The sequence below is a fragment of the Coturnix japonica genome, chromosome 1 (genome assembly GCF_001577835.2).
Source record: "Coturnix japonica isolate 7356 chromosome 1, Coturnix japonica 2.1, whole genome shotgun sequence".
In the NCBI taxonomy this organism is placed as follows: domain Eukaryota; kingdom Metazoa; phylum Chordata; class Aves; order Galliformes; family Phasianidae; genus Coturnix; species Coturnix japonica.
Window position 1 is genome coordinate 163,294,145 of NC_029516.1, and position 70,842 is coordinate 163,364,986.

The window sequence follows — 70,842 nt, forward strand, 5'->3', positions numbered from 1 at the left end:
TGTCCTTCTTGGACACCTGGGCACACTGACAGCTCATGTTCAGCTAAGCATTGACCAACGCCCCCAGGTCCCTTTTCTCTTCACAGTCATCCAGCCACTCTACCCTAAGCCTATAGCTCTGCATGGGGTTATTGTGCCCAAAGTGCAGGATCCAGCACTTGGTCTCGTTGAACATCATCCCATTCACCTCAGCCCAGTGATCCAGCCTATCCAGATCCCTCCCTACCCTCAGGCAGATCAACACCACCTCCCAGCTTGGTGCCATCTGCAAACTTACTGAGGGTACACTCAATCCCCTCATCTAGGTCATCAATTAAGATATTAAACAAGATGGGCCCCAGTACTGGCCCCTTGGAGACACCACTTGTAACAACTGGTGGTCACATTCCCCGCTGCATCAAGTAAAAGCTGGACATTTTCCTTGGTTCTCCTCTTACCACTGATTTATTTGTAAAAGGATTTTTTATTTTCTTCTACTGCAGTGGCCAATCTGAGTTCAGATTGGTCTTTTGCCTTCCTAACTTCCTCCCTGCATACCTTAGCATCTTCCTTGTAATCACCCCAAGTAGCCTGTCCTTTCTTCCAGAGGTCATAGACTCTTATTCTTCTGGAGTCTCAACAGTAGTTCCCGGTTCATCCACACTGGTCTTCTTCCCCTGCAGCTTGCCTTGCGGCATTTAGGGACAGCCTGAATGACAGTTTCCGTTTTGAAGAGCATCCAGTCTTCCTGGACCCCTTTACCCCTAAGGAGAGACTCCCAAGGGATCCCTGATAGAAGCATCCTGAGCAGGACAAAATAGGCCATCTGGAAGTTCAAGAGAGCAGTTCTGGTGGCCACCCTTCTGACATCTCCAAGAATAGAGAATTCTGCTATTTCATGGTTGTTTTGCCCAGGACAGTCCCCCACCTTCACATCTCCCACCAGTCCTGCACTGTTACTGAAGAGCAGGTCTAGAATGTTATTGGCATTATACTCAGTTGCCACAAATGTATGGGGACAGCCAGCTACAAGAAGAGAATTCACAAATGAAAGTGTCTCTAGGATGTCATGCCCCTGCTCCTGTGCCAGCAAGATTTACATCCATATCACAATGAAATGCAGCTGATTGACCCCCTGCCTCCTTCCCTTCTCTCTGTCCTGTACATGGAGGAAGGAAAAAATGCATGAACCCAAGGGTTATATCATATGACTTCAATTTAAACTGAATAAAGCAAATTATTATGAGGAAAATTTTGAGAGATCTGTATGTTTCTCTTACCTAGAGACTCCTGACCCATGGTAATGAACAAAGAAGCAAACAAATTCAACAAGGCAGGATGTCAAACCTAACACAGGAAGGTTACTTCCCCAGTGTTTTACTGCCCAAGATGTTTACTGTAAAAACTTCTCTCCACATTTATGTCTTTTTCCCACATGATGTCCCAGACAAACTGTCCTAAATAGAAAGCCATTGAATGCAGTTCAACTCTGAACAACCATAAGATGGTAAATCCACAAGCTGAGATTGCCTAATTATTAGTAACCTAAGTCTGTTAGCTCTTGTCACGTTGTTTGTGCTGAACCCAAACATATAATCCCTTCCTCAGGCCTTTCTTCCCCTAAAGCCACGGGGCATGAGGTACATCCTGCTGAGAAATAGCTTAATGCAGTTTGATCTAGATGAACAGAGAGAAGAACTGGATTTTCTCCATCTGGGGATGAGCAGTGCTGAAAAGCGATGGCAGGACCTCAGTGGCTAGGCACCATTAACTGGAGCTTTCTATTCTCATGCAGCGGAGGCCTGGATTCCCTGTGCCAAGGGACTGTTGAAGAAATCCCATCAGAGTTAGTACCTATGGAAGTGAAGTGCAGACACCTTGGAAATGGGGCACCCTCTACAGTCTAGACTCAGCCAAGAAAAACACCCATCAATAACCATGACTACAGATTTGTGTTACTAGAGGGAGTTCTGAATCCAAAAGGACTGTGCCATGCAAAGTTGAGATGAGGATACCAGAGGTTTATTTTGTGGAAAAATACCAGCAAGGTCACAAATGCAAGTCTGAAATATTTTTTTAGTCATATTAAATAACGAGATAACAAAACAAAAGGTATCAAGTGTTCTAGAGACCATAATAATCCAGGTCTATCCGGTTTGGTAAGAGCTTATGTGCAATATTGCATAATTCACAGGTGACCCAAACAAAACATTCCCTACTCCTTTTGCCTGTTCTTCACTGCAATGTGTTGTCCGTGGCCACAAACTATTCTCTACAAAACTGGTGGCTCATCCCCCATCTGTAGTGGAATGCACAAAATAGTAGAAAGAGCAAAATAAGAGAAAATCAGGGAAAAATGGGAAAAAAAGAGAAAAAGTGATGTCAAGCACTTCATTACCCCCTCAAGCAGATTGAAATGAAACCAGTCTCCAAGAAATTGCCACCTCAAAATTTTGCCTCCCTTCCCACCTTCTTCTTCTGCTAGTCCAATTTGGTTTCTGAACATGATATTATATCATACAGGATAACTCTGCAGCAAATTCACATCAGCTGTCCTAGCTGCGTCTTTTCCCAGCTTTTTGTCCACCACCATCCTATTCAATAGGGGAAGGAAAGAAAGCTTTGCCCTTTTACAAGCACTGCTGGCCAATATACAAAGCACTGATCAACACTTAATCACAAATGCAAAAATCATTTAGTCTGCTACAAATAAAGCAGTCAGATTCCATACATTCACAAAGACAACTTAGCAGCTCTTGGTATACATCAACTCCATTGCTGGCCACATTCAGGTTAGCCAGAATCCAGCTGAACCTCCTGTCCAAGTCAAATGACCAGGAAACAAAAATCATTCACCACTGATTCATTCAGTTTTACTTCCTTTTTTCATCCCACTGCAGAGCACAAAATTGCCCATGTATGTCCAAAGGAGATCCAGGTCCTGATAATTGTATTTATCTTTTTTCCCTAGGCCAGAAAGACTCTGATGCTCATCAAGGCGACCTTCAAAGGACATAGTTTCATGAAGTATCCTTCTTCACAGCAGTTACTCACCTCAAAAAACGTCAGGGTATAAACATCTCAGCAGCAATATTCCAAACCTCCTCAAATGGTTTTTACATCATGGTGTACTTCCATTTTCATTGTGTGTCTACAGTTACTGTAGCCAGTATTTCTTCCAACCTCCCTGAACTTCCTTCCTCCACACACTGTCACTGGCATAGGTTCTCTGCTGAATATAGCTGATGTGACTATGATGACAGGGCAGTTAATGGTTTTTACCAACCCACAACATTTTTTGTCATTTAAAACCAAGGTAAAAGGACAATATAATAATATGCATCAGAAGCATCATAAAATTAACATCAATTTCCTTTTGATGTTGATCTTATTAGAATCAGATTTATTACCGAAGATTTTGGGGCCCCCCCGCAAAATGGAGCATCAAATCTGCCCTTTCTCAGCAAGCTTTCATTCTTAAACTCTTGTTTTCATCTGTGTCTGTGGCACAGTTAGAGATTTAAAAGATACAAGGGAGTTGCTCAATAGTCTGTCCATTGGAATGGGGCTTCAAATTCTTCTGAAGTATGAGAGGAATTAATCAGAACCACACCCAAGACTCACAGAGCTCAAAGAGGCTTCAACACATCTCACCTGAGATGGAGGCCCTTTGCTCTCAAAAGCCATCACTTTCAGTAGGGTTTGGTGAAGTGCAGCTGAGACAGGGGTGTCTCAGGGGAGCAGGCAAGTTGTGGCTGCCCTCCTCAGCAATGATTTCCTCCACCACAGACATCCAGGAGATTGCACTGGTAGGGACAGAGGTAGAAGATAGCTACATACTTGTTAGGGTAAACTTTTTTTCTTGAAGGCTTTCTCATATTGTTCTCAGGTGAGACAGCACATCCATCCATCTCATCTCTGCCTCTGCATCAACACAGGCAAACTATCAAACCAAAGTGTTGCAAAATCATCTTTTGTGTATAAGGAACTTTTAGGGAAATGCAGTAAGAAGTGATTATACAGTGACTATTGATAAAGTTACAGAAAGTGAACTCTGCAACCTTGTGGTTTCACTTCTAGAATAATATGAATAGAGAGAGCCAAGGCTGGCTGCTGGCTGTGACATGACATCAACAGGGAAGTCAAAGGGAGTATTTGTTTAACATGTTTTCATTTACTTCTTAGAATAGCGATGCCATTACATTAATACCACCGAAAACTGAGTCACATCCATGATTGCCGCATGGAGCTCACAGGATCTATATAAGCATCCTTGCTCCAGTCTTGGGAGACAGAAAGACTAACATTTCCTGCAGCTGTGAGGCTCCTTGGCAATGCTGGTCACCGTGCAATACCTCCTACTCTATGCTGCCATTCTCCTACCTCAGAGCCTTCCTCTTCCAGTGCCTTTTAAACCAGCATTATGGAGCAATGCAGATTTAGACATCGCACAGGTACGTTACCAGGAAGGCAATGTAGCTGCATTATGAATAGCCGGATTTTTTACTTAACTTCTACATTCCTTTCCTGTCTGTTTATTTTACCTCCTCTTAATTTTTGCAGAGGTGACATAGAACTACTTAAACTTGCTGGTTGGCTTAGACTGCCTAAGTCTGACTTGCAAAAGAGATCAAGTTCCAGCTACTAAATAGTAGAGGCTCCTCATTTTGAAAACATCATAAATATATTTTTATACTATTTTGGAGCTCCGTGGATTTGAATACTCCGTACACTGCATTTACTTGAAAGGACTGCTTGCTAACAGTGTTCTGCTGTTCAGCTCTTCTCATGTATTTTAATCTGTACTACAGAGAAAATGCCACATGTTAAACAGAATTGGGTTAAAAAAAAAAGAAACACATGTAAACAAACCGTGACTACAGGACAATGGAGCAGTTCAATCAAATGTAAAATGCAATTGCTGGAAGATAGCAGGTATAAATACTAATTTTTGTTTTCCTTTCCTTTTTCCAGACATATCTTAACAAATTCTTTCCACTTCTTGGAAAACACCCTGTCATCAGCATAGAAGAAAGGATTAAAGAAATGCAGAAGTTTTTCCACCTGACTATAACAGGAAAATTAAATGCAGAAACAAAAACCGTAATGGAACAGCCCAGATGTGGACTCCCTGATGTAGCAGATTACCAAACATTTTCTGGAAGTCCACGGTGGAATAAGAAATACTTGACTTACAAGTTAGTGGTGGTTTAGATTTTATAGAGAAAGGATTTGTTTTGAGCTTAACTTTGCAGGTTTCCTTCACAGCCTAAATGTCATTTATCTGCTTCCTTTTCCTGTTAGAATTGTTAATTACACACCGGACCTACCCCGAGAATATGTGGATGATGCAATTAGAAGGGCTTTGATGGTATGGAGCGATGTAACTCCACTGAACTTCAGAAAAGTTACCTGGGGACCCGCAGACATCGTGATTAAATTTGCACGTCGGGGTGAGACTATGTAATTTGTTAAAATTCAGTGCTCCATGCCTGATTTACAGAATGCATTCTTATAGCCAAAGGCTTAGGAATAAATAACAAGTTTGGAACCAGCAAGTTTACTTGGAGGTTATCTTACCTTTATCATGCCACCAGTGTTATATAACATGAATCTGTTTAACTCCTATGCAACCATTAGAAAATCCCTTCAGATTTATAGTTGTGAAAGGGAGGGAGAATTCTACTCCGAACTGAGATGTTCAATTTTAGATATTTAGTGACCGTCTGCCTTGACATCCAGTGCAAACCAAACAAATGAGAAGATGAGTGTAGTGGAAAATAGCTTGTGCTGAAGACCCAGCCTCTACAAAGCTGGATTTAGGCAGGTTCAGGCAGCTTTACTTTGGTCTAGCTCCAGTTTGTTCATCTGGACTGAACACCTCCTTTTGCAAGCTGGGGTGCATCGGGGTTCACAGACGCACAGAACTGTAGGGGTTGGAAGGGACCTCTAGAGATCAGTGAGTCCAAACCCCCTGCAAAGCAGGCTCCCTACAGCAAGCTGCACCTGTCCAGACAGGTCTTGAATATCTCCAGAGAAGGAAACTCCACAGCCTCCCTGGGCAGCTTGTTCCAGCCTCTTTGCATTGGTCCCAGAGAGGATCTTCTTCTAGAAATTTTTTCTAGATTTTTCTTCTAGAAAGAATCTCACTGGTGGACTCCAAGACTGCAAGGTGCAAGCCAGAGCATGCTAAATGAGGATGACCACTAGGGTTACTTCTGATGCTCGACTGTGATTCAGGCTAATGTGTGAATGTGGGCATATCTTTTACTTTATCTGGAACTAAAATTGACTCAGCATAGACAAACTGGATGCCTTCTTTAAGGCCAGATGACTTGTTTTCTAGACCCATTGATGATATTTACTAGATCTCCAGAAGAGGAAGTGAAGAACAGACTCCTGGTTTACATATATAAGCACCAAAACATACCTACTCCCTGCTTTGCTCATGGGAAGCATGTTGCTAGGAAGAGTCTTTTAATGTGCCAGTCAAAGCAAAAAAGGGTTTTGCAAGCTGGAATGGGTTTTAACCCCTTGTCATGCAGTAGGACTAGGTCTCTTCTACCTGTGCTAGCTCTGCCTCATGGTCCATCCCAGAGGAAAAGGTCACATAATGGCATTCGGTACTGCAGAAATTCTCAGTCAAGTCAGAGATCTCTCAGTGGGAGTGGAACATTTCCAGATTTGGTACAAATATCCTGTCCTGTAGGCTCTCTGTGTAGGAACTGGTAGCATCCCACAAACACTGATAGCAGTAACTAATAGACCGTGTTAAGACTGGGAAAAGAAGAACTCAGCTATTCAGATACAGTTTTCTGTACCCCAAACAATTGGCTTCCACTACAGTCAGTACAAGTGAGTGTCTAAAACTTACATTGCACAGCAATGACCTACCATAATAACATTAAGGAGCTTTCAACATATAGCATTAAGGATTTATTCTGAAATAAACACTGAATGCTGCTTCAGAAACAGGTTTCTAGCAAAGACTCAGCTGTCTCTGAAGCGTGCATAAGTTCCAATAAGTTCCAAGTCTACGTTTTGTATTTAAGTAATGAATTTGGAGATGTTTCCTAAAACCTTGCTCCCCATTCTCACAAATTTGCTGTTATAGGATTTTTTCTTAAGAACAGCAGCAAAAAAAAGGTATCACAAACAAGCAACATGCTTCAGTTTGCTGAATGTAAGCGTTAGAACTCATGCTGTCTGATGACATTTCTTTGTTTTCAAATGCAGAGCATGGTGACGGATATCCTTTCGATGGAAGAGGTGGCACATTAGCTCATGCTTTTGAGCCTGGAGAAGGGATAGGTGGAGATGCTCATTTTGATGATGATGAAAAGTGGTCAAAATACAATCAAGGTAAAATTCACTTGTGTTTATGAAGAGGGAAGAGCAAATATTGCATATTTGTGTCACAAGCACACAGCCATAGGAAACGTTTTCCATAACACTTCATGCTTCAGTACCACTTCAGTATCAACCTCTCCTTCTTTTCAACAGCCTAAGTCCTTGTTTTTCCTTATCATTAGCAGTTACATAATGCTTGTTCTGTGTGGATTCCAAAGCAGTTTTCACAGGCTAAGCAAGGATCACAATCCTCTGTTTTCTACTTAAAGTATGAAGGGATATAATATCTTGCTTGCTGGAGTAAGTTTGATTTAAATTAGAGGGGGAAAGAGACTCAGAGTCTCTATGTGTATATGCAAAGGATAGGCAATACTTTTATTAAAATATTACAGTTAAATGAGAAAGTTCAATAATAAGCAATCAAAACTCCAATGCTTTAATTCAACTTAACGAAAGACAAAAGTCTCCTACTGCTTAGATTCTTTATTTGTTAAAAAGAAATGCCCAACCTTTAACATACTTCTCCATGCTTTTATGCTGCAGGAGTTAATTTGTTCCTTGTTGCTGCTCATGAATTTGGCCACTCTTTGGGACTCGCCCACTCAAATGTCCGTGGAGCCCTGATGTATCCTCTCTACTCATATGTGAACCCAGAAACCTTCACACTTCATCAGGATGATAGGCGAGGAATCCAGAGTTTATACGGTAAATTCACTTGATTTTCAAGTTAAAACCTACCAGCGTATAGGTTTCACTGCTCTCCCTGATGGCAGAGGCTTCATTGTATTACCAGAAGGAAAGAAAGGAGTCAATATCAGGGGGAAACAAACAAACAAACAAACAAAAACCATATTTCTGTATACTCCATCCACTATATCTGTTACGTAACATGTCCCCATTGCAACCAAGAGCTGATGAGGAGGTAGTGCAGCAGCCTGGCACACTGTCTTCCTGCACACCCATGCATTGCCCAACACGTCCTATGGACCTTAATGTGTAAATGAGCTATTTCAGGAAGTGTTCAACAGTACTGATCCCTGGGAAAATGATACCATCCCACTAAACAAGTCAACAGGACAGATTAGTGAAAGGAGAAACTACTCAGAAGTAACAGCGGAGCATAGCTGGAACAGATCTCATGGGATAAACTTTGCCATGGTTTATTTTCATCAGGGCATTTTGAGGAACACTGGAAATAAAACACAACTGTTTGTGTTGACTATTTCCAGTATAGACTTTGTTCTCTCTTTCTTTCCCACAGGGAGAAGGTCAGCAAACTCCTAAAGAAGGTGTTTAAAAAAAAAACTAAGAATTCAGATCTGGTAGTTTTGGTGTTCCAAAACCATTTAAATGCTCTGGCTAATTACACGTCAAAGCATCACCTTCTGTCTTGAACTTTTCATGATTTGTTTACACATTATCCAATTTCATGTGACAATAAAAGAAATCAAACATCTTGTATACTTCGTTGTCTAATGCTTGTTGTTTGTTTGTTTTATTTCTGGCATTTTGGTGGTGTATTGAATAACTCCTACAGGTACATAAGACAGAAAAATATGCTGAAGAAAGGTGTGGGTGCCAAAAGAGCCTGTGTGCAACTACTGCTGCAGTTACAAGCCCTCTTCATGGCTCACTTCTAGTCCCCAGCCATGTCCTGTCCCTTCTCAGTCACTGCTACTGACTCCTCAGAATCACAGTGTGCTTACTGTACGGCTCACATAAATCCAAGCACAGACTTTGTTTCCAGAACCCTGGAGCCACCTTCTTGCTGCTGAAGCCATTTCAGTGCTGCAGGGTGAGCCTGTTTTCCTACCATAAATGCAGAGCTCAAATGACACAGGGAGATGCATCAATATCTCTCAAATCCCAGGACAAAATGGCCATGGCTCACTGGCTCCTTGAGCACCACCTGAGAAATCTCAAAGTCTCCACTGGGCTCAGTCATAGGATGAGATGGGAAGGGTTCTACAAGTACAGCTTTGCTTGCAGGCGCTGATGTACAAACAGTAGAGCCTTTTTTCCCCATTCATCAGGATAAAATGTTACAAGATGAATACTCTTTCTACTAGGAGCTCTTGTGTTCCCTCTTGTGGGGAGAAAGTTTCTTCTACTTCAGCACCTTTGCAAAATGACAGCATTTCCCAGCATTTATCCAAAAGCAATGGCTGAAGTAGGTCACTGAGACATCTAGATGATACAAGCATAGAGTATGAAACATTTTCCTTGAGGCAATTTTCCCCCAGAGAAGCTTCTCAGCTCTGATAAGTCAGAAGTTTGAAAGCACTCCTGTCATTTACCAGACATTTCTTACACCTGAAGCTCAAATATGAAGTATCCAGGACTATCTGGACATCCTCCTGAAGGCACAGGTTTCAGTGTAAGAGAAAAACAGGAAGTCCCAGACTAAGGTCAGATCCCAGACTGCATTAAAGACTGCAGAAAGGAACTAGTGAACTCCACAGCCTCTATGGATGCTTGACCAACTTAGTTAAGCTGTATCTCAGGAAAACCAGCTGTATCTCAGTGGATCCAATGCTGTTTTACTGACACCAAAGGGAAAATGGGAACTGTGCTGGATGCTCTAAAAGTAATTACTCCTATTTATTTCCAGGGAACCTACTACAGATATGGAGAGCACACTAACATTATTTGATAGAGAAAATTCTCAGCTCCAGAAGACTATTTTTCAACACAGTCACCACAGTTAGCTATACATTTTCACCAGTGATGAACAAGAGCCTGCATGTCATGCTTGAGAAAATCTGTGTGGCCAACAGAATGCAGCTTGTCTTTCATGTCACTGTCACCAGCGCTGAAACACATCACCCCCTGCATCACTGGGTGATGGCAACTTGGCAAGATTGAATGGCTGAAAAGATAGTTTAAAAAAAAATAAAATCTTTTCAGCTGTATAAAAGGGGAATACCTGAAGAAAAGAAATGGCCATCACAATGGATAGAGACCTGAGGGATCCTGAACAGGTTTAATGATGACAGAAAGCCTATTCTCTTGACCAAGGTTGCCAAGGAGACACAGCACAACACAGAGACAAATCATGCTCTTAGTTGACCTCAGCCTACTTCCAGATGCTTCAAACAGAATGGAATGGAATGGAATGGAATGGAATGGAATGGAATGGAATGGAATGGTTCAGTTAGAAAGAGCCTTCAAATATCAGTGAGTCCAACTTCCTGATGACTTCCAAACAAACCAAAAGTTAAAGCACATTAATGAGGACATTGTCCAAATGTCTCTTGAACACTGACAGGCATAGGGCATCAACTACCTCTCTAGGAAGCCTGTTCCAGTGTTTAACTATCCTCACAGTAAAGAAATGCTTCCTAATGCCCAGTCTGACCCTCCCCTGGCACAGCTCTGTATCATTCCTATCCTGCTGAGCAGAGCTCAGCACCTCCTCCTGTTTCCACTCCTCATGGAGCTGTAGGGAGCAGTGAGATCATTTCTTGGCCTCCTCCAGGACAATCCAAGTGTCCTCAGCCTCTCTTCAGAGGATGTGTCCTCCAGACCTGTCACCAGCTTTGTTGCCCTCTTCTAGATGCTTTCAAGTATATTAACATGTTTTTTATACTGTGGGGCCTGGAACTGTATGCAATAGTTGAGGCTGCACAAATGCTAAATACAGTGGGAGAATCACCTCTTTTGAGCAGAAAAAGAGAAAACAGTCATAGGAGACAGACTTAATCAGAGGAAATTGTGCAAGACACTAGAAAGAATTGCTCCTAAGGATTCATGGGACAATCCACGTGCCATTCTGGAGGAGCCATTGTGCTGACAAAGGAGGAAGGCATGAGATCAAAGACTTGACTAAAAGTAGATGTTTTTTACTGTGCAGTTACTTTCCACATGAACTAAGATGAAAAACTCCAGACATATATTCCTAGGAAGACCATTCTGATCACAGGACACCTCTGAAGATCTCTTCCATCATGCACACAAGCTGTCTGCCCTGCAGCAGGGCCAGCACAAGGTGGGAGGGAACACCCATTTATCTTCGAGGAGGGATCTCTGCAAGAGGCAGGAATTCACATCCAGCACATCTACAGCATCTTAAATCCACTAAGAACCAGGATCTTCTGCCTCAAAGATGGCAAAGGCATCACTTACTGAGCAGTCAGCAGCATCTCATTGCCTTCAAAGCTCTTGTTATGGTTCAGTTCGTGTAACAGGACATCTGCTTTGGGAAACACAGCTGTCACTGGCTCACCTCACATTCTGTTTGCTTCTCATCCTGTCTACTACATCGGAACAGTGCAATATCATCTGCCTCCACCTAGTGGTACAGCTCGGCAAACTCTGTACTTTACACCCTGTTGAAAAGTGTGTCCAGCCTGCACACAAGCCCACAGAAGTTACAGTACAATTCCTTATTGAAAGTAAAATCAGAGAGAAGAACAATTTAGCAAGGGGATTCTGCCTCTTCCTTCTTCACTTTGTTCTACTGTACAACTTTTCACATGATTTCTTCACTATACTCCTGAGGGCATGGAAGATCATTATGTTATTTAAATACCATCTGATCTCTCCTTTGCCATACAGAAGAAATAGGTAATTACATAAGATTTTGTGTCAGTGGGGATTTGAAGTTTCATTTGCCTGCAATACTGTTCTGTTAAATACATAAAAAGATATCTAAATGTAGCTTTGCACTACAATGAGCACTAAATTAACTCTGCATTGGGAAAGAAAAGTATTTACAGTTATAATGAGTCCCTTGACTATCCACATATGAAGGATAAGCCTTACTGCTGTGAAAATGTTCCTACCCTAGAGAAGCTATTTCTGGGGCTTTACACAGAATCACACAGAATTACAGAACTGCAGGGGTTGGAAGGGATTCTAAAGGCCATGAAGTCTAAACTCCCTGCTAAAGCAGGTTCCCTACAGCAGGTTGCACAGGTAGGCATCAAGGTGGCTTTCAAATATCTCCAGAGATAGAAACTCCGCAATATTTCTGGGCAGCCTGTTTCAGTGCTCTGTCATTCTAACAGGAAAGAGGTTCTTCCTTGTGTTTGTATAGAACTTCTTGTGTTTCAGCTTCTGCCATTGCCCCTTATTCTATTGCTACCTGTCACCAAAAAGAGTCTGCTCCCATCGATTTGACTCACATACTTTATACATTTATGATCAGAAATCAGGTCACCTCTCAGTCTCTCCAGGCTGAACAGTCCCAGCTCTCTCAGCCTTTCCTCATACAGAAGATGCTCCAGGCGCCCTTTCATCTTTGTGGCCCTCTGCTGGACTCTCTGAGAGTTTCCCATCTGTTTTGAACTAAGGAGTCCAGCACTGGACACAGTTCTCCAGATGTAGCCTCACCAGAGCAGAGTATGGAGGGAGGATCACCTCCCCTGACCTGCTGGCCACTCTCTTTTTAACACACCCCTATACCACTGGCCTTCTTGGTCACAAGGGCACACTGATGGCTCATGGCCAACCTGTTGTCCATCGGGACACCCAGGTCCTTCTCCACAGAGATCTTTCCCAGCAGGTAATACCCAAGGCTGTACTGATGCATATGGTTATTCCTCCCCAGGTGTAGGACTCTGAATTTGTTCTTTTTGAACTTCATCCACCCAACTCACCTGCCTGTCCAAGTCTTGCTGAATGGCAGCAAAGCCTTCTGATGTGTCTGCCATCCCTCCCAGCTTCATATAATCATTGTTACCCGCTGCTTCAGGTAACCTGAGCCTAATTCATCAAACACAGAGTGATGTTCTGAGAGAGCAATGTTGATATGCTTGTGATAGAAATGATATGCATAGAAAATGTAGGAAAAAATAACTTAGATTCACACTGCACTAGAGATTACATGTTATTTCAAATAGAATACATTCTCTGTTAAAAAAGTAACAACAAAATGCATTTTTTTATTATTTTAATTGTATCATTCACTGTTCCTTTTTCTTTTTCAAAAATAGCTTGAAATATAATTGCTTTACATAAATTAATCTGTACGTACAGACAGATTGACCTTAGTACTTGCAGTTCTTTGAATCAGACAAGACTTCATCTTAAACTATGGATTAAAGAAATCAATTTGTTCTTACTCCTTCATTTGTCCCCCCAAATTAAACAGTACTTACAGTCTTTTGCTAATTCGGAGGAGCCATGGGGAAGGGGGTGGAGGGGGTGGGAGGGAGTGGAGTTAGGAGATGGAAGAAAATGATAAAAGATTCAGGAATTCTCTTTATTTTATAATCTGAGTACTTAAAGTTCACAAGGATCAAATACTGCCCGAAGAAATTCCTAAAGGGGAAGGAAAAAGAACACAACTAACAAAGAAATACTAAATAAGTCAGTGCAACCCAGTCATTCACAAATTATCATAGTCTCATAGTCTCACAGTCTCGTGCGGGTTGGAAGGGACCTTAGAGATCATCGAGTCCAACCCCCCGGGATTCGAGCCTCCTGTGTAGCAGAGCAGCATTTCTACCACTTGGGCCACAGGGGGGATTCGAAACCAGGGCCTCCAGTGTTGCAATGAGGCATTCCTACCACTTGCGCCACCGGGGCACACAAATTATGAAGACATAAGCCATTTTTCTGTGGTGGTAAAATTATTAATCCTTAAGATTTGAGAGGTCTTGCTAAGAAGTTTATCCTGACTAAAAGCACATTCCTTTTGCCTAAAAGCTCATGGTCAGAGTTTCCAACCCAGTCACTTCTCAGCCAAGATAATACTGCATGTGCCACTCCTACAGGCTCCACCAGTAACCACATCTCCATAAGATGCTCATCTGGCTTTGTTAGCTTTGGAATGATTTCCCCTCACCTCTTCCTTTTATTTGATTTATCTTCCTTTTATTTTATTATCATGTAAGTAGAGTATCTGCAATCACTTGGCAGACAACAGGGAGCAGAGTGGGAGCTGCTACCCAAATGGTCTCTCACTACTGTTGCAGTTAATAAAGCCTCTGCCTGACCTGCCTTATACTGCACTTGTGTTACTATGTGCTCAGAGTTGCTATATTCTCTGACATGAGGAATTACTACTGTATGTTTGTCCCGTTATTATATGCTTACCCAGATGGACCAAACTCTAAACTACACAAATCTCTTCTGTGCTGTACTAAGTCCAGCCATTCATTTGTTTGGCTCTTTTTTATTTCTTTTCCCCTTTACAGGAAATATCCTTAAATCTAATCTGCTTTTTCCAAGCTTCTTTGCAATCTGCTCAAATGCTCTTACACTTCTTTCATATGCCTATTTTGCCAGCCCAGTTCTCCATCTTCATCTATTTAACAACAGTCCACTGCATTGCTTCCTGAATAGTTCTCTGTTTTATTCTTCACACTTTCAAGACCCCTCTTCCTCCTCAGATGTATAATGAAGGTATTTACTTGCCTTCCTGAGTGTCGACTCCAGAACTCTGTCACCTGTGATGCACTCAGATGCAGGGAAAAGTGAGCTGTCCGACAGCTGAGCTCCCAGTCCAGCTCTGCATGGAGCTTGGCTTTGCACAACGGTTCCTGTTGTTTCAACTTTTAATTCTGTAATGGGACTTAATTGCTACAGACTCTAGACAAGGGCCATCATTATTAGCAGAGGAATGAGATCACTGAGGTATAAATTTAATGACAACAATGACAATAACTCCAGCCTTAGCAATGTACATCAAAGCTGCTGCAGGTTAAAGGCTCACAGATATGTGATGGGAAAGACCTGCTTAGCCACAGAATTAAGAACTATGGACTTTCACACTAACATTCTCTTGGTTTTTCCTTGACAGTATTAACTGCAAAATTCTTTCAACCCGAGGACACTTCTTTTTTCTGTTTTTATAAAATTACATCTTTTACAAAACCTGCCTCAAACAGGATGTTCTTAATGTTATCATATTTATGTTTTCAGTTTCAGCTATGTCAATCTGAAGTAGAGCCACTGACGTCAATGGAATTAGTTTGGATTTATCTGTAAGAGTAAATGTTAGCAAAGGACTGGAGAAAATATTATCTGTTTTGATTGTAGTTACAGCAGGAACCATCACAAGCCAGAGAGCTACAGATAATCACTGCTTGTTGGAAGTGACAGAGGAAAATTATTTGGGAGTGGAAATTTGTACAATTTTCTGGCAGCTGTAAAAATAAAGTTCACAGATAATAAAACAAAAAGCATAGAGAAAAGCAGAAGGGTAGTCAAAGATACAGGAAAATGCAAATGTCCATCTGTAACAAAAAATAACACCTGAAAAGACTGAAGATCTTCAGTTTGCTCACATGAAGGGAGTGGATGGAGCTGATGTACTGAGCATAGTGCAGATGTTCATTGTTTCTGGTAGTGCAAAATGTAAAGTACTCCCAGTTGAATGCTCTGTTATTAAGAGATCTTAAATTAAGAAGAAAGTCCTGTTTTTTACTCAGCAAGTAGCTCCGTTGTGGAATTCCCTAATGCAAGATATTTACTGATTGTGGAGGATAAAATTATAAATGGGTTCTGGAAGGTTCAGTTATAGTTATGTAGGGTAAGAGCTTTTGGACCTGAAGGTCTGGAGGGAAATGATTACTCGTTATCTTACTGATTACCAAAGGAAGAATCAGTTAAAATTCACCCAGTTTTGTCAGCACTGCAAATCTTGCTATAGAAAGGAAACATCTTGCCTGCAAAGCCAACTTAGCAGCTTAGTCAAAGAATTACTATTATTCCAGATTAAATTATTATAGAGAAAAAAAGAAAAAAAAAGAAAAAAAAGAAAAAGAAAAAAAAAGAAAAAAAAGAAAAAAAAGAAAAAAATAAGAAAAGAAACGAAAAGGAAAAACGTAAAAGAAAGAAGGGAATACTAACAGGGAAGAAACCTCAATTAGCACTCATTTCATGCTTTATCCATTTATCTGATTTTGTGCTCACCCTCCCCTGTCCAATCTGGATGCTACAGTTCTTGCTGTCAGTCCAAGAGGAGAGTTACAGTGAGGTGCCATGCTTTGTTCTCCCTTCACTCTACATCTGCCTTTTGTTGAGCACAACACAAATTCTATTTTCATTACACATTCTAGTTATCTACCAAGACTTACAAGTCACAGAATTAAAGAGTCAAAGCATGTCTTAGGTTGGAATACCTAATACTCTGGGTCCACCTGGTCCAACATCTGCTCAAGCAGGGACATTCAGAGTAGGGTGCCCAGAATCAAGTAAAATCCTTTTCAGAATCAGTGTCCCACCACACAATGCCAACGCCATCCTGCTCTAAATGTCATTCCAGGTGAAAATGATCCCTGGTATTACTCTGGGCTTTCTCTAGATGGAGCTTTGCACTCAAAGCAGAGATACATAAGAGCAAAAGTGAGGTAGTGCACAAAGAACTGTTTGCATTCAACACATCAGAGCAAAATAATCTACTCAAATCAGGCATTCATTGAAAAATATAATGCAAAAGTATTTGCCCATTCCACTAACTACTGTTTGTGTAAATATTTTGAAGACAAATTAGGTGTCTCGTGTTAAATATTTTTGTTTCTCAGCTACAGGAAACTGTCATGGTGGCATTCATGATCAGTTCTGCTCCTCACAAATAATTCACTAAGAACTGAACTGTAACTCTGAAATTAACAGTTACCTGGTAAATCAACAATTTGTTCTTTCAAAAAATTTTCTGGCTCGGATGCTGCTTTATGAAACATTGGGCAAACATAGTCCAATGAACAGAGCAGTTTTTTTAGCCACAGTTTCAACAGGGAGACAATTCACATTATTCCAAGCTTTGACTTTGAGATCTGGAGATATGTCCATACAGTATGACGTAAAAAAGAAAGGCAGTAAACCAGCAAATTAATGTCCTCAAATCAGTTAAATCAGAGCTGAAAATGTAAGGTTAAACCACTGCACAAATATCTATAAAATGTCTGTTTTGACTTAGAGGAGTTGTAGAAAGGAGAATCAAAATCATATCTGTGTTATGGTTACTACAGATAAATGAATTATCAGCTGCTTGCCCTCCTTTGAGGAAGAATTTGAAAGATCTGGAACACGAAGCCAGGGAGAAAATTCCCTTAATTTACAAACCCATTGTACAATCCCAAGAAACATTCATCTGTGCAAACTCATGCAAATGAAATGAGGATTCATACTATTTAAGACTAGTAATGTCTTTCTTCCTCATGATAGTTATGACTACAAGATGAAGATGAAAAGGAAAATTATTGCAAAATACATTAAAAGACTGTCTCCTGTTACTTTAAAGCTTCCAGTACTGTTGCATTCATGTAATACTTGGGGAAACATGCTGTGTGAACTGACATTACTTAATGAACAGTTGATGGCAATGAGAACAATGGTTTGTCATCTATCACAGAATCATAGGACCACAGAATTGCTCAGGTTGGAAAAGACCTTAAAGATCATCAAGTCCAAATGCAACCTAACCATATTACCCTAACTCTAACAACCCTAAATTATGTCCCTGAGCATGACATCCAGATGGTTATCTATTGGGATTATTGAAACATCTACGCCACAAGCTTCCTTCTGAAATATGTAGATAGATCCCTCAGGGACACAGTGGGCATGATTGTGGTGTGTTGATTGTTGGACTGGATGATATTAGAGGACTTTTCTAACCTCAGTGATTCTACGATTCTTTGAATATGTATGGAATGAGTGATAGAAGAGTTGAGGAAGAATCATAATGCAGTGAAGAAAAAGTGTAGTTCTCTGTTTCTAACCATATTCTTGCTTCCATTCCTACTTTTGAAGCCAGAAATAGGAATCCCAAGTTAAGGTTATACTTCCTGAAAATGAGAGGATAATTAATGACCTGGGAAGAAGTCATGCAAGCTAAATGCTGGGAAAACACTAATAATAGCACAGTTTGCTTAAATGTGCCTTGGGTTTGCAAATAAAACCTGATCATCTTTAATTCCCCTTAAAATAATTTTACAAACAATTAGATAAGTATCCAATCTTGATGTAAAAAGATCCAATTTTTATTTAGCGACAAGTAGAACATTGTATGATAATAAAGAAGATATTTGTTTTTGTAAGAGTCCAGAATAATCAAGGCAGAAATTGCTTCCTTCTCTTAGTTGTGCTTGCTATGGCTACAAAGCAGACAGCTGACACCATACTGTCAAGCTAGTTCTAACAGTCCAAAGTTAACACAGATTGTAACTCACGGTCTCAAAGATGGATAAACATTGGTCATTGCTCTCACTGAGCTATTTGCTCCCACAGTACAGCACATAAAAGCACTTTAGATGTTGGACACTTTACATAAGTACACATATATCAGCTGAGGAATATGATCACCATTTTCCCACGTTCCCTCATACAATCTTGAACTTTTGGACAATCCCAAAACAAATTCCACCACCTATTATACTATTATATTGTCCATCTTCACTCTTTGGTTTAATCACTTCTACTGAGGTTTTTCCTAAACTCTCCACAGTGTTTGAGGTTCCTGAACACCTGTTTCTTAATGCAACAGTCCTAACTTTTGTTTCCTATTTTTCTGAGAGTTTTATTGCACTGTTACCACTTAGCTTTGTGTTGTAAAACATTTCAGCTGTTCACAGTGTTTTCATCCTGTTTATACAGTATCTCAGACAACTGGCCCCAGGTCAAGTGAGTCTGGCCTCCTCATAATTACAGAAGAGGTAGTGGTGTAAAATAATATCCTCTCCCCTGATCATCCACGTGCTAGAATCGATAAGTAGAATCACTTGCATAAAATGTAATGATACTTCTGCTTATTACTCAGACATAAATGCTACAGACCCTATGTCAAAGTTCTCATGGATAAACATCACTAGCCATCTAAATGACAGCTAAGCTGTCGTAGATAGCAACTTATCACTATTTTGCTTAACAACCTATATGAAGAAGAGAGAAAAAATACCTGGCAAGTAGTTTTGTGTGAATACCCTGGAAGTGCCAGATCAGATCAAACATACAGCTTCAAAGAGGACGCTGTGTCTGGAGTCTTTTTCTGACATTCCTTTAAGCAGCTTTAGCTTCTGCACATCACTTATAAAATGTTTCCACTGTTGTGGGGTTTTTTTGTACATAATATATACTGCAGTGCAGTCTACTTATTGATTCTCAGAATACCACCCTTCAACCCTGCTTCTCTTAATGTGCACTTTTGAGATGAGAAAGATGAAGTAACATCCAGAAGAGCTTCCATGAAAAACAAAGAGAAAAATAGAGCATGTAAAGCTTCAGAAGTTCTACTCTTACCAAGTAAGCAATGCAAAGAACCTAAGCAAAATATGCAGCACTTTTATAAATAAAACTAAGTGCCAAAATGCATTCCCATTTAAAGGGCTGAAGCAGAAACAACATCTTTGCAGACAACAAAACTCAAACTTGCAAATTTTCCATTATAGACCTTCATATCAAAATGCTTTTGTTCAATGTGAGAAAAACATTTCTCCTTATGGTAATTTCTGCTATCAGATAGGTACAGTAAATGTAATGTTAGGTACTGCGTATACCATATTTATAGTCTATGTCTATAAAACTGGAAATATTTTTGTGATCATTTCAAACTCCAGATATCATACCATGCAAATCCCAGGCTGACTGTGAATTCACAAATGGGTGTGCACCTTAAATCATTTATATGAAGACTGTGAATGAGACCCACTGAACTGCAAAACAGCCCATGGATACAAACTGCAGATACCATGTCCCACAGAAGTGACAACTCAGAACAAACAGATAAGTGAGATGCTCACTGATTATGTAGTTAGGGAACCAAGTCTCAAGGTGCTGTCTTACTGTTGGCTTCCATCTTAGAAGTCAATGACACTGGTTTCAGTTGTTTTCTTGTTACTGGGACAATAATCGTTTTCACCAAAGTGAGTGAAACTTCTTTTTGATATATGAACCACCTGAACTGAAATCTCTACCTATTTATTTATTTGTACCAGATAATTCCCTGGAATTTTTGACAGCAAATGACTTAAATGAAGGAATTTGGGAATGGGCTGGTGGTTGGACGTGGTGATCTTAGAGATCTTTTCCAGCCCTACTGATTCTGTGATGTCATGAAGTCAGATAAAGACAACAAAAGTTCATGTGTACCCATAGTAAGAAGTCCAGATATTTGGTATATCTTTTTCAAAATGCCATGAATTACTGATTGAAAATATTTTCTGTGACATCTGTTTTTGCCTTCTGAGCTCTTCAACACTTGTTTAAGTTCAGGATCAAAACCTGACATAACTTTTTTGCCCTCACTGGCTTATGAGGTGTTTGCTTTCCAGTTGCTTTGCAGTATTGTTATAATACTGGCCCAAGTGTGCCAATGTCGTGGTGCTCACAATGAGCAGTGCATCAAAACTGAATGTGAGTTCACAGCTCGCAAACTAAATTCTCCAAAAGGTGACCCAGTCTTCCAAAGAAAATGACTGTCTGACTAAACTAACTCTAGTATAAACATTCCATATTAGCATTAATCCCAATTTTGGAAGAAACAGAAGCAGAAAACTCTGGAATCAAGAACACTTACACGATGAAGAGTTAGCTTCCAGCATATTGCAGCACTGACCTACTTTACGTGCATTTTCATAGCAACAGCAGACATATCATTAGTGATTGCTTAAAAGATATAATTAGGATCTGGAAACAGTATCTGCTAAAGTGGGTGAAAGCATTTAAAGACCATTAGTAGTGAAAGTGTTGGCCTATATGACAGACACTATTTGCAGATTTTTCTGTTGCTAAATCACAAATAGTATTTCTGGCTCTTAGAAAGGGTTTGGTTTGTATTTTCTGCAACAGCGCCTTGACTGTTTTCCATTAACACAGATAAGAATAAACATGAAATACATGTGCTGTAATAGAAAAGCCAGCAGATTTCAAGATTCTCAATTACATTTAAACAAAAACAACAACAACAAAAAGGAATAAAACTTGGCAGCCATCACTAAGTGAAGTAAACTGCTGAACACTGTCTTTATTAAACTCTGCTGTCACAGAGGCTGGTCTCTGCATTAACAAAGTCAGAAGATAAGAATTCTTTGTAACTGATATAGAAAACGTGGCTCTTTAAAAATTGAAACTGTATTTTACCAAACTGTAAATATTTTTGCATGAAGCCAAAGGAATGCAAAGCGTGTTTATCACAAAGGGATGTGTATAATTTATTGGACGTACAAAACAACTGATTTGAGGATTTGTTAATATCATCTCCTAAAAATATGAGATGAGAAACTGTAACACCTCTATGTGTCTAAATGTATCACATAGAAAATCAAATGTACTTACTAACAAATAATCAGTCTGATGGATGTTACGATCCTTTCTCTGTATACCTTGTAACTTCTTTCTCAACCTGAGTGATACTTTAGGAGATAATACATGACTGTTTTGAAAATGAATGATACAACTGTATCATGTCTTTAAAATAAGCGTTTACAACTATTTTTATCACTTCAGTTTCTCCTTAAATTTTATACAGTAAACATTACATTTAAATCAAATAAGGCATCTGTGTCTCTATGAAAGTAAGGGTTGAATTTCCATCCCTTCAAGTCTGTACAAATGTTACACATGCCCTGTATCTATGTCACTTAGAAATACCCAGTTGAGCCTCCTCCCAAATAATGTGGGGATCATTTTATATGATAGTTCACTGTGTTTCTTATACGGTGTTTGCAGTGCATATTTCTTCCCCATTACTGTCCTGATACAAAGTTAATTTAAATCATGTGCACGGCCCAAAAATTAGTCCTGGAGATATTTCAGCTTAGGTCAGTTTGCTCAACTGAAGCTACGCACCCAACTACTGCATTAATGTAAACATGCAGTAGAGTAGCCCATGATTTGTTACATAGTGCTGCAAAATGGGCTGAAACATTTGGAAATGCTGCAAAACAGAAATTGCTAATAGTGCAAAGCACTAATTGCTTCTGTGACAATCTGCTGTCTTTACGATTAAAAAGGCTAATTATGTGAATATTACAACAGAAAAAATATATTTATTTGAAAAGAAATTTATTTTCACAACTATTGGAATAGCTGCATAGTAATGATTTAAAAACCACTTGGTAAGCATGTAGTCACTAGAAAGAAAGGAGGAATAGCATTTGGTTTCAGACACCTTTTATCTTTTCTCAAGAGGTTGTTCTTCACCTACAGGACTCTTATCACTGCCACATCACATGTGGCAATCATCAAATCTCCTTTTTCATTTTTACCCATTTTATTTATTTCACTTGTGGATTCCTTGGCTTTTTTAGGAAGTCTCCTCAAGCTTATCTGAATCACTGAACTCGCATTTCTATGGCCAGAGGGAACTGAGAGGCAATGGCATCTTTAGATATTCCCAGTGCAACAACAGTGAATCTGCCTCTTTGCACCAGATGGGATTCATTAAACTGATCTGGTGAACAGCACAACCCCCACAAATGCAACAGGTATGGCTAGGTTATGCGACATGGGACTGGGGATAAGTGGCCAGACATTCATCAGAACTGATTGCCTGAGTTTCTCACAGTGTAGGATGAAAGCCAGTGTTGCATTCCTCCTTACTAATACATCTTATGTAGTTCATATTGCAGATTTGTTACATCAAAAAAAGAAATAAAAGGTGAATGTTAGTTCCACACAGTTAAAGAGCTGTTGGTCCATTAAGCGTAGCACATATCCATGGGGAAAAGGCACAAATTCCCAACAAAAAAGAGAACTCTGTTCTCAGTTCTCCCAGAAAACCTCATTACTATTGTGGAGATGTTCTCTTTGGAGAATTTATGCCATTTCCTTTATTTCTGACCCAACTATTTTTGTATTTTCCCAGTGGGATGCAATCAACAAAATGGAAGCAAACGGGCTTGTACGTGTGCTGAAATCATTACAGTATCACAAGCACTAACCATTTTAGAACTGTATAGCAGAAGAGTTCATAAGCTAAAAAGACAAAAAGGCCTGTAACTACAATACATACTCTTAAAACAGCATTACTGTGGTGCATTATGTGCTGCAGTGGGGTGACCTCAGCCAGCTGCAAGTTGCCTACCAGTCCACAGCCACTCAGTCACTGTCCCTCCTCAGCAGGACAGGGGTTAATTGGATGAAAATGCTCATGGGTTGGGATGCTGACAGGGAGATCAGTTACAAGTTACTGTTGTGGGCAAAACAAACTTGAGTTAGGAATAAATACTTTTTTTCCAGATAAAACAGGCTTGAATAGTAAGAAACAAGAATTAATGAAACACCTCCTTCCTACCACACCCTCCTTTTTGAGGCTCAGCTTCACTGCCTCACACCACAGAGCTGTCACACCTGACACAGGAACTATCAGAGGTCCCTGTAGTGGCTTCCTGGGGCCAGGAGTACATGAAGTGCACTGGATATCTAACATGAAGTCCATGCAGCCCCAAACCTCCCACTGTGGGCAGAGTTGCATCCCACCAGACCAGGCTGCTCAGGGCCCCATCCAACCTAACCTTGAGAACCTCCAGGGGTGGAGCATCCGCAGCTTCTCTGGGCACTTGTGTTAGGGGCCTCACTGTCCTGTGAGTAAAGAATTTCTGCCTAACATCCAACCAAAATCTCCTCTCTTTTAGTTTAAGGCCATTCCCCTTTGTCTTACCACTATCAGACTGTGTAAAATGTTCAGTATATAAGCAATGGAAGGCTGCAGAGAAGTCTCCCCAAAGCCTTCTCCAAACTAAATAAGCTCAGCTCAATAAGCCTTTCTTCACAGGAGAAGTAGAAGTGGTCCAGCCCTCTCATCCTCTCCATGGCCCTCTTCTAGACCCACTCCAACAGATGCACATCTTTCTCATACTGGGGGCCGCAGGCCTGGACACAGTACTCCAGAGAGAGCCTCACAAGGCAAAGTTATCAGCAAACTTGCTGACGGTACGTTCTGCCCACCAAATAGTCTTCAAATCCACCTCTTCACAGTTTTATAGATAGGGATGTGGTGTGGGAGCACCAAAGGCCCTACACAAGTCCAGGTAGATAACATCAGTTGCCCTTCCATTGTCCATTGATGGTATCACTGTTAGGGAAGGCCACTATATATGTCAGGCAGATCAGAGGATGCTCTGAGATCACATGGGTGTAAGTTTCAAAACATGACAACTGGCCTATCAAAGAGCAATATGGAAGGTACTGTGGGCTTGTTTAGCTTGGAGAAGAGAAGGATCCAGGGAGACCTAATTGTGGCCATCCAGTACTTGAAGGGAGCATATAAACAGGAAGAGGAATGGTTCTTTACGAGGATGGATAGTGATATGACAAGGGAGGATGGTCTTAAACTGAGACAGGGGAGGTTTAGGTTAGATATTAAGAGGAAGTTTTTCACACAGAGGGTGGTGACGCACTGGAACATGTCGCCCAAGGAGGCTGTGGATGCTCCATCCCTGGAGGCATTCAAGGCCAGGCTGGATGTGGCTCTGGGCAGCCTGGTCTGGTGGCAACCGTGCACATAGCAGGGGGGTTGAAACCAGATGATCATCATCCATTTCAACCCAGGCCATTCTATGATTCTGTGATTCTATAGCACACAGCATCCTTTCTAGCACCACCTGCATGCTGAGAAATCAAAATGCAAAGCTGTGAATAAACCAGCAGTAGTAGCTTTATTAATGGCCCTCTTGACAGTTAACTTTCATCCCATCCTGAAGTTCTTCCTAATGTAGATTAGAATGGATGTAACTGTGAAGCCAGTTTGTGTCTGCACTTTGTCAAACGTGTGCTGTAGGTCTCCTGAAAGTCGTCTCCTTCACTTGGACACTCAGTTATGAACAAAATAAGCTACTGTAAGAAAGTTACCCTGCTTAAATTGTATGAAATTAACATGGTTTTAGTATTCTGTTTTGTGGGATCCTTTATTTACATACGTTCCTTTCAAAGGTATGATGGATTCCCTTAATATTCAACTCAAAAATACTTTGGCCCAAATTCCACTTGTGGGAATTAGAAGGAAAAGCTTTTGAATATACTAGCCCCTTGTCAAACATCATAAAGCAGTTCATTCTGTGGGAGAGTACAGCCAGTTTAGCAGATGCTATGACTAGAAATACATTTTTAAAGGCTAATCAAGAAGCATAAGCCTACTCTAGTACTACATGTATCATGAGATTAGCCTACAATGAGAGAAGGAAACAATTATGTTTCCTGAGAAAACCAAATAGGAACCATCTGAACGAAATGGAGACAGACAAATTAATCTCTGAGTCACATCAGTGTAAGTCCAGAAAGTCTCCAGTGATATTTATGAAAGCTTCCCTGGACTGAATCCAGGTAATGTGAAATATAATTAATCCCATCCTACAGATAATAAAAACACATCCGGATGTTTTGGTGTTTTTTTTTTTCCCCATACTGTAAAGTGTTAACATGGAACTTTTTTTGTCCACTCAAATGTACTTCAGTACGATCAAAAAGTGCCACATTCCCTTCCCTTTCCATTTTTTCTGAAGGGTAATGTACAGAAAATGAGTCTACTTTGGGGAAGAGAAAGAACTTCCATGTATATCTTTCAGTCATGTGAAGGCGAAACTATGACTTACTAGACTGTCCAAAATTATGAAATTTGTTCAGCAAAAAGGGACTTTGCCTGATTTTCATTTCTTCCATTGACTCAGATGTAGTCAGAAGTTTTCTAGTTCTGCTCAAGGAGAGATGAGGTTTTATCTCACTTTCGTTTTTCCTCTCAGAGGAAACAAATACAGATTGGTTAACACTGACTAAACAGATTGACAGTCTGGTCAGCTCTGGTTCTCAACTCACTTAAGGGCAGATTTCTGCAGAGTCTGTGTTAAATCTGCAACACCAAGAATCATGAATTAAAGTTACACTTGCCAGTATTTCAGCAAAATATTTTGCATGTTCCTGTATTTTCCCAAAGAGAAGCACTTTGCTGAGTTAGCAATGTTGCTTTAACTCTGATATCTCAGAATATAAAAGCAACAGGATTTATGAAGCAACAAGTCATCTATTATGTTTGGAATAAGACCTTTGGGGTGGGTAATAAAACCTTTTACAAGATGGATCCAGACACAGCAGACATCAGACTAAGTACAGGCTGGGAATTTCTGTTCTGGGTGTAACCTAACAATGTTACTCAAGCACTGTGAGAAAGGAAGACAGCTGATAAAGTACATCAACAGGAGAGATGGCAGTCTCATTTATGAGATATAGGAAAATTATAGTGATTGAAACTTTCACTTAGTAAATACTGAGCCTACATTTTTCAGTAGTTTCCACTGTTACAAACAGAATCACAGAATCACAGAATTATCAAGGTTGGAAAAGACCTAGAAGATCATCTATTCCAGCTAAATCATATTCCTCAACACCAAACATCCAAGGTTCTTGAAACTCCCATGGGTCGGTGACATACCACCACGGCAGTGCATTCCAATGCCTGACTACCCTTTCCGAGAAGTAATACTTCCTAATGTGCTATCACCTCAGCAAAATGGCTACAACTGTGCTTAGCCAGCAACCCCATTTTTGTCACAGACAACAGCAAGAAGGTACCTACCTTGAACTCCTTCCCACTCATCACCAAAGTATCTGTGAGCTTTCAGTATAAACTGAAGTCAAAATAAGGAGTCCGTTGCACTTGATTTTCATTAGTTGCTTTGAACTTTGTAGAGAAATTGCTGTATAAAAGTGTACTAACAATGTTACTCAGACATCTTGAGAAAGGAAGACAGCTAATAGAGATGTCAGACTATGGAAGTGAACTTCTGTGGAACAAGAATGAAATGACCTGTCTGGATGTCATGGCCATGAGTGCACTAATAAGCCCAAACTGATAACAACAACAAACCCTGGGACTTCCATCCACATGCTCTCTGCTCATTCATCCAGAGCTCAGTTTCACCTCAGGCCTGCCTTTATTGACTGATAGTGCGAACAGCACCATGTTCTGCCCCCTAGATTGACCTTGGGCTTATGTCACAGCCTTGCTCCTGAGCCATCTCCTGCCATTCCCAGCTGGACTCCTTGGATTCAGCTCATCATCATGTCTCAGATTGTTGTCTGACCACCATGTAACCAGGGCTTCTCACTCTCTGGGATTACACCCTGGTCTCCAAGCTCCTGCCTGTGCTGCTGTCACCCCTTGCACACAGTCGTCTGCTCCAGGGGTAGCCCCATTCTTGCTGCTCCCTGAGAAAGAATACTGCATGCAAGATTAGGAAGAGAAAAAAAAACCCTCACCAACTCTAGTTTTATTACAGAATCTGGATGGGGAATCATTAATTAGTCTGCGCACCAGGAGATGGTAACTTCCACTAGATTTTCCCAGCACATTTTCTTCTACTTAGCGTAAGAACAACTCCCTTCCACCCCCAGGTATAACTGTTCAGAATTCACATCCTGCAGGGCTATGAACACCCAGTGGAATGAGATCACGATCAAAACAACAAGCACCAAATTTTCCAGCACCTCCGTCTCTATACAGTAAAGAGCCTGTACTGACTTTCATCACATCTCAGTTCCCGCTAACTCATCACTTCTACTGCAGTTATGTACCTATCTCTCATGACGTCATTGCTCGGTGTAGTCTGACTGCTCTTCTGAAGATACACAAGTTGAGCAACGTCAATTAGGCCAGTCCCAAAATTGTTTCCAGTCTGTCCTAAGCCTGATGCCTGCTGGAGTTGTGCAAGAGCTGAAGGACTTGCATAATTAATACTTTGCCCTCTAGATACTTATCTCAGTAGAAAACTCTCACTACAGCTTTGTTCTTACAACTAGAAGCCCTTAACAACAGATGTATTTTTACCTTTATTGGAGTTAGGATGGCTGCAGGTAATATTCCTGCTGTCATCACAAAGAAAAGCTTTGGAGGATCAGTTCAGAAAATTCACAGGAAAAAAAAATGCATGTTGATCTTCTGATACCTTAGTCAGGAGCACTGGGTAGGAAGCAGAGAACAGAGGCATAAGAAAACCCTATAGGTATAACACACATTATTTACACCAAATGCAAAACCATTGTTCAAGATTTTTGTTCACCACTCTATGAGACTTACAGAGTGAATGTGTGTAGCAGGGTCATGTAGGAGGTGAGACAGGGCTTAAGCAGTACCTAAACTCAGCTTCACAGCTGGGTCTACTGTTTCATAGTCTCATAGTCTCGTGTGGTTTGGAAGGGACCTTAGAGATCATCCAGTCCAACCACCTGGGATTCGAGCCTCTGTGTAGCAGAGCGGCACTTCTACCACTTGGCCAAACAATCCACTTGTTTGGACAGGCCCCTCCTCTGTGCCTTAAATGCTGTGCTTGGCATGCAAGTATCTCCGTGCTACAGTGAACATGGAGGTGTAGTATTAAACATCCTACTGTGCTTTTGAGAAAGACCCACATTTAAAGCATTTTCCATATTAGACTACAGTCTGGAGCAGCACATGCAGTTATTTCCCCTTCCTTTCTAGCTATTTTAATATGTAAGAACTTAAAATCATAGAATAGTTTATGTTGGGATGGATCTTACATCCCACCCAGACCAACCCCCTGCCATGGGCTGGCTGCCCCCCACCAGCTCAGGCAGCCCAGGGCCCTTCCAGCCTGGCCTTGGGCACCTCCAGGGTAGTAGTTGATTTCACATATAACGCGGGATAAGTTTGTCCAAGCACGTGGGGAACTTCAGGACCCCACTGAGGCCTTAATTCCTGTTACTGACGTCTCGAAGCACGACCAGCCCCAGCCCCACCCCCATGGCTGCGCCGAGCCGCTCCGGTCGGGCTGTGCCGCCGCTGCCGCCCCTCGGTCCCGCCCAGCCCCGCTCCGCCCCTCGCGGACCGGCATCGCTCGGCGTGCTGCAGCCGTCCCAGCACCGCCCGGCTGCCTCCGAGGCCATGCGGCTTTTCTTTCCCGGCGCTGCTTGCGCGCTGCAGGCGGTCACGCTGCTTTTTCTGCTCGGCCCCCGTGAGTAGCGTTAGCGTGGGACGGGCGGGCTGTGGGGCGATGCTCGTGGCCGTGGGAGCGCTGTGTGTTGCGGGGCTGCGGCTCGGGGCGGCGGGCCCTGGGCCGGGAAGTTGTGTGCCGCGCTGTGGTGGGCTCCGCTCGGTTCCCTGTTGGCGCTGCGCTCCGTGTGGTGTGTGGTGAGAGCCGGGCTGCCCTGCCCGCTGCCCTGCCCGCCCTCGGGTGATGTCCTGGCGGGTCCCGCTGCCTTCCAGCCCCGCTGTTGGGTGGGCGGTGCGCTGTGTCGCGTTGCCCTGCTACGGCAGCACATCCGCTCGGTGACTGACTCGCTTTCACGAGCCTGGTTCGGGTGGCAGAGGACCACGTTCAGGAGATAAACAAAGTGCGCTCGGATGGAAGGCGAGATGCAGAAATCCGAGCTGTTAGTGCTGCCCTTTCTAAGGCTGGAATGCCCCGTACCGTACATCGCAGCTTTCTAAAGTAAAGATGGGAAGAAAAAAAGAGAAAAGAAGGGTACCAAAATTAACTTGAATGAAAGAACGTTATTGTACTAAAAAGAAAGCTTTTTTGAAAGGCTTTTTAAAAATATATTTGTAATGTATGTACCGCCCTACTGGGATGCTGGCATCCCTGTGCTGTGCCAGGCTGACACCTCTCCCTATACAGCTGGGCCTCAGCTGCCTTTGGCTCTGTGGCTCTGCCCCTGTGCGCTGTGGCTGCCCCCAGGGCAGGGCCCAGCTCACCAGCACAAGGCACTCGGATGTACTCCTTCCATCACACCTGGTTGTGTGGTCTCCATTATAATCTGCTCACAAAAACCGTGCCCTTTTGAGGCTCCCTTCAATGCACCTGCAGAGATATTGGCTGTAGGGTGGGACGAGAAGCCCCACAGAAGTCCTTGTGTTTGGATGCGCGTGGTTAGAACACAGCTGCTTTTGGGTTGGCCTCTACTTACTCAGAAGCTGAAGTTCGTGTTGGTTTCAGCAGCGGTTCCCATGCTTCACTAGGAGTGCTGCATGAGAAACTGTGAAACTCAGCAAATAGTGTGGCATTAAAGTGGCAGCAGGTATGTCCTCACTGGTGTTAAGCTTTTAGGGCCAACTGGTTATTTCCATATAACGCTATTCTTTTACTCTGCTAGAAACTTTGTTTCTGTGTCAGGTCAATGGAAGAAACACCAAAATATTATGGTTTACAAAAATCCTTCCCACTGTTCTGGGTGAGCTGTAAGGTCCAACTCAAACCACTCTGTGGTTGTGTGATCTTAGTGAGGAGACACAAGGCAGCCCACCCCATCCAGCTCATTCAGAAGACAGCTCCAGCACCTCCTGTGAGCCCACCTGCACAGAGCTGCTCCTGAGACCAGAAAAAAGCAGCAGTGTTGCCTCCAGGCCTGACGATGACTGTGGTGTTCTGGATGCCTCTGTACTTGGTTTAAATCCTTGCATGGCAGCAAAAGGTCTAGTTGTGTCTCAGACTCAAACTGACTGAAGCTGAGTATGTTACTTTGATCCCTGCTGTTTCCATGAGCATCTGCGTAATGGTTTCTTTTGCAAGACTGTGAAATGGATTTCACAACACTGAGGCATAGCAACCTGTCCACATTGCTGCGGAGATAATCCTGTGTGATCTCTGTGCCGGGCTCATGCAACAACCTCCTGTTAGCTCAAGGCCGCTTCAAAAATCGGTATCAAAATCCCTTGTTGAGCCAAGGGAAAAAGAAACACGGAGCGTCTGGATAGCAAGTCTTGGGATTTACAGCTTGTCAGCATTGCCTGTTGCAATGCATCTAGGGCCTCTGGGTAGTTCATGTTTTAATCTCCAGAACTGGAGTTTCATCTGTTCCCAATGGCAGTCAGGGCGTGCTGGGGGTGCTGGTGTTCCTATTGCTGCTGTTACCGCTCCAGCTCTGTGACTTGTACGCGTTTGGATTGATCAAAGGCTGCTGTGCCAGCACGGATCTTTGCAACAAGCTGTGCGCTGTCAGTGCTTCCCTACTTCGCTGTTGTTATATTTAAACTAACAGAAGCAGAATGGCTTAGAGATAAACCTACGTCCTTACCTGCTTTGCATCAAACTTGAAAAGGAAAGGTTCCCAGGTACAGTTGGGATGACATCCACAAAATGAATATGTAAAGCTACGCTTAGAAGAAAACACGAGTCCCATTCCAACATCGTTCTGGAGCGCTGGGTTTAGTTAAGCCTGGGTATAAAGCCTGAGAATGCTCAGAGATGTGCTTGTCTTCTCTGTGAGTGAGTGAGTGAGCAGACAACCCCATTTCACACCAGGAACTGCCCGAGTCGTGCTGCTGTTGGTGTGTGGGTCTCCTGCCAGGCTGCACCTGCAGGGGGCTGCAAGTCAGAGTGTGCCTCAGTTGCAGGTCCCATTTCTAACATTAAGGGCTCGTGGGAACTACCGCTGTGTTGGTGTTTTCAGCATACGCTGGAATTACGTCCACTTAAAATTACATCCTGTTTATTTTCATTGCTCACCTCCATCTTTGTATCCGAACTGGAAGCTGCCTTCCAGCCGTAAAGCTGGAGGAGCTGTGTAGATTCTGCCCTTCTTGAAGTTTGTGTCTCCAAATTGTCTCAGGCTTACAACTTCATGTGCATCAGAGAGGCCCTGAAAGTGCTTGGTGCAAGCAGCTGTGCTGTGGTGTCTGACAGGAAGGATGCCTGCCTGCAGTGCACCCAACCAGCCGCAGGCACTGCTGTCTGTAGCTGCACCTGTGCTTGACCTTGAGGAGTAGGAGGCATGGAGCTGTCTGATGAAAAGGCTGCTTGTCCCTTTCTCTGTCCTTTTCTGGTATCTGGAGCTTCGTTGCGTTGCTGGAATCAGGCACTTCCTTGGTTCAGATCTGTCTCATCGTAAAGAATGAACACAGATATTTTTTTCTCCGCTGAATCGCAGTGCATGCAAACATCAACAGATCTTTTTCACCTAGGATTTCAAACCCCAGCCTCATCCTGTGGCCTCAAGAGCCATATCTGCTCATGCACAGCGCTTCTGCACTGCCATGGCTATGCAGAAGGGTGTAATGCTTCTCTCTCTGCTGTGACCCAGGATATCCTTCCAGTTTCCCTGGCTAAAGCCTCCTGGTCTCCCCCGTGACTTATGTACATCTGGGATACTAAAACCACTGTTTGAGGATGGAGAGCAGCTTGGAAATGGTGGTGGTTTCAGATTCTCTCATTCTCACCTGTCCTGTTCACTTCCACATGTTCCAAAGTGGCATACCCTTTACACTACCCCTTCTTAAGATGTCTGTATCTGCTGGAGCAACTGCACATTAAACCAAATTAAGAAGCTTAGCAGTTTTGGTTCAAAAAATATAATAATAAATATATCTTTGAAGCTGGGTGAGGTCTTGATCCCCTCTAACTTCTGTGTTGTCCTCCAGGGAGCCCATTCTGCTGACTGAGCAGGGAAGGGCATTGCATGTTCTCATTTGTATTTACAAGCTTTATCAGTCTGAGCTCTTTCTTCAGAATATGATCAGAACTAAACAGTGCTGGACAATGGTAGGATCCACAACTGATCTTGCAGGTGTGTGAATGCCAGGCTTTGCATTCCGTGTGGTTTATGTTTACATCTTACTGCTGCAGTGCAGGACCAGGCCTGAGGACAGACCCATCAGGCCTCTAATACTCTTAACAGTATGATATCCATGTAGGGAAGAAGCAAGCACTTCTCTGCCTTCAAAGGCCTTATAGGAAAAGGTTTACATGAGAAGTTATCTTTCTTCTGCCGTAGATATTGTGGATCATATATAATTACTGAAGGACGATGACTGATTTCTTCCTCTTACTTCTTTCAGTCTCCTTACATCTCGAGGAAGAAGAGAACTCTGTGTCAATGGGGAAGATAAAGCAGGGGATGGGAAGGAGTTCTAGTTCATGTGATGGTTGGATAGTGTGACCTTTGTCATTTGTGATGTGCTGAGAGCAGGCTGTTGTGGTACCATGTTTGTATAGCACCGTTACCTAATTCCTACCCACAGTACCTTAGTCATGTAGATGCTCAAAGTGGCAGTTTCTATACTAACCACTTTTTTTTCTCTTCATGGAACTAAAACACCTCAACTAAACTATTTTATTATTATTATTATTTTTTAAGTTGGAAATGCCTTCGCAGAGCTGAACGTCACCAACACAAGCTCTAATGTGACTTCATCCCCTGTGGTGCAAGGTAATACTCTGGCACTTCTTTTCATGTGCTTCAGTAGTGCTGAGAAAAGCGATGCATATTACTGCATGGATTAAACTGCCTGGTAATGGTTTAGCTTTTACTGGTCCGTGAACAGCAGTAGTACAGGATGGAGGTGCTCTGACTGTCATGTTGATTTGCTGACAACTGAAGATATTTAGGAGAAACAGCATAAACCAAGTCAGTTCTCATGCCCTTAGGTACCCTGCAGCAACAGGATGTTGCTCGTTGCTGGAGAGGTTGAACAAAATGAGAAAACTTTATGTGTTGAACTAGAAATATCTGCCAGCATCAATTTACAGTTAAAAAGAGAAGCAAGTAGAAAGCCTGCCAGGCTGTTATTTTAGTGCTACTGACAGAAAGACAAGGCTCTTGTTCATTTGAATATTAATATCAAAATGGATTCCAGATTTCCTGTGCTTGAGCTTCTTGTTAAAGCACGTGTTTGATTCAGTGTGATGTCTTTTGACTGTATTAAGGTGCGTGCCTTTAAGCAATGCATGAAGTTTAAGCCACCCATGCAGAAGGGATTTTCCCTGAGTCACTTTTACTCTGTGTTCCTCTGCTCATCCCATTTTGCTTGGACAAGAAATGGGATGAATAGCCGATGACAACAGACAAATAGCTCGTTGACTCACTCTGTCATTGTACTGATTGCATCAGTGACTCTCACCCAAATTCCAAGGTGTGCATCTTCCTTTCACCTGTTTGAGCATGCAGTCCGTGTCCAGATGTGTTCCAAAGGCTGCAGAAACAAGAACTCAGAACCTGAGGAAAACCCAGAGCTGTACAGCTAGAGCACTGGGCCAGGGTGAACAAGGTTCGGCCCCAGCTGTGTCTGTGGCTTATATAGATATAAAAAGCAAAGTATCCAAGGAAGAATGTGTTTGTAATTGTAGAATTGTAGACCGTTTATCCAAGTCAGTTACATCTGTAACTTAATATCTCAGGTATCAGTATAAACATTGTGGGTTTAGTTCTCAACTCCGGAGCTAGTTGACAATAATTATACTTCAAAAATATATATATTCTTCTCCTTTCCTCCCCCTCTTTTACAAATGTTGCATTGCTTCTTACGTCTGAGCTTGTTTATAACCTGTGCAATTGCAAGGAGAGCTGACAGTGCTGTTCTGGAGCAGACTATTTCAGCATTGAGAACAGAAGATCCTTCCAAAGGAGATATGCCTGCTGCTTGGCACTGCTATTCTTGTTGTCTTTTATGTTATGCTCTTTGTTTTCCAGCCGTGACGAAAAGCAGTAGAGCTCCTGCCAGGTTGATAACACCAGCAGTGTAGGAGGGTGCTGTAAGAAACCCGTTACTTCAGAGGAAAGAATGATCGTGTGCATCTCCAGTGCAGAGCTGGAGGGAGGGATGTGAGGGTGGTGGCTGTTGCAGGAGTGGGAGTTTCAGAGCAACCCCAGAGGTCACTGCTAGGCAGAAAAGGCTGCTGGCCTTTAGGAAGTGTTGAAGAGGTTTACAGCAACAAGGACACTGAGAAATGGAAGTAGCATGAGTAGGAAAGCAAATACGAACAGTCTCTGGAAACAGGTGTGTTTGCAGGAGCCCTATTGTGTAGAGACAGCATGAGCCAACATAAGGCTTCTTCACAGGCTGTCAGTCCATCCCTACATCACAACAGTGAAATGTCACCAAAATGAGCCCAGTGCATAATTGAGATGCTGCAAAATGAAAGAAAAGGTTGAGGGACAGGAAATGAAACTGAAATGGGGGAATAAAAACTGGAAAAAAACTAACACTTAAGTAGGTCAGGAGTCAGTGACAACGTGGTTGATACAACAGCTGGTTTAGCACATAGAGAGCAAATAGGAGATGAAGCTTTTCATAAAGTGTGGCTATATTCTTGCTGCAATCAAGTCTGTGTGCATTTTGCAGAAGGATAAAACTACGTGGATTGAGATGGAATGCTCTGCTTTATTCTTGCTTAAAGCCTGCAAACTTGGAGCATTGTGCTGTTGGTACTTTATAGTAACTTAAAGTTAATATGAATATATATATTTTTTGCTTTCTTTTGTTTCTTGAAGGAAATAGCACTTCGTCCAGTCTCTCTGCTGTGCCAACCACACAGTCTGCAGCAGGTACGTATGTTCATCTGCCTGTTATTATGAGCCTAGAAGCTCCAAAACTACCCCCAGACCATACTGAATTCTAAAGAAATATCCATGAGAAGTGGTTATTTGGGAAAGGCTTTTTCCTTTTGGGAGGTAGAGGTGCAACATAAAATAATTAAGAGATAATAATAAATAAGAGATGCCATAGAATGTCATAGAAGATCAAGAATCAAAAAATAAAGCTACAGGAAATAATTCAAAAGAAGTGGGGTCATCATTAATGTTGATTCTTTCTCACTTCTTCCATTTTTGTGGAATACAGCTGAGTATGTTGTTGTTTAAACACTGCGTATCTGTTTAATCATGTTTCACAGTAAATAGATTTAGAGTAAAATGAAAGCATTGGGGCTTGTGTTTCAACAATAAGACTGTTTCCTTTTAGGTAAAGTTCATGGCACCTTACACAGTAGAAACTAGTCTTTCTGGATCTCTTAGCACAGAACATTGCAGTTCAAGTGAGACATAAGCAGCTGATCTGGGACAATCTGTCATGGTTATTTTTGCATTGAGTATTTTACCATCACAAAAAAAAACCTACAGGTAAAAATGATTTCTCAAGGCAGTACTGCTGCAACTGTGATGCTCCGACATAAGTAATGTGTTTACAAAACACATCTTTGTCGAAAGAAGAAACATCTTTGTCACATCAGCTGGTAGAGGTTGCAAGTGGGTTTTTGACCTGAGACACAAAGCTGCAGGTTATCCACCTGGATTTGCAGCTTTCCGCCCCTTGGCTCTGTTGATGTGGGATTATTATTTAAAAATAAAAAAGGAAAAATTTAAGAAAATGATTTTGTGGAAGAGCTTGTGCAGGCATATTTTACCACATCAGCAGAGGCTGGGTAAGAATTAATGTCGTGCAGTCATTCAGTCTGTGATGCACAGATAAAAGGTTGGTTTTGAGAGAAGAAAAACAGGTTCCATGCGTGAATTGGGTCCCCTTTGTGCAAAAAGCCCTATGAAAGCAGGGCAGAAATGTCGTGCCTACCCTAAGGTACTGTGTGCATTTGTGGAGTTTTATGCTGATCCTATGTCCCGGGTAAGTCATTGCATTTCCAGTACAGCCCTCACTTCGTGTCTCTGCCATATGCAGATAACCTGAGCTAACCTGATTTGCTTGCAGTTCCATTAAAACTCACATCAGTGGAGGGAAAAAAAAAACAAACCAAAAAAAAACTTTGCAGAGACTTTTGTATAGCAAGGAAGTGGTGCAGTTTCTCATTCCATTGCCTGCAGTATATACCAGTTTAGGCATGCCTTGCTCACAAAGTGGAGAGATTTTGGTAATCCCCTTGTTGCCTTAAGGTCTTCCTCGTGTGCAAAGTCACTGTAAAACACAGGTGTTTAATACACCCTCTGCTCCAGCCCTGACTATGGACTTCTGGCAGAGGTCTGAGCTGTACTGTAAGAAGCAGCCTGAGCCTGTATGCTACCAGCCTAACAGATACTGTGCCTTGCTTCACCCGATTTACAGTTCACATCCTTCTTTTCTTTTTTTGGCTTTTTGTTGTTAGAAACTTCACAGACGTTAAGACAGTCCACACCCATTTTGATAATCTCTCTAGAATAAAGAGTGCCAGGTTTATTACTGGATGCATATAGCTGGGTAATCTTGCTTAGTCTCTGCATTTCATGGCAAGAATGAAAATCTCGTTGCGTGGGAAGATAATTTTCTGTGAAAAGGAGAGTGCTTATTTTATGAAGACATTCAGTAATAATTACTCGTGTGCTCTCACAGTGCTTGTGCAGCTTGAGAAGTTAGTTACACAAAGAGTATTGCATGGTGCTAAGAATTATCATTACACTGTACATGTAGCTCAAATGGCTATAAGATAGGTCGGGTACTTTACAAAAGAAGATAACTGTCTCTTAAAAATTGTCATAAACCTGAACTGTGCTCCTGGCTTGCATCCTTTGTAAGCAGACAAAATAACTCGTACAGCCTGGGTGTGTTTAGCATGACGTTCAATGAAGCACAGCTGGTCTTTTGGGGAAAAGTAATTAGGGGAATAAAAGATAAAAGGACAGATGTTCCTAGCAAATGTTCTTTCATCTTAACTGTGTTGGTGAAATAGTATGAGTAAGGTTTTTTAAAGACAAAGCAGAACAGATTGGAGCCCAATTCATGTCAACTTCCCAAACTTCCCACATGCCTCTGAAAACCTCCCACTGATGTTCTGAAATGACTGGCACTAAATATATCACAGAAGATAACTCTGTAGAAGATAACCAGATTTTACTTTTAATACATGTTATATTACCAAGTGCTGTAATTTTATTAGTGATCTTTTTTTCCCTTCTTCATAAGAAAGTAATGGGGAGTCATCTCATGACTGTAGATGGTTTCCAAATAGATTTCTATTTCCTACATTGAGGAACTATTGGATGTTTATGAATGGTTGTATGTTTGGGGAGTTTGCCTGCTAGTATTAAAATGTGCCCTGAACTTTATCTGATGTATCTTACACATGCTTCATAGAGGAACTGAATTTCCTAATTGTAACAAGGTAAGCACAGCGTGGTTCTCCATCTGTCCCGTCTAATGAATGTTCATTTCATGCTGTCACCTAGAGCAAAGTACAAGGATAACATCAAAGAGGAAGATAAATCATATTTGCTGAGGGGGGGGGGAAGGTATTGGGCTGTTTCAGGAGTTTTAATGTTAAATGACCCAGAAAAGTGGCTTACAGGCCTCCTCTTTCTGAACATTTACGTTGTATCAGTGTTTGCTTTTTCATGTTTTTGGCATCCATGCCTGTATTGTAAGTGGTGAAACCAAAGTCTTAGCAAGGACAGCATTCTATGCATGGCTTCCTGCATTTTAGACTATGTTTACAGGAAGAACATTCTTTGGAAGCATTACTGATGTACAAAAAAACAGAAACTGAATATCAGGTTTGCTGCAGGACTGAGATGAAACTGTCCTTTATGCCAGCACTCCAAGTTTTAGACAGTTTCAGGAGAACACCAGTGTAATTGGAGGGTTGAATCCGCATAATGAAAAGCCTTGATGGTGTCTAAAAATGAATCCAGACTGAACAAGGCTGTAGAAATAACACAGCAGTAGACAATGCAAAGGGACCTTTTTCACCATAGAATTATTTTATGTGTAGGAGCTGTTTGCCTTGTATTATCTGCTTTGAGAGATTTCAGTTGCATGAGATTTCATGTTTCTCATTAGTTCCTTAAAAAATAGGTAATTTGCTTATGATTATTCTAGCTGGCTGCCTTCTATTAATACTGCTAGTGTTTTGCTATAAATATCAATCTCTATTGTTGCTCTTGCATTTTGTTATATGGTACTTCTGTTCTGAACAGTTTGTTGCTTTAAGGGAGGAGGAAAGAGGAAATGTTAGGTAAAAGCAGAATAAAAGTTAAAGATGTTAGATATCAACCGAACTTGTGAAACAACATTCCAGTCATCCACTTCAACCTCAGCAAAAGTCTGCTACAAAATAAATGCTACAAGATAGCAGACTTTGTTTAGTTGAATTCTCACCATGTGTGGAAATGATTTTGACTGCTGAGTTTAACATATATAAGTTTAAATACACACAACCTTAATAAAATCACTGTCTTTCAAAGGTAAACTAAAATTAAATCACTACAAAAATATTCTAAGTCGGGAGTGATTCTACAGACTTGGATAGTGTTACCAAAAGACTTGATACTTTCAGAGATTACTGAATATGGTCCAGGTTTTATTTAAGGCCTTTCCTTAAAGCTGCTCCTTAGCTTGAGCCCTAGAAATAGGAGTTAGGCCTTTCCAAAGCAAGGGAGCTGGGGAAGAGCTTGTGTGCAAACCTAGCAGTCCATGCAGTTATTTTTTCATTGTTCTGTCATTCTGTGTGGGTATGACAGATGGACAGATGTTATGTTAGTGAGTTATGCCCTCAATTAATTTTCTGTTTTTCTGAATGATGTCAAATGAAAAATTCCCAGGTACGCCCACCAGTGCCGGCCATCCCACCAATGCCAGCCATCCCACCAGTACCAGCCATCCCACCAGCGCCAGCCATCCCACCAGCACCACTGCACATGTCACCGTTCCTCCTCAGCCCGCTGAAACCAACCAGACAGGATCAACTACAGCTTCATCAGTCACATCATCACAAGTGAATGTTACAGTGACCACTTCTAAGATTTCTGTCACATCTGTTACAGGTACGTTCACACTTCCACATGTCGGCATGTTGTCCAATTCTATACACTAGTCTCATTTTACAGTAGGTGTAGTAAAGGGAATATATTTGCATGCTGAAAAGCAAGAACAAGTTTTTTAGTTGGCCACAATGATGTTTTTCTGTCGCACCACGTACTTAATAAGGCTTCACTTAACCTGAGTGACCTGAAATATTTAAGAAAATAATACAAATGCAAGTAGCGTGGACTGGCAGCCACCAGCAAGGACATTAATGGTGTTGGGAGAAAGCCTGTTCATTAAAAGTGTTGGCACTAGGCTTTTGAGTACCACTTCAGTACTTCTTCCATTCCCCCTTCTACAGTATATATGAACACATCTTTACTACTTCCTCTGTCTCATCTGCCCGATGGCTTTAAAAGTGTCTGGCTTGGTAGGGAGGCTGAGCTCTGTTTGCCCCATTTGCAGCAATGTAGTTACATTTATTCCTAATGGAGAATGGGTTATGACTGTGGATGGTTCATACTTCATGTATAAGTTGTCAGGTACGCTTTGACAATATTCTTGAATACAAAAACAATAACTGTAGAAATCATTCTTTCCTTGCAAATAAAACCTTACTGGGTAGGTCAGCAGAACTTTTAGTTGGCCATGTAACTCCCCTTGTGGCAAGTACAAACAGGTGCAAACTGGGTCATCATGTGGCAGATGAAACCAGTTTTCACGTAGAAACTAACAGGTTATATCTGAAGTCAATATTTATCTGTGTCAGTATTTGATCTTTGGGGGACACTTGTGTTGGGCTATGGCTCTGAGCTCAGTCTAGCTGCTTCTAGCTGCAGAATGAGGCTGCATGCCCACGAGACATACACTAGAGCAGCCAGCAACTCATCACCACCAAAAGTACTTCACTGCTATCACTTAACTGTCCTGGCTGACATGGTGGTTGTTGGACCCTCTGTAGGCTGACCCATGTTCATCTGAGTCAAAGCAGCTTCATTTTAGGCTGGGTAATTTCAGGCCAAGTAAGTTAAAAAGGAAGATCTGAAAAACATGAGACCTGATGTAAAGGGGCAGCAGATGTGGAAGGAGGAGAGAGCAGGGGAAAACAAGGGAAAGAGGAAGGTGGAAAGGAGAAGTGGCGATTGCAGTCCTTCAGAGAGAGCAAGCAGATGGATCAGCTGCTCCCACATCACATTGTGGAACTTTAAAAAGTGTTTGTGTGCTTGGCTGTTACCTTGCCAGCTGATCTATGTGAAATTTGTCCAGTTGTCTTTAGATGACGTGTGAGTCATCTGGGGAGGGCAGGACACAAAAGAGTCCCTTGAAACAAATCCTGTAAAAACTGCCTTTTGTTTTCTTCTTTCAGCCACATCAAAATCTGAGACTGTCGTAGCCAGAGCCTCCAGATTTGACGTGGGCAGTTTTGTAGGTGGCATTGTGCTGACACTTTGCGTCCTAGTTATTCTCTACATTGGGTGCAAAACGTACCACTCGAGAAGAGGCATTCAGTACAGAACCATGTAAGTTTCAGAGGCATTGTCCCTACACAATTTATGTGACTTTCTCAAGGGGATTAAGGAGAATATTATTGTAACGTAAATTTATTTAAGAGATTTAACTATGATACTGTCTTTCATCCCTCCAGTGTCTCCTCATTATTCTTATGTCTCTCTTCTGTGTGCTTTTTTTTCCTGTGATTTAGTATAGAATTACTATTTTTAGGAGGCCTTTGTCTGTCAGCTATTTCAAATGAAGTCACTGTGGTTACTACATGTGTTCTTTCTTCATTTTCCGGTTTGTTCAGTTTTCCTTCCCTCACCATACCCCTATTACAAGACTTAGCCTCCATCCATGCCAGCTGTGACAGAGTGTCATCATGGATGATGCTTTCTTCTGTACTACAGCTTTATAAAAGAATTGTCCCACAGCTGGGGTTCCTTTTAGACCTTTGCTCTGCTCTGTGTGATACAAACTGGATTTTTTTCGTGGCTGGTACTTGCTTCAATAGCTTGATGCCAGAAGTATTTCTTACATATGCATATGTGCATTCTTTCACCCTAACTTGCTAGCACTGTAAATATTTCTGCCATCTTCTATGCCCTTTGTGCACTGATTGTTTACAACATTGTTTGTGAGATGTCCACTATATTTGCTAAGCATCTGATTCTTATGATACTTTTTCCTCGTTTGTCTGTTCACTCGTTGCCCTCACTCCATCCCCCAGCCTATTGTTCCTGAGATTTAGATGACACTTTATTGGAACCCTTTTACCATCTCTTTCATATCACGTCTTACATACCTCCAAGTCTGAAAAGCCATTTCAAAGCCAGACATGTCATATTCCACTTTCCCAAGTCACAACATTGAAACAATTATTTCTTTTCACAAAAAGCATGCAGCTGGCAATAGAGCTGTTATTCACATTCTTAGAGCTCAGTATTTGATTGTTACTAATGTGAACAGGGCAGCTGGTTTATTTCTAACATTTATTTTTTACTGGTATTTTGTTCCATAAAATTATATGCACTGAATATTCTTCAAGTGCTCTAGAGAAGTTTGTAAAATCAGGTAGAATTCATTTAACAGAATATAGACATCTGCACCTAAACTAGTTACAGCATTTCTACCACCCTAAAGTACACACTTAAAATCTGCTAGATGAATCAGCCTGCCCACATACGTTTCTATTAAGCCATTGAGGGCAGCTGAGAGTGTTCCACAGAAAAGGTATCGTTTGGCTCCCACCTACAGTCACTTGTTTGTTTTGTGTACACCAGCGACTCTGAGCCTCCTGTGAGCCACAGCGTGCTATGGAGTGTAGGTCCTACAGTGCGCTTTCTTTTCTTGGTTTTCTTTTCAAGATCCTTTAGAAGTTTTCTGTGCGCTTCAGACAACATACAGACAACGCAAGTGGAAAATCACACTTTCAAACATTTTCATATTGACTTCAAGAACTTATTTGCCATTTATACCCAGCTTTACTCAGTTTTATTCCAAGCTTGCCTCCTTGTCCCAGGCTTAGTTTAAGCACTGTGAATTCTTAAAACTAGGTTGCTGTTCTTATCCAGTATCATCCATCATTTGAAGCAGCTTCTTTTAACTGAGGTGATGTCCTCAGGCTCAGAGAGGCCTGCAGTGCCTGGACTAACATGTACTTGGCTCTTCTCAGCAAGATGGCTTTTGTTGACAGAGTAACCCTCTTGGCAGCAGTTAGGTGGCAGTTTATTGTACTGACTGATGATCGTATTGCAGAACAGTAATTACTGTGTTTCTATTACAGTGATGAACATGATGCCATCATTTAAAGAGACTTCAGGGAGGATGGTGGTGGAAACCCATCCTGTCCCAGCTGTTTTAGCTTGCTTCTGGAAAACATTCTTCTCATGATTGCAGTCTCTCAGGCTGTTTGTAGGTGTGATCTGCAAAATTATGAGACTCTCCTGCATGTCCTGATTTTTACTTTTTATTTTGCATTAGTTTTGATGAGAACAAAAGGAAGTTGGCACTTTCTTTGAGAGATTATTTCCTTTTTCCAATATTTGTAACCAAATTTAAAGAAACCACATGTTAAGTTGTTTGAAGCTGGACACACAAGCTTCTACAGTAGGTAACTGCTAAACAGTAGACACATCATTAGGATTCTAAGTTAAGTTCAACTCTTTCTTGTCCCCATAAATCCAGCACATGCCATAATGGGCACTGTAGGTTAAATAGGACAGGCTACCTTTGAGACCAGCTGGAATTTCTTGCAAGTAAAGTTTTTTTTTTTCAAATGTTTTGTATTAAATTGTATTTATTTTGAAGTTTGATGTGAACTTCAATTTAGAAACATGTGGGATTGAACACTTCAGTTAATTATTAGGGTAATAAAGGGGCAAGTTTTGCTAACGGTATAGATGAGAAGTACTGTGAAGTTCAGTCATTAGCTCACCAGTGACTCGTAGAGACCTGCCTTTGTAGGCTACATGATGAAACTAGCTGCAGGAACCATGGACAGACCAGAGGTATCCATCCACAACCCCTTATTCTAAATTGGTACTTATAAAATGAAAGCATAAAAATAAAACAGGCTAAGCACCCCATAGCTGCTATTGGATTGTATATCCTAGTGTTCTGCTGAAGATAAAGTCAGAATTTTCCTCTCACAGATATGAAAATTATTGCTGAAGTTATGTTTTCGATTGAATGTGGACATCACTTTGTTTGTGTTTTTTTGTTTTTATTGTGAGGAAGCTGCATGCAACGTTTTGCAGCACTTGGTAAGCATTGAAAGTTACACGGAGAAGTTGAAAATCTATAGGATATCATTTTAGAAGAATATAATCTGGATTTTTGTGTTTTTTTCCTAGACGAAATTCTTCATAGGGCAACAGGGACTCCCTTAGAAACCTCCATTAAGGTCCAAGTGTACCATTCCTGTGCAGGATGGTCGATGCTGATTCCATATCACTGGTGCATTTACACTGAAGTAAACTTACTGCCCTCAGCAGATGATGGGCACGTGATTTACACTGGTGTAGGGAAGAGCAGAATGAGAACCAGGAAACGCTTCTCTGTAGCACCAAGGAATTGCTTTGAGGGCTTGTTGAGGCCCCGTTTGTTACCTGTCACTGGAGATCGGGGTCGGTGTGGTGGCACTTCCCCATCAGGCAGCGCACAGAAGGGAGGTGGTGACACCTGGAAGGGGCTGCTCACAGGCCTGTCAATGGTAGAACATCAGAGGTAGCAGAGCTACAGCTCTGGCACAGATGTATTGTTTTGTTTATTCCTACACGTGTGCTTTCCTACAGTATTACAACGCACATGTGAATCTTATTTTCCTTTTTCATACAGAGTAGTAAAGCTTCGTCTGAGGCACAAATAAGTCCAACAAATCATGACCTTAAGAAACACCAGCCATACACTTGAGATAGGGTTTGTATCCCTGTTCTGTATTGTACTGAGACTGAAATAGGGAGGAGCAGTAACCTGAAGTTTTCCAGTTTTGTTTCATCATGTGTGTGATTATTTCTTTTTTTCTTAATTAATTGCCTTGTTTGGTGAATTTTTATTTCTTTTTAACTTGATGATTGTTCCATAGCATTGCAATTCTTTACCTTTGTAGAAATTAAGGGAATTCAGTGCAACCCCATTCCTGGGATTGCCTCACCTCTGTTGTGCAGATGAATAAAGGAAGTTAAATCTTTGGAGTTAATGTGTCAACTTCAATTGGACTTTTATTTTATGGGATTCTCTTATAAATTCTTCCATCACTCCTACCATCATTCCTACAGTCACAACAATGGAATAAAAGTGTTCACTCTATACTTTCAATGATTGAATACCAGAACTGTGACACTTTTGCCCAGCTCAACCATGTACCATACTTACATTTGGGGGTCATATTTTAGTTGCTAGGCTTTATTTATATGGTAAAGATTATTCAATGCCATTTATAATCTGAGCACCCACCAAGGACACTGTAGAGGTTTGGTTTTAAGAGTGCAGGTGCCTGAGCAATGCTGTTCATGTTCCTCCCTTTCTATTAGGAATCCCTCTGGTGACATGTCACAGAACTGCACTTATGGTGTTACACTTAAAGACCATCACCAGCCGTCAGCTGGTTCCACTCTCACACCACCCAGACATTCATTTTTAATTACTGAAATTCACATTTTATACTTCCATATTAAAAATTATTTTGCTTACTCCCTAATGCAGTCTTGGGGAGTCATCCTCTGACTGCAGAACAGAGCCGCTTCAAGGCTCACTACGCAACAGTTGCCACAACACAGTATTAAAAGCAGATGAAAGCTGTAATTCCACCTGGTCCTCCTCTTCTGATGTCCTGTGAGGGTGGGCTGGAAGACTGCAAAAACTAAGTCTTGAGAAGGTCTCACTACCATGTTACTAAACAACCGCTGATAGTCACGAGAAGCAGCAATATAAAGATCTTTTCTAGTCTGTGCTAATGTTGTTCCTTGGTATCTCATGCATGGCCATCCCATTTCAGCAGATGAGAGCAGTGCTCCATTACAATGCCTGTTGTCCATCTATATCATAGGATCATAGAACAGTTTGTGTTGGAGTGGACCTTAAAGATCACCCAGTTCCAACCCTTGCTATGGGCTGGTTGCCCCCCACCAGCTTAGGCTGCCCAGGGCCTATCCAACCTGGCTTTGGGCACCTCCAGGAACGGAGCATCCTCAGCTCTCTGGGCAGCTGTGCCAGGGCCTCACTGCCCTCTGAGTAAAGAATTCCTACCTAACACCAAACTGAAACCTCCCTCATTTTAGTTTTAAGCTATTCCCTCCTGTCCTGTCACTATCAGACTGCATAAAAAGCCTCCCTCCTCCTTGTAAGTTCCCCTCAAGTACCACAAGGGCACAGTGAGGTCTCCCTGCAGAGCACAAACTGCAGGTCAGCAGAGCTGTGCAGGAAGTGGGGCTGGAAGGACTTTGGTCTGATGGTGGGAAGACCTGCACAACAGCTGTGGGACCTGCACTGCACTGCACTGCAAAAATGACAACTCTTGAGCTTTCCCAGTAAAAGCTCTGGAAAAACGCTTTCAAAGAAGGAGATGAGTGCAGAATGAAGTAGGTTCACAAGTAAGAGGTGACTCATCCTCTCCATACGCTACTGAACACTGTGCAGATTGCCTTCTCTATGCTTTAACATTTTCCTAGGGTTCTGTTTACAAAGTGCTACGGACTAATTTTACACAGCTTTCTCAGAATAGCGCTCAGAGCGTAACTGCGCAGCTGCACAGAATTACCCATCAGGGCAACCACAGCCATCAGAGCAGGGAGGGGCAGAGCTGTAACCTATATCCGCCTTCCTGCCAAAACTGGGTCAAGAAGTTTTACCCAGTGCTTTCTAAATTAAGTTCTTCCACTTCTCAGAATGGTGCCAAGTGCTACTGTGAGATGCCCGGGACTCAAAGCACACAGCAGGCTGGGCCCACATAGCAGGGCCTGAGATACCCTCAGGCGTCACAAATGCTATTCACACCTGTGTGGAGCACCTGAATCACTTGTTGCTAAAGCCCTGTATATGCTGGCATCTGAACTGTACGTGGCTACTGGTGACTGAAAAACACTGACCCCATATAGGTCTAAAGAAAAACACATTGCTTGCTCCTTTTTTTGCCCTATTATCTTCTCCAGCTCCCTGTTCAAAAAGCAGGGCTCCCACACCAGCACTGTGTTAGCCTGGCTCCTGCTCCCCATGCGGACTCCACCTTCATCAATAGAAAGTACTGTCTGGCTGTACTATTGCTGATGCAGGCCAGGATGCCATTGGCCTTCTTGGCCACCTGGGCACACTGCTGGCTCACGTTCACCGAGCATCAACCAACTGCCAGATCCTTCGCCTCCACAGTCTTCCAGCCACTCTACCCTTAAGCCTGTAGCGTTACCTTGGGTTGTTGTGGCCAAAGCGCAGGACCCAACACTTTGTCTTTTCAACTTCATCCCACGGGTCCATCCTGCCTCCAGGTGCCCCCAGAAGGATGTGGCTGCAGTTTTGCTAGAAATACAACATACAGTTCAGTCCACGCAGGGACCCAGCAGACAGATTTCCCTAGATGGCAGGTGGAGAGTCAGGAGACACAGAGGTTTCCTTGAAAGACTCTGACAAAGGCGCTTTTGTTAATCTACAGTTCAGATGGACAAGACCACAGAACTGAAAGAAGCCCAAACTCCTGAGTTGAGTGAGTGCAGCCAACAGAGCAAAGCCAACAATGGGAACAGAATAAACGAGCACTCATTTGCTAAGTAAAAATATTTTAATTCATTCTTCATATAAACTGTTATTAATATACATTACACAAATATCTATTAATATACATTACACAAATATCTCAACACAATCAAAACTTAAAGTCTTGCTTTTCCTTCAACAATCAGCCTATTTTCTCCCCCTGTCTACAAGGAGCCAAAACAGAACAAGAACAGTAGCTGAAATTCACTATCAAAGAACATCCCTCTGAACTGTTTCCTCACATCCTGCACTGGCTTTACATGGGAAGACTTTGGAGGCAGAGGGACCTTACAGGGATGGCCTCTGGGAGAAGAGACCACAGGCTGACAGACTGAGCCAGTTCCAGCAGGGACTCACTGCTGGCCAAAAGCAATTCAATGAGCAATGCTGGTTACATGTGAAAGCAGATGTAAAAAAGCATAAATACCTCTAGACAACTGCAGCTGGAGAAAAATGAGTGAAAACAGCCCTGCAGCCACCAATGTCAATGCAGGAGGAGGGCAAGAGCAGCTCCTGGCACCAGAGCAGACTGCCCTAACCATGGTGGAGCAGGCGCTGTCCCCCTGTAGTCCACAGAGGACCATGAGAGAGCAGATATCCAACCTACAGCTCACAGAGGACGCCCTGCCAGCAGGTGGACAATGTTCTAGTTCTCACTCTTCCACAGTTACTATCAATAAATTAAATTCACCCTCGTCCCACCAAGTCTATTTTACCTACATCAGGAATTCTTGAGCCATCCCCCACTCATTATCTTGACCCACGGAATTTTCTATCCCACCTTCTCGCCCCACCTCGCTAAGGAATGAGAGGGCAAGATAAGCCCACCACATATCCATAAGGAAGAAACGCATGACAAAGAGTTCTGCAAAGCTCCATTTTAGAAACCTGCCCAGAGGGGTTCTGTGTTATTAAAGGAAACATTATCTTAGCACTGAGTTAGTGTTATAAATAGAAATTGTCTTTGGCAAGCAAGACCCAAAATATTCATTATGTTGATATGCTCCACTGTTACACAACTGTGTTAGGCAGCAGATTCATCATCTTCTGCAACACATTTCTCCCATCCTGAAGACATTGCTGGTTGGAGCATAAAATGTTTCTGTCATCTGTCTTGTTTTGCAAGTTCCCCTCCTTACGAAAGAAATGTTCGAACTGTGCCCTTTATTGTTCCCCTGCAAATAGGGCATTTTCTAAGGGATGGAGCACATTCTTTGCATACCACTAAGTGCCCACACGGGATAAAAACAATAGAAACTTCTTTGTCCATGCAAACTTTACACGTTCTCTCTTCTTGCAATCTCCTCAGTTGTTCTTCCATAGGTAAACCTGGGGGGGAAAGAAAAAAAGAACTGTTAAAAAGCCTGAGTACAAATGCATTCTGCTTTGAAAGTAGAGAAATAAAGAGTGAAACGGAATGTGACTATCCATATTCACTATATATAGAAGGCAAAGGTACTCATGGAAAGAAGCACATCTCCCAGAGCTCAGAAACTGGCGTGCAAGGAGCCAACTAGTCTGTAGTTTCCATTCCTGTGATACAATAAACAGCTCAGGGACTGGCGACCAGCTCCAGTTCTTGAGCCTTTTGTTTATATTGTAGCATATGCTGTACTCTCCATGTTTAGATAACAGAAACACAGCATACAGTGACTGATGCAAGTGAGCTACACTCAGGCTTGTATACTTTAATGCAGTCTATTAACATATTAAATTTCATCAACACCTGAACAACAGGAGCAAGAACAAGAGCAAACTAACTCAAGTCTGATGAATTCTTCTATCCAGCTGTTGGCCAAGATAGATCTTAGGACAGCCATAACCCACTTTGGAAAAACAGAAATCATATCTGCTGTGAAATGCCAACCTACTAATCACTGCCCAATTTCAACCAAACACCTGAATGAGAGTTTGTACCAGGCTCAAATCCAGCAAGTGCCTGAATTCTCAAGCTCCAGAAAACTCTACCTCCTAGTGCAATGTACCTGCATAAAGCACAATGCAAAGCTTAAGGCAGACAGACTGCTCACACTTAACTTCCAGATAAACATGTCTTACTAAAGACAATCAAGGAGAGGGTGCAGAATAAAACCCATTTCTTAAACAAATTCTTCTCTTTTGAGGATGTTAAATACATGTCCTGCAATACCTTTAAATTAAGAAAGCAGAATTTAAGATACCTGACACATCTTCTGCAGGAACATACTTCATGCTCTTCTCCACTGAAATAAGAGGAAAACATTCAAGTTATTTCTCTATATTCCAATAGCATGCAAATTTTAAACAGCTTTGATAAGCCTTTGATAAACTGACAATCATTAAGAAAAAAAATGGCATACCGAATAAGTCTTTGTAAAGCACAGGGTCACAATCTTTTAGGCAGTTTCTGAATATGCTGGCTGCTGCATTGCCCTTCACTAGAACTGTATCGATCAGTTCCCTTGCTTGCAATGGCGTCTGAGTCTTCTGCTTAATGACATCGTGCTCAAGTTCTGTTATCACTTTAGCTGAAAGTAAACTCCCAAGGATTGGAAGCACAGAGGTTAAACGTTGGAATAAAGCCATCCGATTCTTCCGGATTAAGGACAAATCATCTGGAATACAGAGAGGATCACATGTTTGTTAGGAATCCAAGGTGCATTTTAAACACATTCTTTCAACTCTATTCAAAATATTCAAATTCAACAGATCATCAGAAAAAGACCTCAACGTTTTAGCTGTGTTCACCCACACAATAAGCGTAAGAAAGCCACAAACAGTGCTGAAGTGTTTTCCACTAAGGAAACTCTCCTGCTCCTACCTCTGGATGAAAGTGTTTCAGGGTATCCTATTAATTTCACACTGGCAAGAATATCTTCGGCATAACAGCAATGCTGAGAACTGATAAGCTGACATGTAGATGGGAGCAACCTTTCCTAAGAGTTACCCAACAGAATTATGTGCAAGAAAATGAGAAGTAAAGCACTAATAGACTTGTGGATTTTGTTTAAATGGTCTGTCACATACAACTGATAAAAAACCCACGTCATTCCTGTAAAGATCCAATGGCTGAAGCCATCCCTGCTTTAGTGACAGAATGCACAAGCAGGCTAGAAGACAATTCAACCTACAATTGAGAAATCTGGTTTTACTACTTCACAGTCTCTAAAATAACAGGTTTTTGCTTTGAAAAAATTACACAGTCTAGAAACTGCAAATACTAAAGGTGCATCAAATAAACAGTGCTGATAGCTGACCTACACAGCTGAGTGGGACACAAAGCCTGACAAAAAAAGCCTTGGCCTCTGGTGATCCTACAGAATTTAAGTTAGTAAGAGTTTGTGTCCTCTTCTAGGAGGTGGCTACACTGACTCACTAATAAAAAGCAGACAAATTTGGAAGGCGACAAAAGAAAAAAGTTGAAGTATTTTGCTTAAATTTGATTAACAGCAAAATAAGAGCACTGATTTATTAAAATATGGCCTTACTCCTGTGGAGAGAATAAGGCAATTCTAAACTCGAGTACCTGTAAAAACATACTCCCGGAAAGGAAAGAACTAACACTGTGACTGCTGGTCTTATACAGACAGACAATGCTTTTAGGGAAGTCGATTCTAACAGCAAGTTAAATTAAACTGCTTTGTGAATAAAAAAACAACTACAAAAGTCAAGCCAGAAAGCAGAACAATGCAAAACCCCTAACGCTTTCATTTTTATTCACCCTATGCGTACCCGATGCCACTTCTTCAAACTGTCTCTCTTTCTCTTCCTCCCTCTTCTCGTCTTCAGCAGTGAGCAGATCAGACACAAGATCATTAACAGTCTTGTAGTTTTCTTCAGTGGCCAGGATTTTACTTTGCACTGTTTGCTTTATTAGACGCCTACTGAATCCCATCTCCAAGGCAGCTTTAACTACAGGAGTGTTCATCATGATTGCATCTTCTGAAGGACTCTCTCCAGGTTCAAAATGAATAACTAATAGAACAGAAGAAGTCAGTGTTCATCAAAAAGAACAGAATACTCCTACAACCAACAAGTCATCAACATTATCTACATGCAAAACCTATATATTATAAAAGCTCATTACTTCAGTGGTAAGGCTCTTTCAAAGGCTTTTTAGCAATTAGTTTTAAAGACCAAAACAAGTTATTTAGATTCAGTTAGACTGAATCCACAATCAACCTGGACTCTGAATTCAGTTCTTTGCAGTGCATGCTATTTCAGCTCTCAACAAATACTTCCCATTCAACCTACAAAGCACCAGGCACCTGGGACTGAGTCTTTGTCCTCAACCAGCAGGAAATGCAGCATTATCTCCTACTCACCTCTCTGTGAGGAGTTTATTGCCACCATAACTGGAGTTCCACTCACTATGAAACTGAAAGACTTCACTTTATCACCTGTCCTGTCCTTTCCCTGATCTCTGCTGCCCAGTTCCCTTTTTAACCAGCTACATGCCTAACAATGGAATTGTACAACATCATGACACCCTCAAGCAACTGCTCCACCAAGTTCTAATCTCCAGAAGTAGCTTCTCTAAAGTCACATAGACAACTATAACTCTGCTATTCCCAAGCAAGTCTAAGAATTGCTAAACAAATTAGTTTTATAGATCCAGTAATTATGTACACAAAATGCTGAGGAACTTTGACAATGTGCTTCCCGTGTTATACGTACTTGGATCCATGTTTTCATCTACAGGTGTATCAGAAGTTGACAGGAGCTGTGGAACACAATGGAATTATATTACTATCCAAGCATTGCTTTTCCCTGCTATACACCACACCAGCACAGTAGCCTCTCATTAGTCATGCTAAGCTTTCTAACTGAACAGCATCCACTAAGGATTTGACATGTGGTTACACAAGTCTGAGTTTGTAGATAGCCAATATATAGTTAGTGTTGACCACCTATGTGAAGAGCTCAGCTTATTCTTGTTAGAAGACCTGCAGATAAATGTAACTCATGTGAGAAGCAGCACAGACTACTAGAATTGCCTGTGACCAGTTTCTCAAACAGCAGCCGCTGATTTGCATTATTCGCCAGAACTTGCATAATAAGAACTTCCTTCTCCTGACACTGAGGTTCAAAGGATCTAATTGCCTCATAACGAGTAGTAAAGGATTGTCTGTAAATGGCTGAGTGTTGTAACCTTGGAATTACTACTATAACATTAACCGCCTACTTTTTAATTTCCCATGACGCTCCTTATGTGAGTAACCCTGTACAGGGTGAACTCTAATCCTCAGCCCCATTACCCAAAGTTGAGCACTAATTTTGGTCTTTTGTACTCATAAAGAGCATTTACCATGTTATAGGCCTAGCTGAAACATATATAGAAGGCAGAAGGAGGTACTGGACCCTCCAGAAGAGCACAGCACTATTCAGCAAGGGAAAACAGCAGTTACAGAATTCTAAGGTTTACCTGTTCAAGAAGATGAGGAAACCTGGCCTGAACTTGGCTTACAAACTCTCCTCCTTTCACACGGAGCAGATACTCACACCTGAAACATTGGCAAAAACATAATTTATTACATTTCCTGGTTCCCAATGGAAACAATAAAAAAATAAAAACGTAGAAGAATGAAACCACCTACAAAAGCCCAGCATAAATCAAATGCATGTTTCTCTTCCTTTTCATTGGGTGCAGAGTTCTCTAAACTAAGCTTGACATTGTCTGGTGTCTGGTCACACTTTGACAAAGCTTTTCCGTGACGTTCAGCAGTCAGCAGGATTAGGTACATAAATGCAGCAGCTCTACATGTGCTACTACTTCTAGTCAATATGGCACTTCATGAGATATGACAGCACGTCAGTATCGCTGCATTTGCAATGAAAAACTGTTTCTAACCACATCTCATCACTCTTATCTCCTACTCAAATCATTCAGAAATTCAGAGAACTCAACTCCTCTACCAAAGCCAGATCTGCTTCAAGAATTCAGAGTTTTATCTCTTCTTAAGCACAGAAACAAAAGGCTTCACTTAATTATATATGCATCCTGTAGTCCAACAGGAGCAGGTAAATTGCCTGTGAAAGATTGGCTGGAGATCTGCAGTGTAAGGATTTCATATTAGCTGCATTCATTTTCAGGAAAGCTGTTTCTGTCATTAACGGAGGTGGAGATATCCACAAGCACAGGCAGCAGCTGCTGTTTAGTTCCAGGCAATGTATTCAGAAGTTATTTCTATCATTTTTCCAATGAAGACATGTTCACAGCCACTGAAGTCTTCGCAGTCCTTTCTATACCTAAGAGACTAAACTACTTGCTGGAAGGCAGGTTCAAGAGCATTCAAGACATGCATAAAACTAGACCAAAGTTCAAAGTCCGCTCCACCTCATTCCTCAGCAGCTCTTCTCCTCAGCCTGACAGCTTCTCTTACCTAAGCTGTGCTCATCAGCAATGCAGCATCACTTACTAACAGTGATCTGGGGATGCATATAGTTTTTAGTCATGAAGTGGAAAGCATTAAATATCATGCTTCATGAAGAACTGATTTAAACCCACTTTAGCACATCAAGAGTTTTTACATGAAGTATAACCAAATGATACTCTGTACACCATATGGCTAAAATAAAAACATTTGGCGTGGTACATAACTGTCGGAATTAAAACTATTTTAACAGTAAGGATGCGAACCAACTGTGATAAAGAATTTGCAAGTTACCTTGGAAACCACTTTGCATGCTCAATCCATGGATCATCTCCAGATTCCCAGCACCTTAAGCCACCATCACAGCAAAAACACTTGACATCATCGTTGCGGCCTTTAAAACACAAGGTGACATATCTAGCAACCATTTACACAACTTACATTAAAGCAGATGCTGATGTAGCAACATAAATGACATCAGAGACATCAGGTTTTCTTACCTACGTAGTAAAAACCAGCATCTGCAAGTTGTTCAGGCTGAACTGGAATCCGAGTTGGCCAGTTAATGAATGTTTTAACACGAGCTTCATGAGTTTGCATGGTCACGTTGGAAACATTGAAACTTGGTTGGTCTCGCAGGAGGTTTTCCACAAAAGGGCAGTTAGGAAAGTGCCTCCGATGCTCTGACATGGCATTATCTTTTGGCTCCCAGTTACTCAACTGACCGCCACAGGTGAAACACGCAACTTTGTCTGCTGTCCCCAGGTAATAAAGTCCAGCTTTTGCCAGATCGGTGGGCGAGAGAAACATTAGGGGCCACGTATGGAAAGTGCGCAGCCTCGCTTCTTCTGTACTCATGGAAGGGTTGTGAAGCTTAGATCTTAAGTGTGAGAGGTCTTCGGCAGCCCTCGTAGTTACTGGGTCTTGAGGAAAACTGGAAAAAGAGCCACTGAAATAGCCAACTTGTTCAAAGCTTGGAGAAAGAGGCATGGAACGTAGAGATGGTGAGAAATTGCTTGTGACCAGAGGAGAAAAGGCAGAATGAGTGGACAGTCCAAGGTTGTTAAACGACAGCATGTTTTGAACAAAACTGCAGCTAGGATACACCTGTTTATGCTTCTCCATAGCATTATCTCCTGGCTGCCAGTTGTCCAACACTAAGCCACAACTGAAGCATTTAACTTTATCTTGGACACCGGTGTAATAAAACCCAGCCCGGGCAAGCCTTCGTTCTGACACCGGCACATTAACAGGGAAAGTAGAGAATGTTGACATCCTGTAGAGCTCACAAGATAAGTCGTACTTCAGTTCCCCACTCTGAGCATTCTGCTTCATCACACTTGCCAACAAAGGGCTACTATCCATCACGTTCATAATGAACTGTCGTTGGAAAAAAATGGGACAAGTCTTCCTCTGGGAGGTAGTTGTGTGCACTAAAGGCAATTCTGAGTAACCCCTGCCTGTACAAATTAAGAACCTGGAAATGACATATTTAGGTGTAACTTTGAATGCATGTACAAATAGAATCAGTTGTGACTATCAGGCTTTTTTTGCCTGGTTCTCCTACTTGTATCTGCACAACTACTTGCAGTGCAAAAGCTGATCCATCCCACTGACATGTACAGGTATGTCAAAGAGGACTTTCCCTTGTGCTACACAGTCACGCTGTTCACCTTCCTTGTGCTGTGCATCTGGGAGAGCAGTATCGATCACTCAGGCAGGAGGGTTGGGGCCCTGAGGGGAAAGCCTCAAATGGGTTTATCAAAATCCTTTTGTTAATAAAGAAACTAAAAGCGTGGGTGGAAGACACATAGTATTTCCCAGTTTAAAATAGCGCCAAGTGATTTAAAACTTGTTTCACCCCAGGGAGCTGATCAACTACATAAACACAAGATTTCAGTTCACAAATCTCATTAGGAATCTCCTGAACTCACATCACTGAATTGATCTACTCTATTTGCTACTACTGAACTGCCGGAAATACCCGACACGTGAATATTGCTCTAAGAACTGCTAAGACTCTGGAAGTCAGTTTATAGTCAACTTCATGTATATTAAGCTCAGCTATGAGATGTAATAAAACCTATATGCTGCCTCTGACAAGGCTGAGCTGTCTTAACTAATGAGCCTGGAACAGCCCCAGGCTCTCCTATCTATAACAGCACAGAATGAACAGAGTGTTTCAGTTTTAACCTGGCGCCTTAGTTACAAGTACACAGTTATCACCCTTAACATAAATAAATTGCTTTGCGTTGGGACATAATAACACTTTACAGTGATAAATTAAGGCTTTTCTGTATGCCATGTTCATAAAGCAAACAGAACCCTGGGGTGAAAGAAGAAAACAGCCTTAGTTTCTTTATTTGTGCACAGAACTACCTCCCAGAGTCCAGACTTCAGTCCCGTTTGAGGTGCCTACACCTCCATGCTGGTACCGACTGCTCACAAGGAAAAACTGGAAACGCTTATAATTTCAATCAATGCTTTTGTGCAGAACGAAACCTGTGAAAGAAAAAGAGAGGAGCGTTTCAAAACACATGACGTGCAACAGCGAGATAAGCAGAAGCTACAAACAGAAGCACTAAAACTGCAGAGCAAGCTTCTCTAAAGCGCCAGCTCGTTCCCTGCAGGAAATGCGCTGTGGCACAGGAGGGCCCTTACCCAGTTCTCCCTTACCCAGCCACATGCAGAAGCGCCCTATCTAAGCACAGCAGTGTGTGCAGACGGATGGAGCCGCTGCACAACTGCAGGAACATCGCGTACTGAGGAAGGTACGGCCGCTTAGACGGCCTTAAGCCCGCACAACCCCCAGCAAAAGGGATTCAGTTTCATTACACCGCCAAATTAAAACCACCAGAATCCCTCGTTCCGTGAAATCCAACGAGCCCTGCAGGCAGGCGTCACACCGGGACATCGGCTCACGCTGACACAGCCCCGGGAAACCCCTCCGTCCTGACTGCGGCCACCGCTCACCGCCAAACTAACGCAACACCGAGCAGCCAGGCCGAGCACCGGCCCCTCCCCTGCAGCAGCCACGGCCCGACAAGCATCGCCACGGAACTCGGCCGTTCTCCGGCCTAAGGAAAGCGACTCCAGGGGGAAAAGCAGCGGAGCCCACAGCCGCCCTACGCTCCAGCCGCCCCCCCTCGCTCGCCCCCAGGCCCGGGCTTCCCCGCCACCCTCAGCCCGACCCCGCCGCTTCAGCCCCGGACTCACCGCGTTCCCCCGCGGGCTCCGCTGGCTGCTCCGTGCCGGCCCGGCCGTGCTCTATATGCGCTGAGGGGCGGCCCCCGGCCCGGGGAACTCCGACGGGAGCGTCAGGGCCGGGAAGCGGCCGGAAAGCCCCAGCCTAAAGCTGCGCATGTGCCCAATGACGGGAGGGCGGCGCCTCCTTTCCGGCTGGTCCCGGACATGGCGGCGGTTCGAGCCCTTCGTCCTCATCGCTGCTCGCTGCGCTCCGGGCACGGCTCCCTCTCCCCGTCCCTCCAAGCTGTACGAACCCCCTCAGGATCCGCCGTGTCCCCGCCGTGTCCCCGCGGCCCGTTTGCACATGGAGGAGCGGTGCTGCTGGGCGGGCCGCCGTGTGCTTTCCTGTTGGTACGGGGTTCCCCCGAGCGGGACGTGCTTCCCCTGCGCACCGGGCGGGACTTTCCAGCCGTGCCCCCGGGCCGGGCCGTGCCGTCCTGCTGTGTGCTCCTCAGGGGCTGCCGGTGCCTTCGTACCTTCCCCTTTTACCTTCTGTTAGAGTCATAGAATTACAGAGGAGTAAAAGACCACCAAGGTCATCTAGTCCAACCATAAACCCATCACCACCACCACTCCTCATGATGCCAGTACTTCACAGTAATGTCTTTTGGAAACTTGGGTGATCAGAGCCTGCACAAATTACCCTGGCTCACACATACTCTGGGCTGTGGGATGTTGGACAGTCATGATCTCGTGCTAACTACTTCTGCACAAATCTTGCAAATCTGTTCAACCTTTCCTTTGCAGCGTTGCCTAATGCAGGCTGCATTAGAGGGAGGGGGTGTGTGGTGACCGCCTGCCCTTCGGTCACTGAAGGGGGAACAACGGGAGGAAGGTAAAACCGAGTGCAAATTTCCAGCAGCGTGTGTCAGCACGTACAGAAAGCTGAAAAAGTTCCGCAGGCGGAGCTGGGGGGTTGCGGTGTGACATTAACTCTGGAGAAACCGTGAGTAAAAGATGAGAAAGTCCCGCTTGGTGCGTGTGGGGACTGAGTGATGGAGCCCAGAGCTGCAGCACAGCAACGCGGCCGGCATTGCTGAAGGGTTCACTATGACACTGCCGGGTAATCCCTTATGGCTGTTCCAGTAAGGTGGATCTGTGGACGAATCATCTCTTTTCTGCGTTTGGGTTTGAATTTCTTGTCATGTGTGATGACGTTCGTCGTATGTCAGATTTCGGATGTGTAGCTGCAGTCAGGTAGTACTAAAACACCATCACGTTTCACTTAACTCCAGAATAACTTCTCGTTTCAGCGGTTAGTTCAGACAAAGCTTTGTACAAGTAAAGTATCAGATCCCCAAGGTGTCACCCTAAGGAAACTTCTGACCTTCACAACGTTGCTGCTGGAAAAATGGAGCTGGCTCCAGAAGTGCCATCTCCGAAGGAGGATCAGGTGTGGGATTTCGTATCTATTGGACACAGCGAATTCAGTATCACATAAGGAACTGAGCTCCGTGTGTCTGTGTGTGTGTATGGTTTGAATTCTGCTTTCATGGGGCAAGATGGTGATGCTCCATAACTTCATTCCCAAATGAAGTTATACTGAATCCACTTCTATCCATTCCAGGAGGCTTCTTGACTTTTAACCAAATGTTTTCCCAAAGCGAAATAATTCAGTGTTCCTCCTTAACTCCATCCTGCAGTTTCCTGCCTGTGCCACCCCAGCCACATCCCTGCCCTTTGCTCCTCCGTACCCTTTGGCCTCCTATGGATCCTGCAATAGAAACTGCCCTTTCCTCCCCTCCCAGGCCTCCAGGCAGGCAGTTTCAGGCTCTGCCTTTCAGCTAGGCAAGCATCATGTTGCAATAAGGAAGAAGGGAGGGGGAGGAAAGGAGAAGCAGGCTAAAGCGTATATAAAAGCAGAAATAGTGCAGCTGTCCTGAGCTGCCAGCCTTCTTTCGCTTGCTCTGACTCTTGTGAATTATAGCAGCTCCCCTACTCCTCCTTTCCCAGCATTTCCTTTGCATTTACAAGGAAAAGAGGCGAGGGATCTTTTCCTGCCTCCGCAGTGATGGATGGTCCAGTCTTCAAAGGACGTGAACTCAGAGATATCTAAAGGTTTATTTTTAGGTCTGAAATTCATGAGGTGTGATGCAGTATCAGCAGCATCCTGAGTCTGGCTTCAGCATCGGGTGAGGAAACTCCAAAGGCAGGGAGAGAAGCACAGCAATGCTTCAGATGGACACAAGCTGACAGTAGTAGGCTTGAACTCTGGTTCTGAGCCTGTGGCACGGCATGCACCATGGGGCTGTCCCTTTCACCTGCTGCCTCAGACTTCAAAGATCACGGTGGGACTGATAAACAAGATGCTTTAGTCTGCACATTCTTTGCTCTGGAGAAGGGGAAAAAAGGCTGATAAAGCTCAGCTAAAGGGAATTTTGCTTTCTGAGCAAGTCCCATACGCTCATAGAGGTCACAGTGCTAATAAAAGCGTGACTGCCACATTACCAGCGCTTGCGAAAATAAACCTAATGACAGCGTTGACTGAAATAGCAAAGGTGATATAGCTGGTTTCTGGAGGCGGAACACAGTGACCCTGCAGCATATGTGCATTAAGAATGCCAGCAATGAGTAGGTCAGACAGCCCAAGAAGTATCTGATACCAACTGCACATCCAGAAATCTTCTCCAGGGGCCCTGATGAATGTAAATCTCCTCATGCTGTGATTCTTCTCTTCTGGTCTATTCTCCAGTTTATTGTTTCCACAGCTCTAAAGACATCTTCCTTTAATGGTGTCTCTGTCTGGGGAAGCAAAGCTGGAAAATGTCCTGAGTGAGAGGAAGACACCTTTTCATAGCAAAGACAGTTGTTACCGATTTAAGCAACAGGCATCCTCAGTCTTCGATAACAGCCATGAGGACCATGCATCCCAAGCAACAAAGCTGCTTTTGTGAAGAATGAATCACAGGAAATTGGTTACCCATTTGCCATGTCAGGAGGGTTCTGACATTCAGGCTCTTTAATCTATTTATCTGTTCTTTGCCATTCTCTACCAATAATCCTCCCATGGGATCCCAGCCCACCCAGATGAAGAACCACAATTCAGAACAGAAATGTACCTATCTCCTGGAATGGGGAAGTGAGCCCACCATCAGTGGTCCCGCTGTCACACTCCGGGCAGCAAAGAAAATGCAACCTTAGCCCCACAGCCAGCTGCAAAGGGTGCAAAAGAATTCTTCCTGCAGCGACATTTGGGATGTCCTTGAAGAGGCTGCACATCCTGACGAACAGGGTCCTATGTGCCCAGAGGGCTGACTGCTGGGACATCATAAGTAAGCTCAGTCTTTCTGAATGCACCCGGCTTCATGGCGGGAACCCCCTAACTTGTATGTGCGAATATTAACAGTGATTTTAATCTCAGATGTTCTGTAGAGATACAAGCAGCTCAAAGCAGCAAATTCATCATGTCTGTGCTGCCAAGGATGAGATACAATACAATCTGCAGTTTCAGTTATACTGTTCTGATCTTTAAATCTAGCCAAGAATGTACCCCTCATTGCATTTATGTTTTAGGGGAAAACATTCAAATAGGTGAAGAAAAAATAATCCCTAGAACTTCAGATGTATTACTTCAATTATATTTATGGTCTCCTTGGGTGTCATTGTATAGAAACTGCATAAAGCATCTGAATTCCAAGCTGCTTTAGGAGCAAGTGTCAAAACATTTCTCCAGAGCCTCACAATACTTCATTAGGAAGCCATGCAACCCAGCCAGGGAATGGAGACCCCATGCCTGCTCTTCTGTGAACCTAAATCCACCTATAAAACTCTGTGCTTGTTTTAAAAAGGAAAAAGAGCTTTTATCAGCCAGTGTCCACATCTTTCATCTTCCAAAAGGTCTCAAATGCCGCTGTGCAATGTGTTCTGTCAGCTGTGCTGATGCGAATTACTTTCAGTTTAGAATCAGTAGCTGCTACTCACAGTTCATTGGCAGCATTGACCCCTTTCCAGCAGAACAGAGGGGGGTTTTGCATGCTAAACTGATCTAAGTTGTCAAATTAGCATGCCAGAAAAGAATAGTGTGCAATTTTTCTTTGCAACACGTGGTTTCTCAGATGCTATTTAAGGGAAATTCAGGGTAAGTCAGATTGAGACAGAATGTTAACTCCAGATAAAGTGTCAGGACCTACTTGATTTTCCAAATCCCAAGAGAAGAGTAGTTCTGACATCCTGCAGGCATTACATCAGGCAAGCTGTATTTTGATAATCTGCATGAATGAAAACTGCTTCCCACTTCACTCCAACTAAACACAGCACGGGAGCACCTACGTCTAGACCAGCAATAACTATTACTGTATCTTTTTAAATGAGGCTATTAGTCGCATTTGGGCATGTAGCAAGTGAGAAAAAGAAATAGACTCACAAAGGACAAATATCATATCTAGATAGTAAGGGCACCATGACTCATTGTAGTAACCTCAAATGGTTGAGCCAAAAATAGAAGAACAAAAAACCCCACAGCACAGAACTCAGTGCTCCCATGCTGAAGGTCAGTACATTCAACATCTGGAAAGTTTCTGCTGGCTTTGCAGCCCAACAGAGTTTTGTTTTGCACATCCCACGCAAAGGATCACAAGTGTAAATGTTAAAGTTTACCTAAATCTGTTGCGAGCTTTATTTTCTCACATTTAGTGCAAAGAAGACATTCTACTGTAAGCTATAATTGGCCTCCAGAAGATATCAGAACCTCTCTGATTAAGTGGAGGCTTTAAAATCAGTCAGAAACTCTTTCATTGTTATTTATTAGGAGAATAAAAAATGAGTTGGAATGAGCTGCAGGAAAATCTTGGTAAGTACTGTGATAGTTTCCCCTTTTAGATTTTAGAGCTGTTGACTTTTCCAAGTTTCATTCTCTGTTTATAGGAAGACAATTAGATTCAGCAAGAGAAAAGAAGATGAAAAATACCAAAAGAGATGATTATACTCAAGTGATCCAACTTCAGGTGGGAGAGGGAACCATGTATACCATGAGAATCAAAGGGCTGCTCTTTGGCTGTATCCATTTTATTGAAATTCAGAGCTGCTCATCCTTAATAATACCTTATCCAAAGATATCTTTTTAAACAGCAAGTTGTCTGTTTTGACTCAAAGTTACTTCCTGCTATTGAATGAAGAACACATCTATAGGTCTTATTTCCTTCAATTTATTGTCCTAAATCCCTCTGCAAGTTTTAGATCCTTCCCACAGCTTTCAGTTAGCTTTAGCTGAACTAACTATTGCTATGCACAGTCTTGACAAGTGTCATGGTTTTGGCTGGGGTAGAGTTTTCTCATAGAGGTTCACATGGTGCTGCGTTTTGGATGTAAGATGAGAACGATGTTGATCACATACTGATGGTTTAGTTGTTGCTGAAGAGTGCTGCACAGAGCCCAGGATGTTTCAGCTTCTCACGCTGCCCTGCCAGTGAGCAGCCGAGGGTCATAAGGAGCTGGGAGGGGGCAGAACCGGGGCATGTGACCCAATGAAAGCTGGGGTAGAAAAGGAGGAAGGAGGTGTCATGGGAGTGATGGCGTTTGTCTTCCCTAGAAACCGCTACAAGTGAGCCCTGCTTTCCTGGGAGTGGCTGAACATCCGCCTGCTGATGGGAAATACCAACTGAATTCCTCGCTTTGCTTCACTTCCATGCACAGCTTTTGCTTTACCTGGTAAACTGTCTTTCTTTATCTCAACCCCTGGGTTCTCACACCTTTGCAGCTTTTGATCTTCTCCCCCATCCCTGAAGGTGTTTAAGGCCTGGTTCAATGGGGCTCTGGGCAGCATGATTTAGTACTTGGACTAGTGGTTGGCAGCCCTGCCTGCAGCAGGGGGGGTGGAACTTGATGATGCTTGAGGTCCCTTCCAACCTGAGGCATTCTAATTCTATGGGTTACACCACAAGAGACCTTTTGTCAACCACATAAGGCACAAAGGGTTCGAGGTGATGACAGACTGAAGTGTGCAGTGTGTTAGACCAAATCTATAGAAGTTTCAGCTGTTTGCTTCTAATTCACAGGCTCCTGTGCCTGCCATGGGGCTCACTTCCCTGCATGTTAGAGACGGTGCTTGTTAGTGGTTGCTTTTGCTTTTGCTGTTTGCTCCACTCCTTATCATCTTGCCTTTCTGTGCCTGGGAACATTCTGATAACAGCTGTGGTCAGGAGCCTGGCCTGGCAGCTGGCCAAGGCATTGCCCTGCTCCTGTGCTGCTGTACTGGACACGGAACTCCAGACTGATCTCAAGTCAAGGGTCTGTGACCCATGGACAAGTCCACATGGGAGCATGTACACCCCAACACATCGCTGGCCACGGATAAGTTCACTGTGGACTGTGTACATACCAAAGTGTCTGCAGCCATGGAGATAGCCATGCTGCAGCAATGTCTGTGGGGTGAGGCCATGCCAGGTTACCTTGAAGCCTCTGTGTCTGTGAGTAATACAACAGAACAGTCTGAAGGGACCTCTGAGGGGTCTGTGCCCAATGGACAAGGCCTTTCCAGAGTCACACCTCAAAATGAATGTATCTGTGGATAAGTCCATGCCTCTGAAGAGGTTGTGGTCTGTCGGTAAACCCACACCAGAACGGGCAGACCTCAAAACACCTGTGAATAACTCCATGATACAGTAGGTAGATATCTGAAGGGACGGTGGCTCATGGATTAGGCCTTGCTAGAATAGGTATACCTCTAGGGGACTTTGGCCAACAGAGAAGCACAGGTTGGAGCAGAGGTGAAGGGAGGAGTTCATTGCAGTGTTAAACCCTATGGCCTGGTCCAAAAGGACAAGGGGTGGAGATGGTAATGTCTGTAGCTTTAGTCTGTTGGAACCCATGACTTTTGTATTTCATGTGCTGCCCTCCTGGTGAGGAGCTGGGGGTACATCAGGAGCTGGGAGGGACAGAACCAGAACAGTGGACGCAAACTGACCAAAGGTATATCCTGTACTGTATGGCATCACTCTGAGCAGTAGAAGCTGGGGTAAAGGACAAGGAAGGAGAGTATGTTGGGATTGGGTCACAACAGTGACAGAGTGTTCTGTTTAAAATTACGATGACATCAGAAAGTGTATCATCCACTCAGAGCTTTCAAATGTCACTTCAGTACATGGGAATTCACTGACTTCCAAAAGTCGGCATTAAAAGAGCAACTTCTGCTTTGTGTACAAAATAAAGCCCTGATTCCTGGAGGGACAAGAGCCATATGCCTGAGTTCCCGGTGCAGCAATGGGGAACTGATCTGTGGTTTGAAACTACATACCGAATTGCCAACAGAAATGCTCTTCACAAACTGATCAAGCCATAAACCTCCCTCCCTCCTCTGCTGGTTGTGCTCATTCATAAGGACCACTACAGACTGAGTCTGAGTCTGCTGCCCAAAGTTCGGTGTTACATGTTATAGTCCAAAAGGGGACTCAAGTTGTTTTTTGAACAAAGCTTTGGGGGAATTTTTATTTATTTATTTATTTATTTATTTATTTATTTATTTATTTATTTATTTTTAATCCTAATAGAAACATTTTGGGGCCAGAAACTCAGAGTGTCAGCCAGAGAGGCTGCTCAGTGCCAGCTAATGTGTTACCATTGTTGTAATGGTAGTTGAGCACAAACAATGGAAAAGATCGGTACCTCAACTGTAACCCAAGGAGCTTTTTGATTGGTCTCAGAAGTTACATCTTGATAACTGAACCAGGTAAGACCAGAATACTTCCTCAAACTACACTGGGGTCAGAAGTACACTGTGAGGATGACATACAGCCTTCATCCCCACAACCACTGGGATGACCACCAGGAGGCACCATAGAAGCAATAATTAGGGGTGCAGGTCAGGGCATAAAGTGGGCGTGGAATATTGTAAAGAATCCCTTGAAGTAAGTGTAATAACCACTCCTTTTCATGGAAATATTGTGCATATGCATGTATTTGTTCTATACACAATGATGCTTACCTGCTTTCAGTGTGCAGGTTAGGAGAGGCTACCCCCCCTGCAGCCAGCGTGTGTGTGCAGCACCGAATAAACACAGCTGCTTTATAACTGCTTCATGGTTATAAACTTTGATTCCGATAGTCAATAGATAGATAGTCATGAGACTGAATTTGTCGTTCGCAGAGAATAAGACGTTTACAAAAGACAAAATCACCTGATCTGAGATTCAAGGTGCTGTCCTCTAATCAGACTTTGCTAATAGTGCAGACCTAACTGCCAAGGGCTGGCAGGGAGGAGGTTCATGTGTCTCAATATCAAGCATTTTCAAGCCTTGCTTGGAGAAGGCTCAGGGGAGACCTCATTATGGCCTTCCAGTATTCGAAAGGCATGTATAAAAAGGAAGGGGAAAAGCTGTTTACAAGGGTGGATAGTGATAGGACAAGGGGATTGGTCTTAAACTGAGACAGGGGAGGTTTAGGTTAGATATTAGAAGGATGGTTTGCATTAAAAAAAGCACTGCCAGCAGGAATGGGGAAGTGATTGTCCCCCTGTACACAGCACTGGTGAGGCCACACCTCGATGACTGTGTCCAGTTTGGGACTCTCACTGCAAGAAAGACATTGAGGCCCTGGAGTGTGTTCCAAAAACTGCAACAAAACTGGTGAGGGGTCTGGAGCACAGGCCTTATGAAGAGCGGCTGAAGGAGCTGGGAATGTTCAGTCTGTAGAAGAGGAGGCTCAGGGGAGACCTTATTGCTCTCTAGAACTACCTGAAGGGAGGTTGTATTGAGCTGGAGTCCAGCCTCTTCTCTTGTGTAACAGTGAAAGGACTAGAGGGAATGGCTTCAAGCTGCACTGGGGGACGCTCAGGCTGGACATTTGGAAATACTACTCTGACTGTGTTGTCAGGCAGTGCAATGGGCTGCCCAGGAACTTGGTGGAGGCACCAGGCCTGGAGGTGTTCAAGGAACGTTTAGATGTTGTGTAGAGGGACATGTTCTAGTGAGGACTATTGATGATAGGTGGATGAATGGACTGGGTGATCTTGTGGGTGTTTTCTAACCTTGGTGTTTCTGTGATTCTATGAAGTTTTTCACACTGAGGGTGGTGACGCACTGGAACAGGTTGCCAAAGGAGGTTGTGGATGCCTCAACCCTGGAGGCACTCAAGGCCAGGCTGGATGTGGCTCTGGGCAGCCTGGTCACGTGGTTGGCATCCCTGCATGTAGCAGGGGATTGAAACTTGATGATCATTGAGGTCCTTCTCGACCCAGGCCATTCTATGATTCTGTGATTCTATTAAAGGAAATGAAAAAAAAGCCAGAAAAAAAATAATAAAAGACCTGTGGAAATTAAGCACAGATTAGTCAAGTAGCTTCCTTCCTCTTCTTTTAATACCATAAGAATAACAATCCAAACAGAAAACAAATCCAAGAGTTGTGTTCACAGAATCACAGAATGACTGAAGTTAGAAGACACACCTAGAGGTCATCTAGCCCAACCCCCTGCTTAAGAAGGGCTAAAAGGTTGGTATTAAATTAATTTCATGGGAGCAATGGAATATGTGCACAAAGGAAGGACAACTAGTGTTGTCTGCTGGACTCATGCAGGACCTCTGACATGCTCCCAGACCACACCATCATCTCTCAAATGGAGAGATACAGATTTGAAGGCTGAACTGTTAGGTGGGTAAAGAATAGGTTGGATGGCTGTAGCCAGAGACAATGGCTCTATGTTCAGGTGGAGGCCAGTGATGAGTGGTGGTCCCCCATAGCGCTGTTCTGGGACCAGTGCTCTTCACCATCTTTACCAAGAGAGACAGGTGACTGCGTGTACCCTTAGCAGCTTTGCTGATGACACCAAGCTGAGTGTTGCAGTTGACACAATAGAAGGGAAGGGTGCCATCTGGAGGGACATGAACAGACTCAAAACGTGGATACACAAGAACCTTATGAAGTTTAACCAGGCCAAGTGAAAGGTGTTGCACTTTGGTGGAGGCAATCCCAGGTATGTGTCCAAACCGAGAGAATAACTCGTTGAGAGCAGCCTTGGAGATGAGCCAGCAGTGCACTCCTGCAGCCTGGAAGGCAAACGATATGCTGGGCTGCATCAGAAGAGGGGTGGCCAGCAGGGAGAGGGAGGTGATTGTCCCTCTCTACTCTGCCCTCATGAGATCCTAACCGGAGTACTGTGTCTGGGCCTGGGGCACACAATACAGGAAGGCTGTGGAGCTGTTGGACTGGGTCCAGAGGAGAGCCACAAAGATGAATGAAGGACTGAAGCACCTCCCTGATGAAGTTGAGTAGGATGGGCGTATTTAGCTTGGAGAAGTGAAGGCTCTGGGGAGACCTCGTTGCAGCCTTCTTTACAAGCAGGAGAGCTACCTTCTTTTTAGACCAGAAGGAAGTGATACGACAAGGCTTTAAACTAAGAGGGAAGAAATCTAGATTAGGCGTTAGGAAGAATTTTATTACTCAGAGAGTGGTGGGGCATGGGCACAGGTTGCCCAGAGAAGCTGTGAATGCCTCATCTCTGGAGACATTCAAGGCCAGGTTGGAATGGACCCTGGGCAGCCTGATCTAGTGGACAGCAACCCTGCCCACAGCAGGGGGATCGGAACTAGATCTTTAAGGTCCCCTTCAACCGAAGCCATTCTGTGACTATGATGTAATGCTCTACAATTTCCCTGAAGTGCTTTAAATCTTATGGAGCTATGATATTTTTAAAAATTATTTTATTCGTATGGGACTCTTATTTATTCCCTTGCCTCTTTAGTCACGGAGCTGGGCCGGACTGTCTGGCTGTCAGTGGTTTTGTGGGGGCAGTACTTCAGCATTACTGCCAGAAGTAGGTACATTAGCAAGTTCATTGTATCTCCTTTATGTTTGCTCCTTCAGTTTTTCTCTGATAAAGAAACTGAGCTCAATTTCTGCTGATGTAATTCAAGTTAACTTTCATTAGTTTTGGTGAGAGCAGAGCTGTAATGACAGTGTTTGTGTGTGTATGCATCTAGCACATACTGCTAGGTTTGGGAGTAAAAAGAGGTGGGCAGTGGGCAGCTGGAGGATTTCAGGTTCCTGTTGGCACTGCTGACATAAGGTCTTGGCATCCGACATCAAGAGAGATTCCAGAGGGCCCGTGTTTAAAGAGCAGCTGGTGACAGAAAGGTAGGGAAGATACTGCAGTGAATGAGTCGTGTGATTTCTCTGTCCCTTCGCATCAGAGGTGTCTGATTGCGTGTCTTTTACCTATTGATGCGTGCTCAGGGAAGTGCTGAGATCCAGCTCAGTTTGCTGTAGCTCAGCAGAGGACCCCTTGCATCACTGGCAGTCATGCTGGGTGTGAAACAATCCTAGAGCTGGTGTGGAGGTGAGCAAGGTGGCCCAGTAACTGCCTAAGCCAGCTGGGTGTGTAGCAAGCCAGATTGTGCTAAAATAAGCTTAATATGGAATCAAGCTGAATACATATGCCAAGAGCGTGGTTAAGTTGTAAGCCTGGTTTGATCTTCAATGGCCGAGTCCCTCCTGGAAGTGCCTTGCAGTAAAGAATGATCTGCCCTGCTCTATGATCACATGCATATACAGCTTTGTGATTTTTGTATCCTCTAATGCACTACAGTGTACCTGGAGTTTCATTCCAGTTTTAGAAGTAGACAAATCAGAGCTATTTTGGGGTTAATTTTTTTTAATTTTTTTTTAATGTTGTTGTTGTTTTTGATTGTTGTTGTTTTGATATCCAATGTTATATCACTTGTTTTCTGATGTTGTTGTTGATATCACATTGTTATTGTTGTTTTCTGATTTTTTGTTTGTTGAATTAAATCCAATCATATAAGATCAATAAATCAGTGGCATAAGTTTATGTTTGGTTTCTGTGGACTGCTTTTCCCTGGTGCCATCACTAGTCTCTTGCCGTATAGTCATGGGGCTCTCGTGCCTGACTGGCCCGTACCCATAACCACTAAATCCTTGTTCTTCCCTCTCTCCTTCTTTTGGTGCTTTTTTTGCCCCCATGGCCTGCTGCCTCCTGTCACGGACACAGGTGTAGAGAGAACTCCGTGACAAGTCCATTGGGATGGCTGCTGGGGACAGGAGTCGGCACGTGGCTGTGGTACGTGGCTGCTCCTGCAGTGTCTTCAGGGCTGGTTCCGGGAGTGGCGTCGTGCCCGAGATGGTCGCCGCTGTCTGGGGCTGCCGCTGTGGCTTCCTCCAGCCTCACTTTGGGAATTGGAAGCCCGACGATCCAGTGGGGAACGGCTTCGTTCCTGGGGCTGCCCTCGCTGCAGGAGACTGGAACGCCGTCTTTGGGAAGCCCTGGAATCCCTGGAGGCCCTCCGTGTCTCCTGTGTGGCAGAGCTCTGGGTGCTGCTCTCAGCACCTGGGGTTGGACTAACTCTGCTGCCACGGCGTCCTTGGGACTGGCTTGAGGGATTTGAAGCCAGACTTTGTACGGAGGACTGGCTTTGCCTGCGGCTTGTGGTGCTCTGCCTTCTACTGTTTCCAGCCCTTGCTGACCTCTGGCTGGCAGAGCTGCGCTTGCTGTTCTCAGCACCCGAGTCTGCAGAACATCTGCTGCCACGAGATCTTCTGCGTGGACTCGAGGAATTTGAGGCACGACGCTCTAGCGGAGAGCGGCTTCTTGTCCGGCCTGTGCCCTGCTGCCTGGACTGCCGTCTGCACTCAGCCGCTGGGGAGCTGCTGGAGTGCCCCACTTCCTGCTCGCTGGTGGATCCGTGGGTGCTGCTCTCAGCGTCTGGAGCAGGAGTATGGCTGCTCCCTTGGTAATGCCATTCTTGGTGCTGGCTGGATATGCTCACGCGCTTTTTCTTTTGTCCTGTCCTGGGCTGGCTGGACAGGCTGCTGCGCTTAGGCATCTGCGGACTCTGAGATGACTCCAATGCTGCCTGGCTGGTGGACTCAGATTCCTGGTTGTCAGGAGCTGGGGAGCTATCTGATGGCCCCTCCTCCTCCTGGCTGGCAGTGCTGGGACCAGCAGGCTGTGACTCGGCACTGGAGGCTGTAAGGAGAGGCAGGAAGGTGAACAGGATGTCCCCATGGTGGGAGAGGTTCCCATCCCTCCTGGGGCAGAGAAACTCTGGCAAAGCTGCACTGAGCACGCACCGCCAGGCCTTGCCTCGACCCAGCCCAGCGGCACAGGGCTCTGCCTCTTACCAGAATCCACGCCAGCGCAGGAGTCGCACTCCCAGCTGATTGTGCTGTCGCTCAAGGAGGCACACTTTCTGTGGGTGCCTTGCACAGCACAGGAGGTGCAAAGGAGCAGCTCCCAGGGCCTGGGGGTAAAAAAAAAATAATGAGGCTGAAGTTGTAAGGACAAAATGAGGCGAGCCAGCGAGTGCCGGGTACAGCTCAGGGGCTTAGTCCTTGCTACCCCCAGCCTGTGGTGAGGCTGAGATCCCACACAGGGCTGCTGAGGTAACTCACCCCTCTTCCTCTGCTTGTTTCCTGCCCTCTGTGTGTTGACATTCATCCACATCGCAGCAGCTGTGAGGCGCGTGCAGCACTTCATAGCTCTCCTGGTCCTCCCATGTTGGTCTTCTGCCAGAGAAGAGAGGGAAAGTGGTGAGTCCTCTGTGCCCAAGGCATAGGGCAGATCACAGGCATACCTGCTTTTCTACCACAAGCCCATTCCCAGCTTCTCCATGAAGCTGAGGACAACACTTACGGCACAGCAAAGGGCCATCTGGGCCTGCTGGGGGCAATCGAGTGGCAGGCACAGCACTCGTGCTTCAGTATCTAGAGAGCTGGGATGAAGGCACCAACCTGGCTGGGATTTGGATCCCGAGGATGTGCATTTCCGTCCGGAATCGCACCCTGTCTCTGCAAACGGGACATCGGAAGCGCAGAATGCCAGCGCTTATGGCATATCCCTGCAGCAGTAACACAAAAAGCAAGAGTGTGAGCGGGGCCTGGCGCCGCTGAGCACCTGC

General features: G+C 43.3%; 4 protein-coding genes across 5 annotated transcripts in view; 2 read left to right on the forward strand and 2 right to left on the reverse strand.

Annotated features, from left to right (window-relative positions):
• Positions 1 to 4,208: 4,208 nt before the first annotated feature.
• Positions 4,209 to 8,792, forward strand: MMP7 (matrix metallopeptidase 7). Its single transcript, XM_015852274.2, has 6 exons — positions 4,209 to 4,433; positions 4,954 to 5,177; positions 5,284 to 5,432; positions 7,216 to 7,341; positions 7,873 to 8,034; positions 8,591 to 8,792. The coding sequence occupies exons 1-6, from the start codon at positions 4,314 to 4,316 to the stop codon at positions 8,611 to 8,613; spliced, it is 804 nt and encodes a 267-aa protein (XP_015707760.1). The 5' UTR covers positions 4,209 to 4,313; the 3' UTR covers positions 8,614 to 8,792.
• A 20,238-nt stretch (positions 8,793 to 29,030) lies between these two features.
• On the forward strand, positions 29,031 to 44,850 carry TMEM123 (transmembrane protein 123). Its single transcript, XM_015852266.2, has 6 exons — positions 29,031 to 29,180; positions 33,298 to 33,369; positions 35,431 to 35,484; positions 39,460 to 39,681; positions 41,028 to 41,181; positions 42,942 to 44,850. The coding sequence occupies exons 1-6, from the start codon at positions 29,111 to 29,113 to the stop codon at positions 42,964 to 42,966; spliced, it is 597 nt and encodes a 198-aa protein (XP_015707752.1). The 5' UTR covers positions 29,031 to 29,110; the 3' UTR covers positions 42,967 to 44,850.
• A 2,557-nt stretch (positions 44,851 to 47,407) lies between these two features.
• Positions 47,408 to 57,098, reverse strand: BIRC2 (baculoviral IAP repeat containing 2). The gene is made up of 9 exons (XM_015852264.2): positions 56,971 to 57,098; positions 54,255 to 56,256; positions 54,049 to 54,148; positions 52,806 to 52,884; positions 52,058 to 52,103; positions 51,113 to 51,355; positions 49,741 to 49,995; positions 49,582 to 49,623; positions 47,408 to 48,730 (listed from the first exon to the last, which is right to left on the reverse strand). Exons 2-9 carry the CDS (start codon positions 55,126 to 55,128, stop codon positions 48,537 to 48,539), a joined length of 1,833 nt encoding a protein of 610 aa, XP_015707750.1. The 5' UTR covers positions 55,129 to 56,256; positions 56,971 to 57,098; the 3' UTR covers positions 47,408 to 48,536.
• A 12,590-nt stretch (positions 57,099 to 69,688) lies between these two features.
• LOC116652777 (PHD finger protein 7-like) overlaps positions 69,689 to 70,842 on the reverse strand; it is a 9,290-nt gene continuing 8,136 nt past the window's right edge. For both annotated transcript variants that reach the window (XM_032442185.1, XM_032442184.1), the window contains exons 6-8: positions 70,676 to 70,782; positions 70,337 to 70,450; positions 69,689 to 70,185 (exon numbers count right to left, since the gene is read on the reverse strand). In XM_032442185.1, the coding sequence (XP_032298076.1) occupies positions 69,708 to 70,185; positions 70,337 to 70,450; positions 70,676 to 70,782 (699 nt within the window). In that variant the 3' untranslated portion in view covers positions 69,689 to 69,707. The remainder of the gene's footprint in view (positions 70,186 to 70,336; positions 70,451 to 70,675; positions 70,783 to 70,842) is intronic.

Coding starts and splice junctions, on each gene's coding strand:
- MMP7 (XM_015852274.2), top strand. CDS start 4,314: ATGCTGGTCACCGTGCAATACCTCCTACTCTATGCTGCCATTCTCCTA. Junction 5,178..5,283: donor AAGAAATACTTGACTTACAA/GTTAGTGGTGGT, acceptor TTTTCCTGTTAG/AATTGTTAATTACACACCGG. Junction 7,342..7,872: donor GTGGTCAAAATACAATCAAG/GTAAAATTCACT, acceptor TTTATGCTGCAG/GAGTTAATTTGTTCCTTGTT.
- TMEM123 (XM_015852266.2), top strand. CDS start 29,111: ATGCGGCTTTTCTTTCCCGGCGCTGCTTGCGCGCTGCAGGCGGTCACG. Junction 29,181..33,297: donor GCTTTTTCTGCTCGGCCCCC/GTGAGTAGCGTT, acceptor TTATTTTTTAAG/TTGGAAATGCCTTCGCAGAG. Junction 39,682..41,027: donor TTCTGTCACATCTGTTACAG/GTACGTTCACAC, acceptor TTCTTCTTTCAG/CCACATCAAAATCTGAGACT.
- BIRC2 (XM_015852264.2), bottom strand. CDS start 55,128: ATGAACGTGATGGATAGTAGCCCTTTGTTGGCAAGTGTGATGAAGCAG. Junction 52,885..54,048: donor CATGCAAAGTGGTTTCCAAG/GTAACTTGCAAA, acceptor CCAATGTTTCAG/GTGTGAGTATCTGCTCCGTG. Junction 49,996..51,112: donor GTTTGAAGAAGTGGCATCGG/GTACGCATAGGG, acceptor TCTGTATTCCAG/ATGATTTGTCCTTAATCCGG.